General features: G+C 38.0%; 1 protein-coding gene and 3 pseudogenes across 2 annotated transcripts; all 4 read left to right on the top strand.

The window, feature by feature from the left end:
- The first annotated feature begins 7,647 nt into the window (after positions 1-7,647).
- Positions 7,648-8,476, top strand: LOC106804071 (olfactory receptor 7A17-like; annotated as a pseudogene).
- Positions 8,477-19,973: 11,497 nt separating this feature from the next.
- LOC101399710 (olfactory receptor 7A10-like) lies at positions 19,974-27,402 on the top strand (annotated as a pseudogene). Its single transcript, XR_015550171.1, has 2 exons — positions 19,974-21,004; positions 26,765-27,402. The product of XR_015550171.1 is annotated as an olfactory receptor 7A10-like (transcript).
- A 6,285-nt stretch (positions 27,403-33,687) lies between these two features.
- Positions 33,688-34,626, top strand: LOC101397392 (olfactory receptor 7A17-like). Its single transcript, XM_014797634.2, has one exon. It carries the CDS (start codon positions 33,688-33,690, stop codon positions 34,612-34,614), a length of 927 nt encoding a protein of 308 aa, XP_014653120.2. The 3' UTR covers positions 34,615-34,626.
- Positions 34,627-40,428: 5,802 nt separating this feature from the next.
- Positions 40,429-47,615, top strand: LOC101399968 (olfactory receptor 7A17-like; annotated as a pseudogene).
- Positions 47,616-72,089: the final 24,474 nt, after the last annotated feature.

Raw genomic sequence — 72,089 nt, forward strand, 5'->3', positions numbered from 1 at the left:
GAAATCAACAGTTCAAATAGATCTATGCACCTCTATGTTCAGTGCAGCATTATTCACAATAGCCAAGACATGGAAGCAACCCAAGTGCCCGTCAATGGATAAATGGATAAAGACAATTATATATATATATATACATAATATATATATGTACACACACACACACAATGGAAGACTACTCAGCCAAAAAAAAAAACAAAATTGTGCCATTTGTGAATACTAGTCAGCCATAAGAAACGACGAAATCCAGCCATTTGTGACAACATGGATGGACATTGAGGGTATAATGCAAAGTGAAATAAGTCAGAGGGAGAAGGTCAAATACCATATGATTTCCTTCATTAAGTAGTAGATAATAACAACAATAAACAAACACATAGGGACAGAGATTGGATTGGTGGTTACCAGAGGGGAAGGGGGGAGGGAGGAGGGTGAAAGGGATAATTCGGTACATGTGTGTGGTGATGGGTTGTAATTAGTATTTTGGTGGTGAACATGATGTAGTCCATGCAGAAATAGAAGTACAATGATGTACACCTTAAATTTTTACAATGTTATAAACCAATGTTACTGCAATAAACAAAAACAAACAAACAAACAAAAAATATTCCAGAGAAGTTGATGAATGTGGAAGCAGATGATGGAGACAACAAAAGGCAGGTAGTTGTGTCCTTGAAGAGGAGAACATACAAGCTGTAGAGCACTGGGGACAGGAACCCTGGAAAATCTAGGGTCAAGTCTGGCCTCCACCTTCCCCAGCCCTATCCTCACACACAGGGTAGTGTTACTGAGCAATATATTTATCCTTTCCATACTCCAGTGTCATCATCTGAGAAATAGGTATAATAGTAATATCTCTCTCTTAAAATTGTTGTGAATATTAAATATGATAATACATATAAAGTGATTAAAACATCCTGGCTGTTAGTTCAAGCTCAATGCTCATTCAATATTGTATGACATTATTAAATGTAATATTCAAAATTCAAATATTGCATCAAAGAATAATTTTATTATCTAAAGTTTTGAGTCTGAAGAGCAAATGAGTTGTTGTAAATGGAAATATTAACTAAATGTGACCAATAACTGGATCAATTCAGTTCAACATTTTGAACTTCAAGAAACAAAATGAACTTGAATTATCTGACACTAAATCACAAACAACAAGACCTGCCATCCCTGTAAAGTACCACTGTTTCTCTTCTTGACCATCTCACAGGGAGTAAATATCACTCTTCCAGGGCCTTCTACGCCCTGTCTTATTTTTTGGTTGCTGACATTGTTACCAAATCTTAGCAAAATGAGAAGTGATAGAAGAAGTGGGGCAAATAGGCAAGAGCTATATCTGGCCACACACGCCAAAATAAGCAAGTAATAAGCTGGAGGGACATATGTCCAGGTTTCAAGTTAATACAATTCCTGGGCTGTTAAACTTACAGAGAGTAAAGGAGAGATTAAGCCTCTTCAATCAGAAGGTTCATCTGGCTGATTTTCTCTGTCCGTAAAACACTGTGTATCCTGTATTACTTACAGAAGATTTTAGTTTAACTTTTTTACAAAATCTTGCAAAAGTGTTATTATTAGTGTTTGTTAGAAGTGCTTTTCTTTCATAAGTCATGATGGTGCTTAAGGGAAAATTACAAAAGAATGACTCGTGGAGTACTAACTGAATGCCAACTTTATTCTTAATTTGTCTAATATTCATATGTTAGTAATTTGGTGAAATAAAATGTTTAAAATAAAGGCCTTGTTAAAATTTGAAAAAAAAAATTGTGCCATTTGTGACAACATGGATGTACCATGAGGGTATTATGCTAAGCGAAATAAGCCAGACAGAGAAGGACAAATACTGCCTTATTTCGCTCATTTGTGGAAGATAAACAAACACATGGATAAAGAGAACAGATTAGTGGTTACCAGAGGGGAGGGGAGGCAGGGTTTGGGGCGAAGGTGAAAGGGATAAAGGGGCATATATATATGGTGACTACACTATTGGTTGTGAACACGATGCAGTCTATACAGAAACTGATGTATAATAATGTACACCTGAAATTACACAGTGTTATAAACCAATATGACCTCAGTAAAATGATTTTAAAAAAACAAAATCTAAATGTATCTCTTATAATTAATAAACATTTTATAATGTGGGACTAATGACATTTCTGAACTTGTGGTATAAGTATGAAATTCATTACAGTTTTGGCAAAATTATCATGAAATCAAGGAGTTTAGTGCCCAAGTTTTTTCAAAAGAAACAAAGTGATCCCCCTTCTTAACAAGAAGAATAGTAATTTTCTAGAGATATCTGGGGTTATGTCCCCACCAAAAGTCAATACTTTGAAGATCCAAAGGGCTAATCAGGACAAATTCCTCAGTAACAGACTTTTGAGAAAACTTGATCTCAGGGCTGTGATGAGGTGCTGGGAGGTTTAGACCTCTGGAAGACAAGAGAGTTCGTGGAGAAGGGGTAATAAAAACTGAATTCATGTGGCTTATAATCTGGTCTCCTAGGATCAGAAGATCAGCAGGAAAAATTACCGTGCTGTCCAGACCAGTGCCCCGCAGGGAAATCATGTAGTTAGAGGTTGGAGTAACAGGAGGAAAACGTGCTAATGAGCAGACGTGGGGAGCTGTAAATCTCCTCTGCTGCAGCCCTCAAGGTGTGCAATCTTAGTCTGGACAAGACATGGTCACTTCTTTCTGGGACACCAATGTTTGACTCCTTTCTGCTGTCTTGTCTGGGGATAGGGCCTCAGTTTCCACCATGAACCATCTAGGGAGGAATTCGGACTTTCAGGAAAAGATATTCCTCTCAGACTTCCCATCCAGGTGAGCCTGAGATTCCAGTAGATACGGCAAGAGGAGGTCAAAGAGGATGGAAGCCAAGAAAGTGCACCTGAGGTCACCTGAGAGTCAATGCAGCCTAGTTCCCAGCCCAGAGATCTCTGTGGTGGTTTGCTTGCTTGATTACTAAATTACTGTGTTTATTTGAATTGCTAAATAGAGGCGTGAACACTGAATTCAGCAAAGCAAGTGCCATTTTTGACACTTAAGCGATAGTAGAACAAAAGTCTGGGGGTCTTTTTATTTAAAGGGAGTAGAGAAGTAGAGTAGTAGATGTAGGCAGATACACGGTGAAATGAGGGCATGTCTTTTATTTTTACGATGGGGCATATATGACTATGTTCCCACATTGGTGACAAAGATCCAAACCAAGGAAGGCTTGCAGACACATCCTTGCAGCAGCAGTAAGTGAGACATACATTTCACAGCATCTTCTGTCATTCTGAGCATTCATATGAAAAAAAAGATGTAATATGTTCAAAGGAGTAGGTAAATTAACATTGCTTTATAATTATTTCATTACCTGTGATGTCGTATATAATGTGGGTTAGTTACCCATTTACCTTCTCTATTACAAATTGTCTGTGTGAGCTTTTTATTCATTATTTTGATTGTATTCTTTCAAACAAAAAATTGTTTTTGTCACCAACTGGCTGATGTCATTTAGTTAGTTTATATGTGTATAGATGTGTTTGTGGAGAATGTATGAGTTTATAGATTTTGTGTGGTCAACTCTATCAGTCAGGTTTCTTGTTCTCTCTTTATTTCTTTTTTAAATTTATTTATTCTACTGAAATACTTAAGGTGTCATTTCCATATTCTTCACTTGTGAATCTTTGCCTTAAACAAAAATGACAGTGAAAGTTCTTCCCTATGCTTAGGGATAATAAATTACTTTTTATACGTATTTCCAACTTGTTTTCACATCTCCATTATTCCTTATTGTTCCTTAGCATTTTGGGATTAGATCTATTTCTAAAACTCATACCAATTTAGGCATTCATCTTTAGGATGACTTTTTTTTTTTACCATATGACTAAAGATAAAATATATCTCCATAAAAATATTTGAATCCATATATCTTTATATATGATGAAATTATAACTGAGGTATTGCTTCTCCCCCACATTTGAAAAGTCCTTGTCATATTATTTTATTTCCAAATCTTTGACAGTTTAATTTTCAATTAGTGACCTATGTTTATGTTATTAAATTATTACTATTTTATGTCTTTATATAAGCTAGTTGTAGATTTTCATTCAATTTTGTTACATACAATTGTTTTGAAACCACTATGTTAAGCTAATTTCATTCTCACTAACATTTTTTTCCATAAGTTATTCCTTTCCTTTAAAACTTCTGTTTCTATGTCATGCACACCTACATATTCATATACTTTTATACAAATGCAGGAACAGAATCCTATGCACATCATAAATGATCTCTATGTTTTAGTGCAGTCTTTTTAAATTTCTTTATCTCGTCTCCCCTTATCCTTCTTACTCAATGATACCTTACAGACTTGCCTCTGATCAACTAGTGTAATGAAGATTTATTATTTCAATAGCTGCATAACATTTCATGGCCTGACTGTGATGTTCATACTTTTGAAGGTCTTTCATATTTTTCGTCTTGCATTACTATTACATCAATGCTCAAAAATATTCTGGGATTGTTAAGTTCAAACTGTGGTTCCAACTAGGAGTGATTTTGTCTTCCAGGGGACAGTGAGCAATGTTTGGAGACATTACTGGCTGTCACACTGGGGAGGGACGGGCAGAGGCCAAGGATGCACTAAACACCCTGCACTGCAGAAGACAGACCCCACCACGGAGAATGATCTGACCCAGAAGGTCGATAGTGCTGAGATTGAGAAACCCTGAGTTAAAGAATATCTGTACTTTTCATAATTGTAGGTGTCTTCAGATTGTTTCCCCAATGTTGTAACACTTTACACTTCTGCCAGAAAAATTAGAGTACCCCATTGCTACTTGTTTAAAATTTCAACCCCAATCAGTGTGACAGCTTTTTAAATGTTTTTCCAGGCTGATGGGTGTGATAGAGATTTCTTGGTGTTTTTTAACTATTACTGAGTTTTATCAAAGACTTATATATTTGATCACCATTTTGATTTATTTATTACCTTTATATGCCCATATACTATATGCACATTATTCTATATTTTTTAGCCTTTCAAATGATTTTTAAAAATTATTGTGTCAACTTGCTTTTGTGGAATGTTTTGGCCATAAAAATGTTTTACATTTTATTTAGTTGAATATATCTATGTTCTTACTTCTGTGTTTCTTGCCTTAATTAAGATTATTTGGCCTGCCTATAGATTTTAATATGTGGTTTTCTAGACGTTCACCTAAAAAGTATTGATCACTCTTACAGTGAGTAGGTAATCCCTTTGATTTTTTGTAATATGACTGAGTGGGATCATCTTCATTTTCTTCCAGGACAACATCCATTTTTCCAGTTTTATTCAACAATCCAATCTTTTCTAATATATTGAAATACAACTTTACTGTGTGTGAAATGAACTTATATACTGAGAACTAATTGCTGATTTATTCAGCAAATAACTGAGCATCTGCTGCATGTCATAATTTCTAAGAACATTATATGTTATATCTTTTATGTCTGTTCCTTTGAAAATTTAATTATTAATCCGTGTTGATATTATTAAATTATTGTGATTTTGTATCTTATTTTAGTTTTTGATGCTCCACTCAATTTTCTTTAACAGAGGTGATTTGAAACCACTCTGTTTAACCTAGTCTCATTCTCCCTGCCATTCTTTTTTTTCATAATTTCACATTTACTTAAATTTGTTCCTATATAAGTGCACACGTATTCACATACATTTGTGAAAATACAAAGGTGACTAACACTGGTGAAACCCTTTGTTTGGATCTTACATTATATTGGTGAAGTCAGAGTGCCGTGAAATAAATGTGGTGTGACATATGTGCTCAGGGATAAATCACAGGAAGAAAGTTATTCAGTGTAGAAGAGTGGAATTGTCACAGTGAGTGCAGGATCTTATACAGCACGGTCTGTAGAGGGCTTTGCATGTCGGATAATGACTATAACCAGGACTAGGGTGTTCACACTGGATTTGTCCAAGAAGAGATCAAAAACAAAGTATGAGAAAAACGAAGAGAAGATGCCACATAAGAGAAGTGAGGGAGGAGCTTGCCTCATCTGCCACCCAATCATATGAAAACTAAGTGGTCAAATAAATTGAGAATAGGCATAGGAAAAACAAGTCTTCTACTCCTGATATTAAAAACATCTAACTTTTTTAGTATTTTGTGTACTATTTCCTTTTGTGAATTATTGGTTTATTTTCTTTCATCAGTTTTCACTCGGGGTGTTCAATCTGTAAGGTGTTTTGCACCATAAATTTATCACTACTTTTGTCTTTTGGGCAAATTTATTTTTTATTCTTGTTATTTTTGATGGGTATGAAGTGGATGTAATTAGTGTTGGAATACTGCCAGAAATCAGTGAAGCTGTTTCTTCCTCACTGTCTCTCAGGGACCACCTGAGCTTGTCAGATCTGTTTCTTCCTCATGTCCATTTCATTCCCCTCTCTCTCTCTACGTTTATTAAACAGAGTGTTTATGTTTCTTTAAATATAAGGCAGAAAATGGACATGCCATTTTGGAGCCCCAAGTTTATTTGTCATAGGAGGCTTACAATAGGAATATCTGGGTACCATTTCTAAAGTCTTTAGGAGATAGATACTTGATCCAGAAAGCTTGAGTTGTATCCACTCACAACTTAAACAGTGAGGGAAGGAGGTAGAAGGACACAGAAGTAACACAGAGGAGGAGGCCTAGGTGTGCTGTGTGTGTGTGTGTGTGTGTGTGTGTGTGTGTGTGAGACCTTTGTGAATTGAGAGCAGTCCTTAGGGCAGGGGTAACTGGACTCATATATTCCAAGGTGACCCTTATAATACCAGGGCCATAACTCAATCAAGGAGGGAATCCTTTTCAATTTCCTTTGCAAACAGATTAACAAAGTGCAAAATTTAGATAGGACAAATAAGGGACTCCCTGTGTCTGGAGGTTTCAGCAGCAGCAAGGAGACGACCTCATTCCTCATCATTCTCTGACACCATCTCCTCACTCTCTGCCTTGGTCATCCCCCTCAAAACACTGGCTCATTGTGAGCCTTCTTCTCTAAAACAATTATCTTCCTCAAGGTCTTTGCACTGGCTGTTCCTTCTGCCAGGCACACGCTTCCCCAGATAAGCTTGTGTTTCCCACTCACTCTTGTTTCAGTTGTCTATTAATATATCACCTCGTCTGCAGCTCTTGCCTGAACTCCCAGTAAAAATATAACACCCTCCTATCAACTTTCTCCTTTCTGTGTGTTCTTTTTCATCATAGTATCTGTCACAATTGGATATGTTGTATTATTATTTTTATTTGATTATATTCTTTCTCCATCATAAGATTAGGGATTTTTGTTATTCAGCAATCTATTCTCTGGACAGTGCTTGGAACATGGTCTATATTCAATACCTGTGTTCCAAAAATGCATGAAAGATACTCAACAAAACAGTAGGATACATTATGCCTGAGGAACAAGTCAACAGTGGAAAAGGAATTCCTAAAGAGAAACAGCACTAGGGATGCCCTGGTGGGGACCAGGCCATACACAATATATTGAGATTAATTTATTGATTCTAAAATATAAATGTAGCATTTATCCTGTGTTACTAATGTTTGCTTGTGTGAAAATTAGTCATTTATTTTTTTTCTATTTCCTAGTAGTCACCTCCAACACATGGAATCAAGGAATGAAACACGTTTTCCAGAATTTCTTCTTCTGGGATTTTCAGAGGAACTAGAATTACAGGCCCTCATATTTGGGCTTTTTCTCTCCATGTACCTGATCACTGTGTGTGGAAACCTGCTCATTATCCTGGCTGTGAGCTCAGACTCCCACCTCCACACCCCTATGTACTTCTTCCTCTCCAACCTGTCCTTCGTAGACATCTGTTTCTCCTCCACTACCATCCCAAAGATGCTGCGGAACATCCAGACCCAGAGCAAAGTCATCACCTATGCAGGCTGCATCCTCCAGGTGTATTTTTACATATTCTTTGCAGGATTTGAGGACTTTCTCTTGACTGTGATGGCCTATGACCGCTTTGTGGCCATCTGCCACCCCCTGCACTACACGGTTCTCATGAACCCCCGGCTCTGTGGACTGCTGGTTCTGGTGTCCTGGTTCATGAGTGCCCTGTATTCCTTGTTACAAAGCTTAATGGTGTTGCAGCTGTCCTTCTGTACAAACTTGGAAATACCCCAATTTTTCTGTGAACTCAAGCAGGTGGTCCAACTCGCCTGTTCTGACACCTCTCTTAATGACACAGTTACATATTTTGCAGCAGTGCTGCTGGCTGGTGGTCCCCTGGCTGGCATCCTTTGCTCATACTCTAAGATATTTTTCTCCATACGTGGAATCTCGTCAGCTAAGGGGAAGTACAAAGCATTTTCCACCTGTGCATCTCACCTCTCAGTTGTCTCCTTATTTTATTGTACAAGCCTGGGAGTGTACCTCAGCTCTGCTACTACCCACAGCTCACACTCAAGTGGAACAGCCTCGGTGATGTACTCTGTGGTCACACCCATGCTGAACCCCTTCATCTACAGTCTGGGGAACAGAGACATAAAGAGGGCTCTGAAATCATTCTTTGAGATGGTAGCTATAAAAGGAATAATTGTCCCAGGTCTGAAGAGGTGACTTTCACTGCAGGGCTAAAAGCTTCAAAGCCAGAAATTGCTTTTCTTTGATCATACAGTGCAAGCAAAACTTGTTTCTTCTATTTTGTTCCGCGGGTGTCCATTTCTGACTTCAACTTCTTTACACAATTTAAGTAACTCCTCTATTAAGCTTTTGCTCAGCTTGATATATAGACAAATTTCCCATTTGTACTTTTTCCCTACTTAACAAACTTTTTCCCAACTTTGTATTAGAAATATTTGGAAATTTCCATTTCTTTCATGGGGCAGCATGGATTTCTTAAAAATAGTCTCTACTTTAATGATATATATCATCACAAATAATTTTTCTCTTCTGTTCCTTAAATAATAGTCATGAGTTGTATTACTCATATACTAAAAAACTACAATTGACAACCAAGGCAATTTACTTAATTTTATAATAGGGCAAACTATGAGACCACTATTTTTCACATTTGTGTACATCATTCCTTTCTATATCACCCCTTTATAACTGCTCATCCCGATGATGTAGACTTTTTTTTTTGGTAAGGGAGATTGGCCCTGAGCTAACATCTGTGCCCATCTTCCACTATTTTGTGTATGGTACACCGCCACAGCATGGCTTGATGAGCGGTGCATAGGTCCACACCAGGGACCCCAACTTGCAAACCCCAGGCCACTGAAACAGAGGGCACAAACTTAACCACTACACCACCGGGCCGGCCCCCTGATAATGCAGACTTTAACGTATAGTGTGTATAGAGGTAGTTATTAAGTTTTATTCTCCTCATTAGGATCCTGTTGTCTTATTCAAATCTGTGTCCACAGTGTCTGCCATAGTGACTGGCAAAATAAATGCCAAATACATGTCTCCAAGTGGAGACTATCCAGAAGCACAAATTTGAATAAATAAGTTGACTTAATTTGGCCTTTGAATCAGAGTAGAGCTTAAATAAAATGAAGTAAAATTGCAAATTATACTTTGTATTACTAAGTAAAATATTTCTATTTCTAGCTATACATCTACACATTGAAGTCTGGGAGACTGGTATCCATGTATAAGTGAGTTTTTCATGGGGATGAAGAACTGATTGGTGTGTTTATGTTTTTTTTAATTAAATTATTTCCACTTCATCTTGACAACTTGCAGTGCTACCTACAAGTAATACCCCTTCCATGGTTCTAAATGAAATAAAAATGTTGTCATAACCACTAAACGGACAGGGAATAACAACATAAGCACCATCCACTATATAGCCTATATAAATGTGTATATATCCTTGGGATCAAAGGATGACTCACTAGAGAGCCTGAATTCCCATCCAGTCATGTGATTCAGAGTCACAGGTTTTAAACAAACTGGCATATCCTTCCAACCTCTCCTGCTTACCTGGTAGGGAACCTCAATGGAGTCAATTTTTAATACGGTTATCTAAAATAATTTTTAATAACAGATTAATCAGGAATGCTCTCTTCAAATATCAGAACGAATGCCTAAAATGAGAAGAGGCACATTATTATAATTGTCCTTAATTCTGCTCATTTTTATTTTTATAACAGTGAGCTATTGCTGCATAACAAGCTATCTTTATAGAAAATGGTATTAAAATGCCTTTATTATCTAATGAGATAGTGTGGTGGGGACTTGTTCTGATCTCTGCTGGGCTCCTTATGAGTGTATGTTCAGCTGTGATTCTCTTCATTCTGTTTCTAAAGCTCATCCACTATGCAGCTGTATTGAACTCCTTTCTTCAACCAGTATGTGGTAAGTTTACTCCATTTAAATATGTAGGTTAATCTTATAGTTTTTTTTTTTTTAACTTTTTGTTTCTTACAGTAACATTGGTTTATGACATTGTAAAAATTTCAGGTGTACATCATTGTACTTCTATTTCTGCATAGATTACATCATGTTCACCACCAAAATACTAATTACATCACATCACCACACACATGTGCCAAATTATCCCTTTCATGCTCCTCCCTCCCCCCTTCCCCTCTGGTAACCACCACTCCAATCTCTGTCCCTATGTGTTTGTTTATTGTTGTTATTATCTACTACTTAATGAAGGAAATCATACGGTATTTGACCTTCTCCCTCTGACTTATTTCACTTTGCATTATACCAACAATGTCCATCCATGTTGTCACAAATGGCTGGATTTCATCATTTCTTATGGCTGAGTAGTATTCCATTGTGTATATATACCACAGCTTCTTTATCCATTCATCCCTTGATGGGCACTTAGGTTGCTTCCAAGTCTTGGCTATTGTGAATAACGCTGCAATGAACACAGGGGTGCATGTACCTTTACAAATTGGTGTTTTCAAGTTCTTTGGATAAATACTCAACAGTGGAATAGCTGGATCATATGGTAGTTCTATGCTTGATTTTTTGAGGAATCTCCATACTGTTTTCCATAGTGGCTGCACCAGTTTGCACTCCCACCAGCAGTGTATGAGAGTTCCCTTCTCTCCACATCCTCTCCAACACATGCTGTTTCCTGTCTTGTTAATTATAGCCATTCTGACGGGCATGAGGTGATATCTCATTGTAGTTTTGACTTGCATTTCCCTGTAGTTAGTGATTTTGAACATCTTTTCATGTGTCTGTTGGCCATCTGTAGGTCTTCTTTGGAGAAATGTCTGTTCAGGTCTTTTGCCCATTTTTTAATTGGGTTGGTAGTTTTTTTGTTGTTGAGATGCATGAGTTCTTTATATATTTAGGAGATTAATCCCTTATCAGAAGTATGGTTTTCAAATATCTTCTCCCAATTGTTAGGTTGTCTTTTCATTTTGTTGATGGTTTCCTTTGTTGTGCAGAAGCTTTTTAGTTTGATGTAGTCCCATTTGTTTATTTTTTCTATTGTTTCTCTTGCCCGGTCAGACGTGGTGTTTGAAAAGATGTAGCTAAGACCGATGTCGAAGAGCGTACTGCCTATGTTTTCTTCTAGAAGTTTCACAGTTTCAGATCTTACATTCAAGTCTTTAATCCATTTGGAGTTAATTTTTGTGTATGGTGTAAGGTAAGGGTCTACTTTCATTTTTTTGCATTTGGCTATCCAGTTTTCCCAACACCATTTGTTGAAGAGACTTTCTTTTGTCCATTGTATGTTCTTGGTTCTTTTGTCAAAGATTAGCTGTCCATAGATGTGTGGGTTTATTTCTGGGCTTTCGATTCTATTCCATTGATCTGTGTGTCTGTTTTTGTGCCAGTACCATGCTGTTTTGGTTACTATAGCTTTGTAGTATATTTTGAAATCAGGGAGTGTGATACCTCGAGCTTTGTTCTTTTTTCTCAGGATTCCTTTAGCTATTTGGGGTCTTTTGTTGTTCCATATAAATTTTAGGATTCTTTGTTCTATTTCTGTGAAAAATGTTGTTGGAACTTTGATAGGGATTGCATTGAATCTATAGATGGCTTTAGGAAGTATGGACATCTTAACTATGTTAATTCTTCCCATCCAAGAGCACGAAATATCTTTCCATTTCTTTGTGTCTTCTTCAATTTCTTTCAGAAATGTTTTATAGTTTTCAGTGTACAGATCTTTCACCTCTTTGGTTAAGTTTATTCCTAGGTATTTTATTCTTTTTGTTGCAATTGTAAATGGGATGGTATTCTTAATTTCTCTTTCTGCTACTTCGTTGTTAGTGTACAGAAATGCAACTGATTTTTGTATGTTGATTTTGTATCCTGCAACTTTACCATATTTGTTTATTACTTCTAAAAGTTTTCTGGTGGATTCTTTAGGGTTTTCCATATATAAAATCATGTCATCTGCAAATAGTGAGAGTTTCACTTCTTCCTTTCCAATTTGGATCCCTTTTATTTCTTTCTCTTGCCTGATTGCTCTGGCTAGGACTTCCAGTACTATGTTAAATAAGAGTGGTGACAGTGTACATCCTTGTCTGGTTCCTGTTCTTAGAGGGATGGCTTTCAGTTTTTCACCATTGAGGATGATATTAGCTGTGGGTTTCTCATATATGGTCTTTATTATGTTGAGATACTTTCCTTCTATCCACATTTTATTCAGAGTTTTTATCATAAATGGATGCTGTATCTTGTCAAATGCTTTCTCTGCATCTATTGAGATGATCATGTGATATTTATTCTTCATTTTATTAATGTGGTGTATCTCGTTGATTGATTTGTGAATGTTAAACCATCCCTGCATCCCTGGAATAAATCCCACTTGATCATGGTGTATAATCTTTTTAAAATATTGTTGTATGCGATTTGCTAGTATTTTGTTGAGGATTTTTGCATCGATGTTCATCAGTGATATTGGCCTGTAATTTTCTTTTTTGTGTGTTGTCCTTGTCTGGTTTTGGTATCAGGGTAATGTCAGCTTCGTAGAATGAGTTAGGGAGCTTACCCCCCTCCTCAATTTTTTGGAAGAGTTTGAGAAGGATAGGTATTAACTCTTCTTTGAATGTTTGGTAGAATTCACCAGGGAAGCCGTCTGGTCCTGGACTTTTATTTTTGGGGAGGTTTGTGATTACTGTTTCGAACTCCTTACTGGTGATTGGTCTATTCAAATTCTCTACTTCTTCTTGATCTAGTTTTGGAAGGTTGTATGATTCTAAGAATTTATCCATTTCTTCCAGATTGTCGAATTGTTTGGCATATAGCTTTTCATAGTATTCTCTTGTAATCTTTTGTATTTCCGAGGTGTCTGTTGTAACCTCTCCTCTTTCATTTCTGAGTTTACTTATTTGTGCCTTCTCTCTTTTTTTCTTGGTGAGTCTAAGTAAAGGTTTGTCAATTTTGTTGATGTTTTCAAACAACCAGCTCTTGGTTTTATTAATTTTTTTCTATTGGTTTTTTTGTCTCTATTTCATTTATTTCTGCTCTGATTTTTATTATTTCCCTTCTTCTACTGATTTTGGGCTTTGTTTGTTCTTCTTTATCCAGTTCCTTTAGGTGCATTGTTAGATTATTTGAGATTTTTCTTGTTTGTTGAGATAGGCCTGTATCGCTATAAACTTCCCTCTTAGAACTGCTTTTGCTGTATCCCATAAATTCTGGCATGTCATATTTTCATTTTCATTTGTCTCCAGGTATTTTTTGATTTCTTCTTTGATTTCTTCATTAACCCAGTCGTTGTTCAGTAGCATTTTGTTTAATCTCCACGTATTTGTGACTTTTCTGATTTTCTTCCTATAGTTGATTTCTAGTTTCATACCGTTGTGGTCAGAAAAGATGCTTGGTATTATTTTAATCTTCTTAAATTTATGGAGACTTGTTTTGTGGCCTAATATGTGATCAATCCTGGAGAATGTTCCATGTGCATTTGAAAAGAACGTGTATTCTTCGGTTTTTGTGTGGAATGCTCTGTATATATCTACTAGGTCCATCTGTTCTAGTGTGTCATTTAAGGGCAATGTTTCCTTATTGATCTTCTGTTTGGAAGACCTATCCGTTGGTGTAAGTGGAGTGTTAAAGTCCCCTACTATTATTGTGTTACTGTCTATTTCTGTTTTTATGTCTGTTAATAATTGCTTTATATATTTAGGTGCACCTACATTGGGTGCATAGATATTTACAAGTGTTATATCCTCTTGTTGGATTGTTCCCTTGATCATTAAGTAATGCCATTCTTTGTCTCTTTTTACAGTTTTTGTTTTAAAGTCTATTTTTTCTGATATGAGTACTGCTACCCCAGCTTTCTTTTCATTGCCATCTGCGTGGAGTATCTTTTTCCATCCCTTCACTTTCAGTTTGTGAGTGTCTTTGGGTCTGAAGAGTGTCTTTTGTATGCAGCATATATATGGGTCTTGTTATTTTATCCAGTCAGCCACCCTATGCCTTTTATTTGGAGCATTTAGTCCATTGACGTTTAAAGTAGCTATTGATAAGTATGTACTTACTGCTATTTTTTAACTTTTTTCCTCAGTGTTGTAGTAGTCCTTCTCTGTTCCTTTCTTCTTCTATACAGAATTGATGGTCACTTTAGTTTGACCTCTGTCTGAAAGCTGTACTCTTTAACTACCCTCCTCCCTCCTTTTATGTTGTTGATATCATATCTAACCTCTTTTTTGTGTATTTGTATCCATTACGTTCTAATCATGGAAATAGATAATTTTTCCTATTTGTGGTCTTCTCTTTTCCCCTTAAATCAGTCCCTTTAACATTTCTTGTAGCACTGGTTTCTTGGTGACAAACTCCTTTAATTTTTGCTTATCTGGGAAAATTTTGATCTCTCCTTCCATTTTGAATGATAACCTTGTTGGGTAGAGTATTCTTGGCTGTAAGTTTTTTCCTTTTAGCACTTTAAATATATTGTGCCATTCTCTTCTAGCCTGTAAGGTTTCTGCTGAGAAGTCAGCTTATAGCCTTATGGGGTTTCCTTTGTATGTAACTTGACATTCTCTTGCGGCTTTTAGGATTCTCTCTTTATCTTTAATTCTGGACATTTTGATTATGATTTATCTTGGTGTGGGTCTCTTTGGGTTTATCTTGTTTGCGGCTCTCTGTGCTTCCTGTACCTGGATGTCTGTTTCCTTCCTTAGGTTAGGGAAGTTTTCATCTATTATTTCTTGAAATAGATTCTCTGCCCCCTTGTCTTGCTCTTCTCCTTCCGGGACACCTATAACATGGATGTAAGTGTGCTTGATGTTGTCCCAGATGTCCCTTAGACTGTCCTCAGTCTTTTTAATTCTTTTCTCTTTTACCTGTTCAACTTGGGTAATTTCTTCTAGTCTTTCGTCCAGCTCACTGATCCGTTCTTCTGTATCCTCTACTCTGCTTTTGAGTCCCTCTAATGAATTTTTCATTTCCAGTATTGTATTCTTCATTTCTGATTGGTTATTTTTTATATCTTCCATTTCTTTGTTGACATTCTCACTGAGTTCATCTATTCTTCTCCCCAGATCAGTGAGCATCCTTAACACTCTTAGTTTGAACTCTCTGTCGGGTAGGTTGCTCATTTCTGTTTCACTTAGTTCCTTTTCTGGGGTTTTGTCCTGTTCCCTTACTTGGAATGTATTCTTTTGCCTCCTCATTTTGCCTCTTTCCCTGTGCTTGTGTCTATGTATTAGGTAGGTCAGTTACATCTCCTGCTCTTGGATAGGTGACCTTATGTAAGCGATTCCTTAGGAGGCTTCCAGTGTGCTTCCCTCAGTTCTCAATGTTCCAGGGTTGACCCCTATGTGGGCTACGTGTGTCCTTCTTTTATGGCCTGTTTGCTCTCTCTGTAGGCGCCCAGGGAGGCCGAGTTATGCTCCTGGTCAGCTGTTGTAATGCTCAGCTGCTTGTAGTTGTTGTGGGCCCTTCATTCTCTTTATCAGGTGTAGGGAGCCCCAGCACAGTTGGCTGCAAGTTCTAATACTACATTTGTGTTGCAGTATTTCTTTTAAGTGAGTAGGCCCCCACTGTGGCAGGTTGTTAGGCTCAGGGCCTTAGAATTGCTGTAAGCCTCTAGTCTATTAGGTCTCTTGTCAGCTCTCTGAGGATTGCAGCTGGGTGGGGCTGGCCTCAGGCACAGGAGCACCCAATTGTTTCAGGCTTTGGAAGGTGGGGCAAACCACCTATGTGGGTCTTTGAGAAGCACAAGTCTTCCTCAGCTGACAAGCCCTGCCGCCCACAGGTCCACACACACAGTCCTGCCCTGTGTGAGCGCCCCAACCTCCCCAAGCGGACCCAGTCTCTCCACGGCGGGAGCCCCACACACTCCGCCACTGCCCCATACTCTCCACCCGCTCCTTGTGCACACCCTGCCCCACTCAAATCGACTCAGTTGCCAGGCTGCAGAGAACCCAGTCACCAATCTATGCAGGCCCACAGGTTGCCTGAGGGCTTGTTGTTGGGTGGGGCCAGTCTCTAGGGTGGGATGCCTGCCCTGGCTGAGCTAGATTAAATCAGTGCTCTAGCGGGTGGGGCAGACCCTGGGCTAGCAGGCCTCAGGGAGAACTCCAATGGCGTCTGTGTCAGCATGCCCACACCAGGCCACAACAATGGCCGCAGCCAATGTCCCAGTCCCCGGAGAGGTCTCACCCCTCACCGAGATGCACTCAGGGCCTATTAGGTGAGTCTCTTATCACCAAAGCACTGTGCACCTTTCTTTCTGGTGATTTTAGGATGCTTTCTGAAACGGGTGAGTTTGTGCGCAGGCCCTTTAAGAGCCAGTTTTAGTTTCTTTGTGAACCGGGTTTTCTGGGGGTACTCCCCCATGCTTTAGTAGCAGGCAAAGTCAGATATTATGCCGCTGGTCTCGATTGTGCTGGGTCCACAAAATGCCCACAGTGGGGGCGCTCCCCGGCTCAGGGCCCCGTGCCTCTAGGGAGGGCTGCATACCTGTGGGCTGCTCCCAGCGGCCGTGAAGCTGGCGGCTTGTGAAGGTGGCGTTTGTCCTCTCCAGAAGGGAGTCTCTGCCTCTTCCACCTCAGTTAGGATTGTCCGTTGTTGCAGGAGTTCCTCTTATCCAGTTTTCAGTTCTGTCTCAGGGGTAATTTTTCCACGAGTAGTTGTAAATTGGCTGTGTCCATGGGAGGAGGTGAGTTCCGAGTCTGCTTATGCCGCCATCTTGACTCCGCCTCAATATCTATCTTCTTACTTCTGAGTTTCTTACCTTAATCAGGATGACTTGGCCCACCATTGATTTTACTATGTAGCTTTCTAGAAGTTCACCTAAAAAGAATTGGTTTCTCTTACAGTGAGTAGGTAATCCCTCTGATTTTTCCATAATATGACTGAGGGAGTGGAACAACTTCATTTACTTACAGGTAGATATGCACTTTTGCCAGCTTTTATTTAATAATTCAATATTTCCAAACAAGTTAAAATACACTCTTACCATATATTAAATATACTTATATACTAAGACTAATTCTTGATTCATTCAACAAATAGTAACTGAGCATCTGCTATGTGTCATAATTTCTTGGAACATTATATATTATATTCTTTTATGTTTACTTCTTTGCTAATGTAATTAGTAATCCATGTGAAATCATTAAATTATTCTTATTTTAATCTTGTTAAGTTAGTTTTTGATGCTCCACTTAATTTTGTTTAATACAGTTGTTTTGAAACCACTCTATTTAAACTGATTTCATTCTCCCAGCCATTCTTTTTATTTTATAACTTTAAAACTATAAACAATGTTTAATTATTTTTTTCTGTATAAGTACACATATGTTCATATACCTTTGTCAGACAAAAATGAACAAAGAAAGTGAAGCCTCTGATGATTAGGATCTTGCATTATAAAGGCAAAGATAGAGTACCATGAAATAAATATGATTATGATATAATGTCTTCAGGCATAAATCATATGAAGAAAGTTATCCAGGGCAAGAGGATGCATTGCCATGGTGTGTGCAGAATTAATAGAGTATGGACTGGAGAGGCCTTTGCATGTTGAACAAAGACCAGAACCAGATAGAGTGTGCCCATTGTTTTAATTAAAAAGACAAAATCTAAAGCTCAGGAATAACAAAAAAAAAAGATTCTACGTAAGAAAACTGAGAAAAGCATTGATCTCTATAAGACCATAGAGAAACGAAAAAAACAGTTGCCAAAAAAGGATGGAAAAGGCTCAAGAAAAACAAGTCTTCTACTGCTTCATATAAAACATACCAACTTTTATGTTTTATATATTTCCTTTTTTGTGTGTGTGAGGAAGATCAGCCCTGAGCTAACATCTATGCTAATCCTCCTCTTTTTTGCTGAGGAAGACCGGCTCTGAGCTAACATCTATTGCCAAACCTCCTCCTTTTTTTCCCTAAAGCCCCAGTAGATAGTTGTATGTCATAGTTGCACATCCTTCTAGTTACTGTATCTGGGATGCGGCCTCAACATGGCCGGAGAAATGATGCGTCATTGAAAACCCGGGATCCGAACTCGGACTGCCAGTAGCGGAGCACACGCACTTAACCGCTAAGCCACGGGGCCGGCCCTATATATTTCCTTTTGTGAATTGTTGATTTTTTTTCCTTTGCTCAGTTTTTCCTTTGGAGTATTTGATCTGTAAGGTGATTTATTCCATAAATATATCACTATTTCTGTCATTGGAATAAAGGTATTTTTCTTTTTTTATTACATTTCCTGACCATCAAGGAGATAGAATAAGAATTGGAATGTTGCCAAACCAAGGGAGTTTTCTTAATCATAGTCACTCAAGGAGCTTATTAGATCTTTTTCCCCCAATGCCCATTTCATTTCATTTCTTTCTCTCTCTCTGTCTTTCATTTATTAAACACACCTTTTAAACTTTCTTTAAATACAGGACAAAAAGTGGCCATATCAAAATGGATATGTTTTATAGCACATAGGAGGCTTACAAACTGGAATTTGGGGTACCATTTCTACATTATTTAGGGGAAAGATAATCTGATGTTACCAGCTTGGGTTGTATCCAACCACAGCCTAATCAGAGTGGTTCTGGGTGAGAAAGACATGGTAGTAACTCAGCCCAGGATGCCGCGATGTGTGCGTGTGTGTGTGTGTGTGTGTGTGTGTGTGAGCATTGTGGAGTGAGAGCAGTTCTCAAAGCAGGGGTGCCTGGACTCAAATATTAAGGTCACATAATACAGAGGCCAGAACTCAATCAACAGATGGTGCTACACAGGGGATCTGTTTCAAATCACTGGGTGCTTTGCCAACATTAACAAAGCACAAGGAAGAATGTGTGACCAGGGGATCTCTATGTCTTGAAGTTTCAGCTGTAGTGGGGAGGCCACCTTGTTCCTCAGCAACCCCTGACACCATCTCATCACCGTTCCTCTGGCTTGTTCCTCTACCCATAACTTCCTTTTTCTGAACTTGAACATCTGAAACAAGCATCTTCCTCAGGGACATTGCAGTGGCCATTCCCTCTGCCAGGCACACACTTTCCTGGTATCCTCCTGGCTCCATCTCTCTCTTTCTTGAGGTCTCTGTTCAAACATCACCTTGTTTTCCAGCCTTGCCTGAACACTCAGTACAAAATAACACCTGCTACCATTCTCTTCTTTGCAACGGCTTTCAGTATCTTCCTCCCATCTGTCATCATCTGACATGTTATATAATATTTTATTTGAGTATTTTCTTGCACCATCATTGTGTTATAGGGGCTTTTGTTTGTCAGCACCCTACACTTATTGCCTATTTGTGCTTGGAACTTAGTTGGCACTCAATATATATTCCTCAAATGCATGAAACAATTTCTCATTAAAATTGTAGAATACATGAACTCTTGGGAAAAATAGAGAATGGGACAAAAATTCCTAATCAGAGATGAAATGCAGTATCCCTTCAATGAAAACTCATCCATACCCAAAATATTAAAATTAAGTTCTTGAGCACAAAAAAATTGTAGCATTCCAGCCGTGTGAGTTATGCCCATTTGTGTGAAAATCAGTCATGTTTTTTCCCTTTTTCCCGGCAGTCACCTTCAGGACATGGAATCAGGGAACAATACACAAATTTCAAAATTTCTTCTTCTCGGATTTTCAGAGGAGTCAGAAAAGCCCTCATATTTGGGCTTTTCCTCTCCATGTACCTGATCACTGTGTTTGGGAACCTGCTCATCATCCTGGCCACCATCTCAGACTCCCACCCCCACATACCCATATATTTCTTCCTCTCCAACCTGCCCTTTGTACACATCTGTTTCTCCTCTACCCCCATCCCAAAGATGCTCTGGAACATCCAGACACAGAGCAGAATTATCACCTATGCATGCTGTGTCACCTGAATGGATTATTATATACTCTTTGCAGGATTGGAGGACTCTCTTCTGACCATGATGGCCCATGGCCACTTCATGGCCATCTGCCACCCCCTGTACTACACAGTCCTCATGAACCCCCAGCTCTGCAGACTGCTGGTTCCAGTGTCCTGGTTCATGAATGTACTGCATTCCTTGTTACAAAGCTTAATGGTTTTGCAACTACCTTTCTATAGAGTGGAAATCCCCCACTTTTTCTGTGAACTTACACAGGTAGTCCAGCTTTCCTGTTGTGACAACTTTCTTAATGACATGGTGATGTGTTTTGGAGTTGTCCTCCTCGGTATTGGTTCCCTGGCTGTTATATTTTCCTCATGCTCTAAGATAATTTCCTCCACATGTGGAATCCGATCAGCGTGTGGGATGTATAAAGCATTTTCCCCTTGTTCATCTCACCTCTCAGTCATCTCCTTATTTTGTTGTACAGCCCTAGGAGTGCACCTCAGCTCTGCTACCCACAGTTCACACCCAAATGCAACAGCTTCAGTGCTGTACACCATGGTCACACCCATGCTGAACCCCTTCATCTACACTCTGAGGAATCAAGACATAAAGAGGACTCTTAAAAGATTCATTGAGATGCAAGATTTAAAAGGACCCATTATCCTGGCTGAAGAAGTACCCATGATTTCAGAGCTCAAAAGCTTGAAGACAGAAATTTCAATTTTTTGATCGGATTGTGGAAGTAGAACCTGTGTTCTGGTATGATTATTTCTTGACTTCGACTTCTCTGTACAATTTAAGTAACTCACTTTATTAATCTTTCTGCTGTTTCTGACACATAGATAGTTTTCTCTTTTGTCCATTTTTCTACTTTCCCAAAGCTTTTTTCAGCCTTGGATTAGAGATATTTAGAAATTCCTTTTTTCTGTAGCGCAACTAGATTTCTTTACAATAATTTTTTCTTAAATGATATATCTCATTTCAAGTAATTTATCTCTTGTTTCACTGAAAGTGTAGTCATGAATTGTATTACTTATAAGAAAATACTTGACACCCAAAGCACTTTATACAATTTTATGGTGAAAGAAAATCTGAGGCCACAGGTTTTTACTTTTGTGTCTATCATTCCTTTGTATATCACTATCTTAACTGCTCTACTTGAAAATGTAGATTTAAACATACTTTTGTGCTTTTTAATGGGTCATTGGATTTTATTCTTCATTAGGGTCTTGTTTTCTTCTTTTTTTCTGAGGAAGATTCGTCCTGAGCTAACATATGTTGCCAATCTTATTTTTATTTTTGTTTTGTTTTTTTGGTGAGGAAGATCAGCCCTGAGCTAACATTCGATGCCAATCCTCCTCATTTTGCTGAGGAAGACTGGCCCCGGACTAACATCTGTGCCTATCTTCCTCTACTTTATATGGGATGCCACCACAGCATGGTTTGATAAGCAGTGTATAGGTCTACACTTGGGATCTGAACCTGTGAAACCCAGGCCACCAAAGCGGAGCACATGAACTTAACCACTATGCCACGAAGCTGGCCCCTTACTTTTTTTTTTTTTTGCTTGAGGAAGTTTAGCCCTGAGCTAACATTTGTGCTCGTCTTCTTCTATTTTGTATGTGGGTTGCAGCCACAGCCTGGCTGATGAGTGGTGTAAGTCCGCACCTGGCATCGGGTCTGTGACCCCGGCTGCTAAAGCGGCGCATGCCAAATTTAACCACTAGGACACAGGGCCGGCCCCTTGTTTGCTTTTTTTTATTGAGGCAACTTTAGTTTATAACTTTATATAGATTTCAAGTGTACGTCATTGTTTTTTACTTCTTTATAGACTCTACTCTGTTTGCCACCAAAATTCTAGTTTGCATCCATTACTGTACAAACGTCCCCCTTTACCCCTTTCACCCTCTCCATACCTCACCTTTTCCTAAGCTAACCAACAATTTGTTCTCTGTATCGATGTGTTTGTTTGTCATTGTTTTTGTTTTATCTTCCACGTATGAGTGAAATCATACAGTATTTGTCATTGCCCATCTGGTCAATTTTGCTTAGCAAAATACTCTCAAGTTCCATCCATTTGGTTGCAAATGGCAAGACTTTGTATTTTTAATGGTTGCATACTATTCCATTGTATATATATATCATATCTTCTTTATCTATTCATCCATCAATGGGCACTTAGGTTGTTAGGAAAACTGGACAGCCATGTGTGAAACAATGAAACTAGACCACTATCTTACACCATACACAAAAATTAACTCAAAATGGGTTAAACACTTGAGTGTAAGACCCAAAACCATAAAACTCCTAGAAGAAAATAGGTAGTACACTCTTTGACATCAGTCTTAACAGTATCTGTTTGCATATTTCTCCTCAGGCATGGGAAGCAAAGCAAAAATAAACAAAAGGGATGATTTCAAACTAAAAAGCTTTTGAACAGCAAAGGAAACCATCAACAAAATGAAAATACAATGTACTGATTGGGAGAAGTTATTTTCAAATCATACATTTGATAAGGGGTAATATACAAAATATATAAGAACTCATACAACTCAACAACAAAACAACAAACAGACTAATTAAAAAATGAACAGAGGATCTAAACAGAAATTTTTCCAAAGATGATATACAGATGGCCAACAGGCAAAGAAAAGATGTTCAACATCATTAATTATTAGGGAAATGAAAATCAAAACCACAACGATATATCACCTCACGCACTTCAGAATGGCTATTACTTAAAAGACATGAAATAACGAGTATTGGAGAAGAAATGGAGAAAAGGGAACCTTCATACACTGCTGGAGGGTATGTAAATTGGTGCAGCCACTATGGAATATAATATGGAGATTTGTAAACATATTAAGAATAGAACTATCATATAATCCAGCTATTCCACTTTTGGGTATTTATCCAAAGAACATGGAAACAGTAATTTGAAAAGATATATGTACCCCTGTGTTCATTGCAGCATCAGTCACAACAGCCAAGGGTCTTGTTGTCTTATTTGCTGTGTCTGTATTGCCCACCACAGTGTGCGGCAAAATGATTACCAAATACAGGTCTCCCATTGGAGTCTACATGGAAACACAAATCTGAATGAACATATTGACATAACCTGGGCCTTGTGACTGGGAAGGAGTTACATATAATGAAGCAAAATTTTAAATTATACTTTGTATTTCTAAGTAAAATATTTCTTCGTGCTCCACATATACTTATCGAAATATGAAAGGTTGATATCCATAAGTGAGGAGGCTTTTTCATTGGGGTGAAGGATTGGTTTGCACGTTTGGTTTTTCAATTAAATTATCTTTGTGTTTTATCTTGAAAACTGCCAGTGCTTCCTAGAAATATGACTTCTTCCATTGCTTTAAACAAAATAGCTTCTCTTTTCTAAATTAGGCCATAACTACTAAAGGACAGCGAATAAACAATAACAAAATAGGATTTTATATCTGCAGGATCAAAGAATGACTCACAGGTGAGGTTGAATACCTGTCCCATCATGTGATTCAGGGACACAACTTTTGTTCAAACATGCATGTCTTTCCAACCTCTCCTGGTTACCTGGAAGAGAACCTCACTGCAGTCAAATTTTAATACACTTTCCTGAAATAAGCTTCAATAACAGAGTTATCATAAATGTTAATTTCAAGTATCACAAAAAATTGCCTAAAATTACAAGAAGAAGATTATTATAATTGCCCTCAGTATTGTTCACTTTTATTATTGTATCAGTTAGCTATTGCTGCATAAGAAACCATACTAAAAGAAAGTGATTAACTGTAATGCCTTCATTATTGAATGGCATTGCATTGTGAGTAGCTCTTCTGATTTCTGCTGGGCTCCTCATAAGTCTGTATTCAGGTGTGTGTTTCTTAAGCTCATCTATATTGTTGTGTGCAGCTTTAGTGCACTTCTGTCTTCAACCATTACATAAGTTACTCCATTTATACATGTAGGTTTATCTTCTAGTTTATGGAAAAAAAGGAGTTTATCAAAAGTGAATTGACTTAATTTAATCCCAATTTTCCTATATTCATATATGACTCTTTGCTTTCTCTACAGTTATAAGACATACCTCACACCTCTATTGGGTGTGACTCAGCTACATGTCTTCTAATTTTTTAACACTAACAGATTTATTGGAGAGTAATAAACTACATAATAAATTGCACATATTTAAATTCCACAATTTGATGAATTAAAATAACAATACAAAAATGAGTACAGTTCTTGGTTCCAATCGTATAAAGTTCAATAAGGTGCACAATACATTTTAACTACTTTGTATGTGCTTCTTAAAGATTTAGTCTCCCCAAGCTTTGCTTTCCTTATTTGTGAAGGTCACAGGGGGTGCAAACATAAATTCAGACTAGTGTTGTGAAGAATAAATGGAATGGTAGAAATAGCTCATTAAGTCTTGTATATATTTTCTTTCAAATAAACACACCCACACATATATATGTACACGAACAGACTCACTTAAAATTTGTTACTTTATGTTGAAAGAAAACCTCAGAGAAAGTTAGAAAGGATAGAAATAGAAAAGAAGGAATATTTGATATAAGTGAAAATTGAAAGAATGTAGAATTTTTGATAAAGATTTAAATTAGAATAAGTGACCTTAACTTGATAATAAATAACTTTTCCTGTCTTAATGCTTCAAGAGCCTCAAATTCAGAAGCACATTACATTTCTACAATAAAAATTTCTCTCTACAAGCAGATGTGGTCATATATTTCCAAATTGTCTTTGTTTTTTCTGTTTAAGATTTTATTTTAATGTAAAATGTCTTTACAGTAGGGAAGCTAAATGAATGAATGGATAGGTTTGAACTCAGTGCCCTCAAAGAAAGTTGTATTGCCTAATTGTCTATATTAGATCCCTATTGCTGCTGTAACAAATCCTCACACTAGTGGCTTAAAACAAACAAATGTCTATCTTAACAAATGGGACTACATCAAACTGAAAAGCTTCTGCACAGCAAAGGAAACTATCAACATAATGAAAAGACAAGCTAACAATTGGGAGAAGATATTTGAAAACTCTATATCTGATAAGGGGTTCATATCCAAAATATATAAAAAACTCATACATCTAAACAACAAAAAAACTAACAACCCAATTAAAAAATGGGAAAAGACCTGAACGGACATTTATCCAAAGAAGATATACAGATGGCCAGCAGACACATGAAAAGATGTTCAACATCATTAACTATCAGGGAAATGCAAATCAAAACTACAATGAGATATCACTTCACGCCCGTCAGAATGGCTATAATTAACAAGACAGGAAATAACAAGTGTTGGAGAGGATGTGGAGAGAAAGGAACTCTCATACACTGCTGGGGGAGTGCAAACTGGTGCAGTCACTATGGAAAACAGTATGGAGGTTCCTCAAAAAATTAAGGATAGAACAACCATATGATCCAGCTCCTCCACTGGTGGGTGTTTATCCAAAGAACATGAAAACACGAATGCGTAAAGACACATGCACCCTTGTGTTCATTGCAGCATTATTCACAATAGCCAAGATTTGGAAACAACCTAAGTGCCCATCAAGGGAAGAATAGATAAAGAACATGTGGTATATATACACAATGGGATACTACTCAGCCATAAGAAACAACGAAATCTGGCCATTTGTGACAACATGGATGGACATTGAGGGTATTATGCTAAGCGAAATAAGTCAGAGGGAGAAGGTCAAATACCATATGATCTCAGTCATCGGTAGAAGATAAAAACAACAAACACATAGAGAGAGAGATTGGATTAGTGGTTACCAGAGGGGAAAGGGGGAGGGAGGAAGGCGAAAGGAGTGATTAGGCACATGTGTGTGGTGACAGATTGTAATTAATCTTTGGGTAGTGAACATGATGTAATCTACACAGAAATAGAAGTAGAATGATGTACACCTGAAATTTATATAATGTTATAAACCAATGTTACCGCGACAGAAAAAAAGGAAAGATTCTAGAGATCAGAAGCTTGAAATGGGTCTCATTGCATAAAATCAAGATGTTTGTAGGGCTGGGTTCCTCTTGGAAACTCCAAGGGAGCATGCATTTTCTTTCCTATTCCAGTTTCGAGGGGCCACCTGCATTCCTCGGCTTGTGGCCCATCTTCCATCATCAAAGTCGGCAACATAGCATCTTCAAATATCTCTCTGATTCCAATTCTCCTTCCCCATTTAGAGGACCGCTGTGATTACACTAGTTCAACCTGGATAATCCATTCTAGTCTCTTATTTTAATGTAAATGATTAGTAACTTTATTCCATCTGCCACCTTAATTTTCCTTGCTTACTAAGCTATCACATCCAAAATTCTTCGAATTAGGATGTGGACATCTTTTGGAGGCCCTGGTTCTTCCAAATACAAAGTCTTTTTAAGATGTATATTATTTTATGTCATTCTAGAATCCTTATATTTTAAAAAATGAACACAGAATTTCTCACAATCTCTGTAGTGAACAAAAACCTTTTCTTTCAAAAATTCATGCAAAAAAGATTCCTGGTGGAGAAGACCTAAACTACCTACACGTGACTCTAATACAACACCACAGCCTTGTTGTTAAAGTGGGGCCCACACTCCAGGACCTGCAACATCAGTACCACCTGGGAGCTTGTCAAGAATGCAGAGTCCCTGAGCGCACCGCAGACCTGATGAATCATAATTTGCATTTGAACTACAAACCTTGGTGATTTGTATACACTATTCAGTTAGAGAACTGCTGGTATAAAGTAGGTTTTCTCACCATCTTGTTGTTGACACTTGGGGCTGGATAATTATTTGTACTGTGTACTGTCCTATGGATTACAGGAGATGAGCAGCATCCTTCAGACACTGCCAAACATACCCAGGGGAAAGATCACCCCTGGTTGAGAACCACTGCTCTGGACTTGGAGAACTGGAAGCATCCTGACAGAATTTCAATCAAGGCTCCATCCCTTATGGTTTATACCTTTGAGCAGAATATTAAATCTCTCTGAGGCCTATTTCTACAAGGGAGAATGGAGTTCATAAAATTACTACCTCATAAATTGAAATTTTAAAAAAATTAAATTAGACCATAATTTTAGTGTGATAAGCTACATTATGGTGCATAAAATCTAAATTTATTATTATATTTAATAATCACTTTATACTGAGGGACAAAATGTCATATATGAATTTGTGATATAACTATGAAATTCCTGATTGTTTTGATAAAATTGTCATGAAGGCAAGGATTTTTTACCCTAGGATTTTTTGGCCTCAGGAATACAATATTTATGTATTTATTCATTTTTATTTGTTTTATTGAGGTCACATGGGTTAACACAGGGGAAGAAGATGAGGGGAAGGCAGAATGTGTACAGGGGCAGATGCATATGGTGATTGAAGAAAACCAGTCTTTTGGTGGTAAACACAATGCAGTCTATACAGAAGTTGAAATATAAAGATGTTCAACAAGTTTTTATATTAAAGGAGTAAAGTTATCCTCCCCTCTTAAGAGGAGAATCATTATTTTCTAGAGATATTGGGGTTGTGTCCCCACCACAAGTAAATGCTTTGAAGATCCAAAGGGCTAGTCAACACCAATTCCTCAGTATTATACTTTTGAGAAAACTAAATCTCAGAGTTGTGACGAGGTGCTGGGAGGTTTAGATCTCTGGAAGCAGGGGGAGTTCATGGAGAATGAGTGACAAAAACTGAATTAGCCTGGCTTATAATGTAGTCTCCTAGGATCAGAGATTCAGCATGAAAGTATTCCATTCTGTCCAGACCAGTGCCCCGCAGGGAAATCGTGTACTTAGAGGTTGGAGTAACAAGAGGAAAACGTGCTAATGAGCAGGCATAGGGAGCTGTAAATATCCTCTGCTGCAGCCCCTCAGGGTGTGCGACCTCAGGCTGGACTGGACGTGGTTGTTAATTTTGGTGTCCTCAATATGGCTGGGGCACAGAAAGCTTGATTCCTTCCTGCTGTCTTGTCAGGGGACACAACTTCAGTCTCCTTCATCAAACATCCAAGGAGAAATTTAGACTTCCATACAGAGACCTTCCTCCCAGAGATGCCAGGTGAGTCTGAGAGCCCAGTATGTATTGCAGGAAAGGTCAGAGGGCATCTAAGCCAAGAATGTGCACCTGAGGTCACCTGAGAGCCAATGCAGCCTCGTTCTGAGCCCAGAGATCTCTGTGTTGGTTTGCTTGCTTGATTACTAAATTACTGTGTTTATTTATGATGCTGAAAAGAGAAGTGAACATTGAACCCAGCAAAGCAAGTGTCATTTTCAACACTTAAATGATAGTGGAACATAAGTCCAAGGGTCTTTTTAATTAAGGGGAGTAGAGAAGTAGAGTATTAGCTGTAGGCAGATATACAGTGAAATGAGGGCATTTATTTAATTTTTAATATGACTCATATTTGACTGTTTCCATATTGATGAGAAAGATCCAGACCCAGGAATACTTGCAGATACATTTCTGCAGCAGCAGTAGGTGAGACATACATTTCCCAGTGTCTTCTCTCACTCTGGGTATATACATGAAAAAAAATAATTGGTAAACAGAGTATGCTAATGAGGATTCCTTTACAATTATTTCATTACTTGTGAGGCTGTATATTTCTGTGGATCAGTTAGCCATTTACTTTCTCTGTTGCAAATTGTCTCTTTGCATCCTTTGCTCTTGTAAAGTGGGGTCAGAGTGTTTTTATTCTTCATTTTGATTGCAGTATTTAAGGCAAAGAGTTGTTTTTGTCACCAACTAGTTGGTGCCATTTAGTTCTTTTATGTAAGTATAGATGTAATTGTGGAAAATGTACAAGAGTTTATAAATTTTGTGAGATCAAATCTATCAGTCACTCATACTGTGTTCTCACTGCTCTTTTATTTTTTACTGAAATAATTGAACTCTCATTTTACTTCATTCATGAATCTTTGTTTTAAACAAAAATGTCAGAGTACTGCATCCTTATGGAAAATAAATCACTTTTTTGAGGAGTCAGTTTTATTTGTTTTGCATGCATATTTTTTGGAACTTTTTGTTGAGGTATAATATATATTAGTTTTACTTGTAAAATATAATGATTCATTATTTGTATATATTGCAAAGTGATCACCACAAAAGGTCTACTTAAATTCTGCCACCATACATAGTTATAAAATTGTTTTATCTTGTGATGAGAACTTTTAAGATCTACTCTCCTAGCAACTTTAAATATGCAATACTGTACTATTAACTCTAGTCAACATGATGTACACTACATCCCAAGGAGATATTTATTTTATAACTAGAAGTTTGGGTGGGTGAAATGGGTGAAGGGCTTAAAGGGTGCAAACAATAAATAAATCACTCTTTATACATATTTCTGACTGTTTTTCATTTCTCTGTAATTCATTATTTTTCTCTAGATGTTTGGGATTAGATTTAGTTCTAAAACTCACATCAACTTAGGCATTTGAAAGGCATTTATCATTATAAAGAGTTTGTTTTACCGTATGACTAATGATAACCTATATCTTCCATAAACCTATTGTAATTCATATATCTTTATATAAGATAAAATTATAACTTAGCTACTGCTTCCCCCCACATCTGAATACCCTTTTTAATATTTTATTTCCAAGTTTTTCACAATTTAATCCTGAACTAGTGACCTATGTTAATATTACAGAATTATTGTATTTTATGTCTTTATATGTTATTTGTAGATTTTCATTCACTTCTCTTACATACAGTTGTTTTGCAACAACTATACTTCACCTCATTCATTCTCATTGACATTGTTTCCATATGGTATTACTTTCAAATAAAACTTCTGTTTCTACATTATGCACACCTACATATTCTTATACTTTTATACAAATGCATGAATATAATCCTATGCATATCATAAATGATCTCTATGTTTTAGTGCAGTCTTTTTAAATTCCTCATTTCCTCTCCCCTTATCCTTCTTACTCAATAATACCTTGCAGACTTGCTTCCGATCAACCAGTGTAATGATGATTTATTATTTCACTGGCTGCATAACATTTCATGGTGTGACTGTGATGTTCATACTTTTGAAGGTCTTTCATATTCTTTATCCTGCATTACTATTACATCAATGCTACAAAAATATTTTGGAATTAAGTTTAAATTGTGTTTCTAAACAAGAGCGATTTTGTCCTCCAGGGGACAGTGAGCAATGTTTAGAAACATCACTGGCTATCACACTGCAGAGGGGTGTGTGGAGGCCAAGAGTGGTCTAAACATTTCACAATGCACAAGACAGACCCCACCACGGAGAATGATCTGGCCCAGAATGTCAATATTGCTGAGATCGAGAAACACTGAGTTAAAGAATATCTGTACTTTTAATATCTATAGGTGTCTTCAAATCATTTACCCAATGTTATAACATTTTGTAGTTCTGCCAGAAAAATTAGAGTTCCCCATTGCTACTTTTTTAAAAGTTCCAACCCCAATCAATATGATAGACCTCAAAGATTTTTCCCAGGCTGATAAATGTGAAAGATATTTATTGGTGTTTTCTAAACTATTACTGAGTTTGATCAAAGATTCATATATTTGATCACTATGTTGATTTGCCTATTATTATTATACGTCTGTATATTATATGCATGATGTTCTACAGTTATCAATCTGTCAAATGATTTTTAAAAGTTATTGTGTCTCAACTGACTTCTGGGGGATGTTTTGGCCATAAAAATGTTTTATGTTTTATGTAGTTAAATATGTCTATCTTACTTCTGAGCTTCTTGCCTTAATTCAGATGGTTTGTCCCACCTGTAGATTTTAATATGTAGTTTTCTGGATGTTCACCTGAAAAGTATCCGTTATTCTTACAGTGAGTAGGTAATCTCTCTGAGTTTTTGTAATGTCACTGAGTGAGGATCAGCTTTATTTTCCTGCAGGTCAATATCCATTTTGCCAGATTTATTCAACTATCCAATCTTCCCTAATATATTGAAATACACATTACCATATATTAAACACACTTATATACTGAGACCGCATTGCTGATTCATTCAGCAAATACTAACTGAGCATCTACTATGTGCCATGATTTCTAGGAACATTACATATTATGCTCTTTTCTATCTATGCCTTTGACAATTGAATTATTAATCCATGTTGACATTGAATTATTGCTATTTTACATCTTGTTTTAGTTAGTTTGATGCTCCTCTAAATTTCTTTAATACACTTGCTTTGAAACCACTCTCTTTAAGCTAGTTTCATTCTCCCTGCCATTCTTTTTATTTCTTAACTTCACATTTACTTAAATTTGTTCCTATGTAAGTGCACATATACTCACTAATATTTGTGAAAATACGAAGGTGAACAAAACTGGTGAAGCCCTGCTTGTTTGGATCTTGCATGATATTGTGAAGTCAGAGTGCCATGAAATAGCACTCTGTGGTGTGACATAATGTGCTCAGGGATAAATCACAGGAAGAAAGTTATGCAGTGTAAAAAGATGGAATTTTCATGGTGACTGCAGGATTTTGTTGAGCATAGTCTGTGGAGGTCTTTGCTTGTCTGAAAATGACCATAACCAGGACTACAGTGTGCCATTGAATTTGTCAAAAAAGAGAGCAAAACCCAAACTACAAGAAAAAGAAAAGATGCCACATAAGAGAAGTGAGAAAGGGGTTTGCCTCATCTGCTGCCCAACCATATAAAAACCAAATGGTCAAAGCAATAGAGAATAGGCAAAGGAAAAACAAGTCTCCTACTGCTTCATATTAAAAATGTCTAACTTTTGTTGTGTTTTGTACAGTATTTCCTTTTGTGAATTATTGGTTTATTTTCCTTGGTCAGTTTTCACTTAAGATATTCAATCTGTAAGGTGTTTCACATCATAAATTTATCACTACTTTTGTCTTTTGGACAAACATATTTTTCTCCTTTATTATTTTGCTGGGCATCAAGAGGATGTAATCAGTGTTGGAATGCCACCAGGAACCAATGAATCTTTCTGATCCTCACTGTCTCTCAGGTACCACCTGAGCTAATTAGATCTTTTTTCTTCCTTAGGCTCATTTCATTCCTCTCTCTCCATCTATGTTTATTGAACAGATTGTCTATGTATCTTTAAATACAGTGCAGAAAATGAACATACCAAGATGGAGCCCAGAGTTTATTTGCCCACGGGAGGTTCCAATAGGAATATCTGGATACCTAAATTCTTTAGAGGAAAGGCCGTTTATCTGGACAACCTGAGTTGTATCTACTCATAGCCTAAACAGTGAGGGAGAGAGTGAGAACGTAAGAGTAACACAGACAACAAGGCCATGGTGAGCTGTGTTGTGTGTGCGCCTTGAGAACTGAGAGCAGTCCCCAGAGCAGGGGTACCTGGAATCATATATTCTAAGGTGACTCTTACAATACAGGGGCCATTTCTCAATAAAGACAATGTACTAAGGAGGAGATCGTTTTTAATTCAAGGGATGCCTTTGCAATAAGATTAATAAAGTGCAAGGTTTACACAGTGTGGACAAGGGACTCCCCATGTCTTGAAGTTTCAGCGGCAGCAGGGAGGCCCCCTATTCCTCAACATTCCCTGACACCATCTCCTCACTCTCCCTCTTGCTCATTTCCTCAACACACTGGCTCATTTTGAGTCTTTTTTTTTTTTTAAAGATTTTATTTATATTTCCCCCAACGCCCCAGTAGATAGTTGTCTGTCATAGCTGCACATCCTTCTAGTTGCTGTATGTGGGACGCGGCCACAGGCCGGAGAAGCGGCGCGTCGTGCGATCCCGGGATCCGAACCCAGGCCGCCAGCAGTGGAGCGCGCACACTTAACCGCTAAGCCACGGGGCCGGCCCTCATTTTGAGTCTTGATTCTCTAAAGCAACCATCTTCCTCAGAGCTTTTGCACTGGCCATGTCTTCTACCAGGAAAACACTTCCCCAGATAACATCGTGTCTGCCACTCATTCTTCTTCCACATATCTGTTGAAATGTCACCTCATTTGCCTGAACTCCCAATGAAAAATAACACCCCAATCCATTTTCTCCTTTCTATGTACTTTCTTTGCATCATAGTATCTGACATCATCGGATATGTTATATTATTATTTTTATTTGGTTATATTCTCCATCATTAGATTAGGGACTACTGTTTTACAGCATCTTATTCTTTGGAAAGTGCTTGAGACATAGTCTATACTCAAAATATATCCTTCAAATGCATGAAAGATACTCGGTGAAACAGTAGTATACATTTTGATTGAGGAACAAGTGGACAGTGGAAAAGGAATTCCTAATGAGAAATAGCATCAGAGATGCCCTAATGGAGACCAAAACGTACACAAAATATTGAAATTAATTTATTGATTCTGAAATATATGTAGCATTTGTGCTAGGTTACTAATGCTTGCTTGTGTGAAAATTAGCTATTTATTTTTTCTGTTTCCTGTAGTCGCCTCCAACACATGGAACTAAGGAATGACACACGTTTTTCAGAATTTCTTCTTCTGGGATTTTCAGAGGAACCAGAACTGCAGCCCCTCATATTTGGGCTTTTCCTCTCCATGTACCTGATCACCGTGTGTGGTAACCTGCTCATCATCCTGGCCACCATCTCAGACTCCCACCTCCACACCCCCATGTACTTCTTCCTCTCCAACCTGTCCTTTGTGGACATCTGTTTCTCCTCCACCACCATCCCAAAGATGCTGTGGAACATCCAGACACAGAGCAGAGTCATAACCCACGCAGGCTGCGTCCTCCAGATGTATCTTTTTGTACTCTTTGCAGGTTTGGAGGACTGTCTTCTGACCGTGATGGCCTATGACCGCTTTGTGGCCATCTGCCACCCCCTGCACTACACGGTCCTCATGAACCCCCGCCTCTGTGGACTGCTGATTCTGGTGTCCTGGATCATAAGCGCCCTACATTCCTTGTTACAAAGCTTAATGATTTTGCGACTACCCGTCTATAGAGTGGAAATCCCCCACTTTTTCTGTGAACTCAAACAGATGGTCCAACTTGCCTGTTGTGACAACTTTGTTAATTACGCAGTGATGTGTTTTGGAGCTGGGCTGCTGGGTGGGGGTTCCTTGGCTGGTGTCCTTTACTCTTACTCTAAGATAGTTTCCTCAATACGAAGAATCTCATCAGCTCAGGGGAAGTATAAAGCACTTTCCACCTGTGCATCTCACCTCTCAGGTGTCTCCCTATATTATTGTACAGGTCTTGGAGTGTACCTCAGCTCTGCTGGTACCCACAGCTCACACTCAAGTGGAACAGCCTCAGTGATGTACGCTGTGGCCACACCCATGCTGAACCCCTTCATCTACAGCCTGATAAATAAGGACATCAAGAGGTCTCTGAAAAGACTCTTTGGGACTAAGCTATAAAAGGGGCAATTTTCCTGGTGCTGAAGTGCCCATGATTTCAGGGCTCAAGGCTTGATGCCAGAAATTGCAATTATTTGATCAGATTGTGAAAGGAGAACCTGCGTCCTGGAGTTATCATTTCTTCGTCTTCAACTTAAGTAACTCACTGCATTGATCTTTCTGCTCTGTCTGACATACGGATGGTTTTCTCTTTTGTCCATTTTCCCACTTTCCCAAAGTTTTTCCCAGCCTTGGATCAGGACTATTTTGAAATTTCCTTTTTGTGGGACAACATAGATTTGTTTAGAAGAGTTTCTTCTCAAATGACAAATCTCATCCAAAGCAATTTATATCTTGTTTTACTAAAAGTGTAGTCATGAGTTGTATTACTCAAATCAAGAAAATTATGCTTGACAACCAAGGAAATTTATATAATTTCATAATGAAGGAAAATCTGAGGCAAAAGTTTTTCACACCTGTGTCTGTCATTTATTTGTATATCACTACCTTAACTGCTTTTCTTGAAAATGTAGATTTAAATATACTTGTGTGCTTTTTAATGGGTGAATGGGTTTTATCATCATTAGAGTCTTTCTTTTTAATTGAGGTAACATTGGTTTATAACATTATATGGATTTCAGGTGTACATCATTATATTTCAACTCTGTATGGACTGCATCGTGTTCACCACCAAAAGTCTAGTTTCTACCCACCACCATACAAATGTCCACCTTTACCCCTTTTGCCCTTCACCACCCTCTGCCCCTTTGGTAACCACCAATCTGTTCTCTGTATCCATGTGTTTGTTTGTCTGTTGTTGTTGTTTTATCTTCCACATATGAGTGAAACCATATGGTAGTTGTCTTTCTCCATCTGACATTTCATTCAGCGTGCTACCCTCAAGGTCCATCCATGTTGTCACAAATGACACAATTTTGTCTTTTTTATGGCTGAATAGTATTCCATTGTATATATACACCACATCTTCTTTATCCATTCTTCTGTTGATGGGCACTTGGGTTGCTTCCACATCTTGGCTGTTGTGAATAATGCTGTGATGAACATTAGGGTGCATAAATCTTTTTGAATTGTTGACTTCATATTTTCTGTATAAATACTCAGTAGTGGAATAGCTGGATCATATGGTATTTCTATTTTTAATTTTTTGAGACATTTCCCTGTTGTTTTCCATAGTGGCTGCACCAGTTTGCATTCCCACCAGAAGTGTATGAGAGTTCCCTTTTCTCCACATCCTCTCCAACATTTGTTATTTTTGCTCTTATTAATTATAGCCATTCTGATGGGTATGAGGTGATGTATCTCATTGTTTGATTTTCATTTCCCTAATAATTAGCAACATTGAATATCTTTTCATCTGCCTGTTGGCCATCTGTATATCTTCTTTGGAAAAATGTCTGTTCATATCCTCTGCCCATTTTTGATAGAGTTGTTCATTTTTTTGTTGTTGAGTTGTATGAGTTTTTTATATATTTTGGAATTTAACCCCTTGTTGGATATATGATTTGGAAATATTTCCCCCAGCTGGTGGATTGTCTTTTTGTTTTGTTGGTTTCCTTTGTTTTTTAAAAAGCTGTATCCAGAAGCTTTTTAATCTGATGTAGTCCCATTTGTTTACTTTTTCTTTTATCTCCCTTGCCTGAGTAGACATGGTATTCAAAAAGGTATTGCTAAGATGGATGTCGAAGCGTGTGTTGCCTATATTTTCTTCTATGAGTTTTATGGTTTCAGGTCTTACATTCAAGTCTTTAATCCGTTTTGAGTTAATTTTTGTATATGGTCTAAGATAATGGTCTACTTTAATTCTTTTATGTGTTTTCCCAACACTATTTATTGAAGAGACTTTCCTTTCTCCATTGTACGTTCTTGGCTCCTTTGTCAAAGATTTGCCATAAATAGATGTGTGATTTTATTTCTCGGCTTTCAATTCTGTTCCATTTATCTGTGTATCTGTTTTTCTGCCAGTACCATGCTGTTTTGATTACTATAGCTTTTTAGTATGATTTGAATTCATGGAGTGTAATACCTCCAACTTTTTTCTTTTTTTCTCAAGAATTTTTTGACTATTTGAGGTCTTTTGTTGTTCCATATAAATTTTAGGATTCTTTGTTCTATATCCTTGAAGAATGTCTTTGGGGTTCTGATTGGGATTGCACTGAATCTTTGGATTGCGTTAGGTAATATGGACATGTTAATTATGTTTATTCTTCCAATCCATGAACATGGAATATCTTTCCATTTCTTTATGTCTTCTTTGATTTCTTTCAATAATGTCTCATATTTTTCAGCGTAGAGGACTTTCACCTCCTTGGTTAAATTCATTCCTAGATATTTTATTCTTTCTGTTGTGATTGTAAATGGTATTATATTCTTGGCTTCTACTTCTGTTAGTTCGTTATTAGTGTATAGAAATGCAACTGAGTTTTGCATGTTGATTTTGTATCTTGTAACTTTACTGTATTTGTTCATTGTTTTTAATAGTTTTTTGGTGGATTCTGTAGGGTTTTCTATATATAGAATCATGTCATCAGCAAATAGTGGCAGTTTTACTTCGTCCTTTCCAATTTGTATCCCTTTTATTTATTTTCCTTCCACAATTGCTCTGGCTAAAACTTCTAGCACTATGTTAAATAAGAGTGGTGACAGTGGGCATCCTTGTCTTGTTCCTGTTCTCAGAGGAATGAATTTCAGTTTTTCTCCATTGAATATGATATTGGCTGTAGGTTTTTCATATATGGCCTTTATTATGTTGGAGTACTTTCCTTCTCTATCCATTTTATTGAGAGTTTTTATAATAAATAGATGTTGGACCTTGTCAAATGCTTTCTGTGCAACTATTCAGATGATCATGTGATTTTTATTCCTCATTTCGTTAATGTGGTGTGTTACATTGATCAATTTGTGGATGTTGAACCATCCCTGTGCCCCTGGAATAAATCGCACTTGGTCATGGTGCATGATCCTTTTAATGTATTTTATTCAATTTGCTAATATTTTGTTGAGGATTTTTGTAGCTATGTTAATCAGTGATATTGGCCTGTAAGTTTCTTTTTTTGTGTTGGCCTTGTCTGGTTTTGGTATCAGGGTAATGTTGGCCTTGTAAAATGAGATATGAAGCATCAAATCTTCTTCAATTTTTCCAAATAGTTTGAGAAGGATAGAAATGAAATCTTTGAAGCTTTCATAGAATTTACCAGAGAAGCCGTCTGATCCAGGACTTTTGTTTTTTGTGAGGTTTTGATTACTGTTTCAATATCTTTGCTTGTGATTGTCCTATTCATATTCTCTATTTCTTCTTGATTCAGTTTTGGGAGGTTGTATGATACTAAGAATTTATCCTTTTATACTAGGTTATCTAGTTTGATGGTATATAGCTTTCCATAGTATTCTCTTATAATCCTTTGTATTGCTGTGGTGTCCGTTGTAATTTCTCCCCTTTTATTTCTGGTTTTACTTATTTGAGTCTTCTCTCTTTTTTTCTTAGTGAGTCTTGCTAAGGGTTTCTCAATTTTGTTTGTTCAAAGAAGTAGCTCTCGTTTTCATTGATCCTTTCTATTTTTTTTTCTTAGTCTCTATTTCATTTATTTCTGCTCTGATTTTCATTATTTTCTTCCTTCTACTGACTATGGGCTTCAGTGGTTCTTCTTTTTCCAGTTCTTTTAGGTATTGGCTAAGCTTTTTTATTTGAGATTTTTCTTGTTTGTTGAAGTAAGCCTGTATTGCTATAAAGTTCCCTTAGTACCACTTTTGCTACATCCCATAAGTTTTGGTATGTTGTGTTTTCGTTTTCATTTGTCTTTAGATATTTCTTGATTTCTTCATTGATCCAATGGTTGTTCAGTGACATATTGCTTAGTCTCTGAATATGTGTGAATTTCCCGGCTTTATTCTTGTAATTGGCTTCTAGTTTCATAATATTGTGGTTCAGGAAAGATGCTTGATATGATTTCAATCTTCTTAGATTTATTGAGCTTGCTTTGTTTCCTAAAATATGGTGTATATTTCAGAATGTTCATTGTGAACTTGAAAAGAATGTGTATCCTGCTGTTTTTAGATGGAAGGTTCTCTATATCTCTTAAGTGCATCTGGTGGACTATTTCATTTAAGGCCACTCTTTCCTTGTTTACTTTGTGTCTGGGTGATCTATCCATTGACATAAGTGGGGTTTTAAGGTCCCCTACTCTTATTGTGTTGCTAACAATTTCTTCCTTTATGTCTGTTAATAGTTGTTTTATGTACTTTTGTGCTCCTGTGTTAGTTGCATATATATTCATAAGTGTTATGTCCTCTTGGTGGAATGTCTCTTTTATCACTATATAATGCCCATCTGTGTTTCTCTTTATCTTTTTTATCTTGAAGTCTGCTTTGGCTGATATAAGTATGGCTACACTCATTTTCTTCAGCTTACCATTTGGAGTATCATCTTCTGTCCCTTCTCTCTCAGCCTATGTTTGTCTTTAGAACTGAGTTCTGTTTCCTGTAGGCAGCATATTGTTGAGTCTTGTTTTTAAATACATTCAGCCACTCTGTGACTTTGGTTTGGTGAATTCAATCCATTTACATTTGAGTGATTATTGATGTATGAGGACTTAATACTGCCATTTTATCTTTTGTTTTCCTGTTCTATATTTCTCTTCTTTCTTTTTCCTTTTATTTCTGTCTACCATTTCATTTTGGTGGTTTTCTGTGATGGTTTTCTCAGTTTTTCTCTACGATTTTTGACTCTGCTCTGATTTTTTTTTTGTGGTTACCATGAGGTTTATATAAATGGTAAATGAACAAAGTTGACAAACTAAGCTTAGCTAGATGAACTAAGATAAAAGAGCATTGACTCCAGATGATCTCAGAATCATGGCAGAGTAAGTCATTCCCTTTTTCTGTCCTCTCTAAGTTACAAGTAGTCAGACATCCAGTGGTCAAAAAAGGACTCCCTGCACAGCACACCAGAACACCTGAGTGATCCATGCATCTATACACCTGAAGGAGGGTGGACTGGTCCTCTGGGAGGGATTAGAACTAGGGGAGCAGCCCTCTCTTTCTCCCTCAGCAGTGGTGCTCCAAAACATGGATCCTAACACCAACATGCACGCCAATGACCACAGGCTGCAAGAGCAAATATGGCACTCCTGGCTTGGCTGTTGCTTCTCCCCAGCAGTGGCAGTTGGTGCACACACCATGAGGCTTCAGGACACAGAGCAGAGCCGGGGACCAGCACCTCCCCTTCACCCGGCAGTTGTGTTGGTCTTTCCAGCAGTGGGGATAACATCCTAGGCATGAATTTCCAAAGCAGGGGTAGGGAGCCCTGAGCCAAGGTTTTAGAGCAGGCCACCAGTGCATGTGACAGTGCCAATGACCAGAAGCTGTGTCCCCTGTCCCCCCAAGCACACACGTCTTGAGGCTTCAGGACACAGAGTAGTGTTGGTGAGGCAGCCCCTCCCCCTCCCCGGTAACAGGGCTGGTCTCTCTAGCAGTGGGGACAACAACCAAAATTTGGATTTCACCAGTAGAATCTGGGTGTCCTGACCCCAGGTCTCAAAAAGCACACCTGTGGGCACCAGTGACCAGAGACTGCAAGGTCAGCAACAACACTTCTGGCTTAACCCCTACTCCTCCCCAAGCAGTGGCAAGTGCACCTCTGACCTGAGGTTTTAGGAATCATAGCAGAACCTGGGACCCAGCCCCCAGTGGCAGCACCTCTGACACCAGCTCTACCAGTAACGGAGGCAGCATACAAGACCTCAGGCCCCCAACAGCAACAGTGACAACTCTGACCCCAGTGACCCTGGCAGAAGTGCTGCCAGCACCCTCAGATAACCCATGGGCAGCAGCATAGGTGGTGTAGAAAGCAGCAGCACCCAAGCCTGTGGAAAGCAAGTGGGGGAACATGAGACCCAGGTGACCCGAGAAGCAGCAAAAGTGCTCGCAGCCTGGTGACCCCAGTGACAACACCTGAGACTGCAGCAAATCATAGGCAGCAAGGCACCAGCAACCTCAGAGGCACAAGCGGCACAAGGGGGGCACTGATGATGCCTCCAGCAGAGGCATTGGAGGGTGGAAAGTGCAGGCTCTCAAATACAACCGGAAGCAGCTCAGAACCAAAGTAACCAAAGCTGTACCCAAATAAGAAAGGTGGTTACTACCACAAATGTGCCAGCAGAGGATCAATTCTCAAACACTATGAAGAGCTACAGTAACATGGCAGAACAGAAGGAAAATGACAGCTCCCCAGAAGCCAAACTTGAAATCACAGAAGATTACAATCTGACTGGCAGAGAATCCAAAATAGCTGTCATAAAGAAACTCAATGAGTTACAAGAAAACACAGAAAGACAGTTCAATGTGCTCAGGAATAAAATTAATGAACAGAACGAATGCTTCACAAAAGAGAATGAAGCTCTAAAAAGAAACCAAACAGAAATTCTCAACATGAAGAACACAATTAATGAGATAAAAAATAATATAGAAAGCATAAAAAATAGAGCAGACCTTATGGAGGAGAGAATCATTGAGCTCAAAGATAGAAACCTAGAAATGCTTCAGGTGGATGAGGAGAGAGAACTAAGATTTTTTTTTAAAATGAAGAGATTCTTCGAGAAATATTTGACTCAATTAGGAAAAGTAGCATAGGGATTATAGGTCTCCCAGAGGGAGAAGTGAGGGAGAAAGGACCAGAGAGCTTGTTCAAAGAAATAATAGCTGAGAAATGCCCAAACCTGGAGGAGGAGCTGCACATGCAAGTACATGAAGCCAATAGAACTCTTAATTACATCAGTGCAAAAAGACCTTCTCCAAAGCATATAATATTAAATCTGGCAAAAGTCAATGACAAATAAAAAATATTAAGGGCAGCAAGAGAGAAGAAAACCTACAAAGGAACCCCCATCATGCTTTCAGCAGATTTCTCAGCAGAAACCTTACAGGCCAGAGGAGAGTGGAATGGTATATTTGAAATACTGAAAGACAAAAACTATCAGCCAAGAATACTCTACCCAGTAAAACTACCCTTCAGATATGATGGAGAAATAACAGCTTTCCCAGATTAAAAAAAGCTGAGAGAGTTCATCACCACTAGACCTGCCTTACAAGAAATGATGAAGTGAGCCCTCCTACCTGAAACAAAAAAACAAAGGTTTACAAAGTTTTGAACAAGGAGATAAAGAGACAAAATCAGAAAATTGTAGTTCTGTATCAGAATAGGTTAGCAAAAACTTAATTATAAAATAAAGGATAAAGGGAAAGGAAACATCAAAAACAACTGCAAACACCTCAGTATGGTCACAAACTCACAACACAAAAAAGAATAATTTGTGATAACAAAAGCATAAAAGGGGAAGAGGAAAGGGATGGAACCTGCATAGACTAATGGATATAAGAGGCTATCAGAAAGAGGTACAATTAACATATAACATCATATTAATTTTATTTGTACAACATAATGATTTGATATTTGTATGTATTGCAAAATGATCACAAGTCTAGTTTACATCCATCAACATACATAGTTGTAATTTTTTTGTGATGAGAACTTTCAAGATCCACTCTCTTAGCAACTTTCAAATGTACAATACTGTATTATCAAGTATAGTCAACATGATGTACATTACAGACCCAGGACTTATTTATTTTATAACTAGAAGTTTGGGGTGTGGGTGAAATGGATGAAGTTAGTTAAAAGGTAGAAACTTCCATTAATAAATCACTCTTTATAAATATTTCAGACTTGTATTCATATCTCTGTTATTTATTTTCCTTTAGGGGTTTTTGGACTAGATCTATTCCTAAAACTCACAACAGCCTAGGCATTTGGAAGGCGTTTATCATTAAGAATTTTTTTTTACCATATGACTAAAGATAACCTATTTCCTTCATAAATGTATTATAATTCATATATTTTTATGTAAGATAAAATTATAACTTAGATACTGCTTCCTGCCCATATAAAAATATCTTTTTATATTATTTTATTTCCAAGATTTTGGCAATTTAGTCTTGAATTAGTGACCAATGTTGATACTATGAAATTATTGTATTTTATGTCCTTATATGTTATTTGTAGATTTTCATTCAATTCTGTTACATACAGTAGTTTTGAAACAACTGTACTTCACCTCATTCATTCTCCCTGACATTGTTTCTATAAGTTATTACTTTCAAAATAAACTTGTTTCCATAACATGCACACATGCATATTCGTATACTTTTATAAAATGCATGAATAGAATCCTGTGCACATCATAAATGATCTTTATATTTTAGTCTTTTTTATATCTTTATATCTTTTCTATCTTTACATAGCAGTCTTTTTTTTTTTCCCTCATCCCCACTTATCCTTCTTACTCAATAATACCTTATGGACTTACCTCCAATCAACTACCGTAATGATGATTTATTATTTCAGTGGCTTCATAATATTTCACGGTGTAATTGTGCTACTTGTACTTTGAAGGGTCTCTACATTGCTATTATACCAATGCTACAAAAATATTTTGGAATTAAGTTTAAACCGTTGTTCTAACCAGGAACTATGTTGTCCCCCAGGGGACACTGAGCAATGTTTGGAAAATTGTTTGACTGTCACCCTGGGGAGAGGTGGGTAGAGGCCAAGGATGCCCTAAACATCCTACAATGCACAAGACAGATCACATCATGGAGAATGATCATGCCCAGAATGTTGATAGTGCTGAGATTGAGAAACCCTGAGTACTTTTAATATTTAGAGGTGTCTTTAGATTGTTTCCCCAAAGTTTTAACACTACATTTCTATCATAAAAATTAGAGTACCCCATTGTTACTCAACCCCATTCCAACCTCAGTCAATGTGAGAGCTGTTTAAGGTTTCCCCATCCTGGTGAGTGTGAAAGAGATGTTTTTTTGTTTTCTAAATTGTTACTGAGTTTGATCAAAGATTTATATATTTGATCACCACTTTGAATTGCCTATTAATTTTATATGCCCATAGATTATATACCTATTATTCTACCATTATCAATATTTCAAATGAATTTTTAAAATTATTGTGTCTCAGGGCTAGCCTGGTGGTGTAATGGCTAAGTTCATACACTCTGCTTTGGTGGCCTGGGATCCACAGGTTCAGGTCCTGGGTACAGACCTACACACTGCTCATCAAGCCATGCTGTGGCAGAATCCCACACACAAAATAGAGGAAGATGGGCACAGATGTTAGATCAAGGCTAATCTTCCTCACCAAAAAAAAAAGAAATATTATTGTCTTTGCTGACTTTTAGGGGATGTTTTGGCCATGAAAATCTTTTACACTTTACTTAGTTAAATATGTCTATCTTCTTACTTCTGAGTTTTCTTGCCTTAATTAAGGTGATTTGGCTCACCTTAATTAAGGCAATAGATTTTAATATGTAGTTTTCTAGATGTCCATCTAAAAAGCATTGATTGCTCTTACAGTGAGTAGGTAATCCCTATGAGTTTTTTTTGCTTGTGTGAGGAAAATCAGCCCTGAGCTAACATCCATGCCAATCCTCCTCTTTTTGCTGAGGAAGACTGGCCCTGGGCTAACATCCCTGCCCACTTTCCTCCACTTTATATGGGACAGTGTCACAACATGGCCTGACAAGCGGTGCATTGGTGCACGCCCGGGATCTGAACCCAGGCCTTAACAGCAGAGCACACGCACCTAACCACTATGCCATGGGGCCAGCCCCGATTTTTTTGTAATACGACTGAGTGGAGATCAATTTCATTGTCTTCCAGTTCAATATCCATTTTGCCAAATTTTTCAGCAATCCAATCTCTTCTAATATATTGAAATACAACCTTACCATATATGAAATGTACTTATATAGTAAGACCTAATTTCTGATTCATTCAACAAATAATAACTGAGCATCTTCCATTTGCAATAATTTCTAGGATCATTAGATATTATATTCTTTTATATATATGCCTTTGCCAATTTAATTTTTGATGCACGTTGACGTCTCTGAATTATTGCTATTTTATATCTTGTTTCAGTTAGTTTTTGATGCTCCACTCAATTGTTTTTACTACATTTGCTTTGAAGCCACCCTATTTGACCTGGTTTCATTCTCTCTGCAATTCCTTTTGCAGATGAATGTGAAATACATCATAATGTATTGTTTACTTAAATTTGTTCCCACACAAGTGCACATGTACTCACATACATTTGTGAAAATATGAAGGTGAACAACACTGGTGAAGCCCTGCTTGTTTGGATCTTGCATTATATAGTGAAGTCAGAGTGCCATGAAATAAATTTGGTGTGACATAAGGTGCTCAGGGATAAATTACAGGAAGAAAGTTACGCAGTGTAGGAGGGTGGAATTGTCACAGTGAATGCAGGATCTTATAGAGCACAGTATGTGGAGAGTTTTGCATGTTGGATGATGACTATAACCAGGACTAGAGTGTGCCCAATAGATTTGTCAAAAAAGACAACAAAACCCAAAGTAGAGGAAAAACAAAGAAAAGATGCCACATAAGAGAAGTGAGAAAGCGGCTTACCTCATCTGCCACCCAACCACATAAAAACTAAGTGGTCAAATAAACGTAGAATAGGCACAGGAAAAACAAGTCTTCTACTGCTTGATATTAAATATAGCCAACTTTTGTTTATTTTGTATAATATTTCCTTTTGTGAATTACTGGTTTGTTTTCTTTGGTCAGTTTCACTTGGGATATTCAATCAGTAAGGTGTCTCATATCATAAATTCATCACTACTTTTGTCTTTGGGACAAATGTATTTTTTCTTCTCTATTATTTTTGCTGGGCATCAAGGGGATGTAATTAATCTTGGGATAGCCACAAGAAACCAATGCATCTTTTTCTTTCTCACAGACTCTCAAGGATCATCTGAGCTTAACAGATCTTTTTCTTCCTCATGTTCATTTCATTCTCCTCTCCCTTTTATGTTTATTTAACAGGTTGTTTATGTTTCTTTAAGTAAAGGGCAGAAAATGGTAATTCCAAGATGGAGCCCCAAGTTTATTTGTCCATGGGAGGCTTTAAATAGGAATATCTGGTTACCATTTCTAAATTCTTTAGGGGAAACACACTTGTTATGGAAAGCTTGAGTTGTATCCACTTATATCCTAAACAGTGAGGGAAGCAGGGAGAAGCGAGACTCTGACAAGTAACACAGAAGAGGAGGCCATGGTGTGCTGTCTGGTGTGTGTGTGTGTGTGTGAGACCCCTGTGAACTGAAAGCAGTCCTCAGAGAAGGGACACCTGAATTCATATATTCCAAGGTGACCCTTATAACACAGAAGACATTATTCAATCAAGAGAATGTACTAAGGAGGAGATTCCTTTCAATTCACAGGATGCCTTTGAAACCAGATTAATAATGTGCAAGGTTTACCTAGTGTGGACAAGGGACTCTCTGTGTCTTGAGGTTTCAGCGGCAGCAAGGAGGCCACCTCATTCCTCATCATTCTCTGACACCATCTCCTCACTCTGCCTCTTGCTCATTTCCCTCAACATACTGGCTAATTTTGAGCCCTGACTCTCTAAAACAATCGTATTCCTCAGGGCCTTTGCACTGGCTGTTCCTTCTTTCAGGTGTCTGTTAAAATGCCACCTTGTTTGCAGGTCTTGCCTCAACTCCCAATAAAAACTAATCCCTCATCCACTTTCTCCTTTCTACATGTTTTCCTTTTCATCATAGTATCTGTCACCAGCTGATAAGTTATACTATTATTTTTACTGGGTTATATTTTTCTCCATCATTGGATGAAGGGCTTTTGTTTCTCAGCATTCCATTCTCAGAACAGTGGTTGGAACCTGGTCTATATTCAATGTATCTTCCTCAAATGCATGAAAGATACTCAACAAAACAGTAGGATACATTATGCTGGAGGAACAAGTTGACAGTTGAAAAGGAATTCCTGAAGAGAAACAGCACTAGGGATGCCCTAGTGGGGACCAGGCCATGCACAATATATTGAGATTAATTTATTGATTCTAAAATATAAATATAGCATTTATTCTGTATTACTAATGCTTGCTTGTGTGAAAGTTAGTCATGTATTTTTTCTATTTGTGGTAGTCACCTCCAACACGTGGAATCAAGGAATGAAACACATTTTCTAGAATTTCTTCTGGGATTTTCAGAGGAACCATAACTGCAGCCCCTCATATCTGGGCTTTTCCTCTCCATGTACCTGATCACTGTGTGTGGAAACCTGCTAATCATCCTGCCTTCCATCTTTGACTCCCACATCTACACACCCATGTACTTCTTCCTCTCCAACCTGTCCTTTGTGGACATCTGTTTCTCCTCCACCACCATCCCAAAGATGCTGCAGAACATCCAGACGCAGAGCAGAATTATAATGTATGCATGCTGTATCACCCAAATGTATTATTACATACGCTTTGCAGGATTATATGACTTTCTCCTGGCTGTGATAGCCTATGATTCTCTTGTGGCCATCTGCCTCCCCCTGCACTACACAGTCCTCATGAACCCCCGGCTCTGTGTACTGCTGGTTCTGGTGTCCTGGATCATAAGTGTCCTGAATTCCTTGTTACAAAGCTTAATGGTGTTGGGTCTGTCCTTCTGTGTAGACTCACAAATCTCTCAATTTTTCTGTGAAATCTATCAGGTGGTCCAGCTTGCCTGTTCTGACACCTTTCTTAACAATATGATCATATATTTTACAGCAGTGCTGTTGGGTGCTGGTCCCCTGACTGGTATCCTTTACTCATGCTCTATAATAGTTTTCACCATACATGGACTCTCATCAGCTCAGGGGAAATATAAAGCATTTTCCACCTGTGCATCTCATCTCTCAGTGGTCTCCTTATTTTATTTATGCCCCTAGGAGTGTACTTTAGCTCTGATAGTAGCCACAGCTCACACTCAAGTGCAACAGCCTCAGTGATGTACACCGTGGTCACACCCATGCTGAACCCCTTTATCTATAGCCTGAGGAAGTAAGACATAAAGAGGGCTCTGAAAACATTCTTTGGGATGGCAGCTATAAATGGGATAATTCTCTTGGGTTGATGAAGTGCACTTGATTGCAGAGCTAAAGCTACAGAGCCAAAATTGCTTTTTTTAAATCAGATTGTGCAAGTAGAACTTCCTCCTTCTATTTATGTCCATAAGGGTCCATTTCTTTGACTTCAACTTTTTCATACAACTTAAGTAACTTATTTTGTTAAGTTATCTGCTCAGTCATATATATGGACAGTTTTTCCATTTATCTTTTTTCTTTCTTCACGAAGTTTTTCCCAACTTTTGATCAGAACTATTTGGGAAATCTCATTTTTTTTCATTGGGCAACATGGATTTCTTAGGAATAATATTTTTCTCAAATGACATACATTATCCCAGGTAATTTTCATTCTATTTTACTGAAAGAATAGTCATGATTTGCATTACTCATATAAATAATAACTACAATTGACAACCAAGGCGATTTATAAAATTTTATAACATGAGAAACTCTGAGAGCACGGTTTTCACATTTAAGTGCATCATTGTTGTCACTACCTTAACTGCTCTTCGTGATAATGTAGATTTTAACATATAGTGTGTATTATAGCTGGTCACTGATTTTTATTCTCCTCATTACGATCATATCCTCTTATTCAGCTCTGTGTCCACAGTGCCTACCATAGTGACTGGCAAAATAATTACCAAATGTATGTCTCCAAATAGACTCTACACAGAAACACAAATTTGAATAAATAGATTGACTTAGTATCTTTGATTCGGGGACAAACGGAAATATGACGAAGTAAAATTTTAAGTTATACTTTGTATTACTAAGTAAAAACTTCTTTTTTGTGCTACACTCTGCTCATTGAAGTATGGAAGATTAATATTCATGTGTAAGAGAGTTTTTCATTGGAGTAAAGGATTGATTGGCATGTTGTGGGTTTTTTATTGAATTATTTGCTTTTTCTACATGAAAACTTCCAGTGCTACCTACAAATGATTCTTTCCATTACTCTAAATGAAATATCTCCCCTCTTCTAGTATCAATAATATTTATATATATCCTTACGATCAAAGGATAACTCACCAGAGAGCTTGAATTCTTGTCCAGTCATATGATTCAGGGTCACAAGTTTTGCCCAACCATGCCACTCATTCCAGCCTCTCCTGTTTAATGAAGGGAACCTCGATGGAGTCACATTTTAGTACAAATATCTGAAAAAACCTTCAATAACTGAGTAGTCATAAATGCTCTCTTCAAATATCAGAACAAATGCCTAGACTGAGAAGAAGCACATTATTATAAGGGCCATCAGTTCTGTTTGCTTTTGTTATTGTATCAGTTAGCAATTGCTGCATAACAAGCTATCCTAAAAGCAAATGGAAATATACTGCTTTTATTTTGGAGAGCTGTTCTGATTACTGCTGGGATCCTCATGAGTCTATAGTCAGCTGTGATTCTCTACTTCGTGTTTCTAAGTCTCATCCATGTTGTTGTATGCAGCTGTAGTACACTTCTCTTCAACCAATATATGTCAAGTTTACTCCATTCGTATATGTAGATTAATCTAATTTACAGAAAAAAATGAGTTTATCAAATATGAACTGCCTTAATGTAATTCCACTGCTTCTAAATCTATATATGACACTCTGTTTTCTTCCCGGTGATGAGGCTTATCTCCCACCCCTGTCAGGTATGAATCAGCTAGCTGTGCTCTAGAGCCAACCCTCAGTCATGCACCACTAGAATTTTTAAATTTTAACTAATTTATTGGAGTATAATTGCACACAATAAACTGCACATATTAAAAGTGTACAGTTTCCTGAATTAAAAGAGCTACACAAAATTATGACATTTTTTCAAAGATGACATACAAATGGTCAACGGATGTGTGAAAAGGTGCCTGATGTCACTAATCATCAGGGAAATGCAAATCAAAACCATAATGAGACATTACTTCACAACTGTTAGAATGGCTTTATAAAAAGAAAAGAAATAATGGCTGTTGGCAAGGCTGTGAAGAAAAGGGAATCCTTGTGCAGTTGGTGGAAGTGTGGAGTGGTGCAACCACTATGGAAAACAATATGAAGATTCTTTTAACAATTAAAAATAGAATAACCATACGATCCAGGAATTCCACCTCTGGATGTTTACCTGAAGAAAACGAAAACACTAACTTAAAATAATATATATATGCACCTGTGTGTTTATTGCAGCATTATTTACAATAGCCAAGATATGGAAATAACCTAAGTGCCTTTTGACAGATGAATGGATAAAGAAAATATGATATATGTTTATAAAGAAAATATGATAACTATATATAAAATTTCATTATGTGTATATATATACACACACACAATGGAATATTATTCAGCCATAAAAAAGAAGGAAATCTTGCCGTTTGTGACAACGTACATGGACCTTGAGAGAATTATGCTAAGTGAAATGAGTCAGAGAGAGAAAGACAAATACTGTATGATCTCATTTATATGTGGAATCTAAAATGACAACAAAATGAACTCACAGAACAGTGAGTAGGTTGATGGTTGCAGAGGCAGGGGTAGGGGTGAGTGAAACGGTTGAAGGCGGTCAAAATGTACAAACTCAAAAAAAATTAAGAGTACATAGTGCATAGTTCCATTTGTATATAATGCAAGAAGGTGCAGAATAAGTTTTAATAATTTTATGTTGTGATTGTTAAAACTTTAATCTCTGACCTCAGTTGTCTTATTTCTGAAAATTATGTGGGATACTAAACATAACATCAGACCGATGTTGTGAGGAATAAATGAAATGTGTGGAAATACTTATGTGCCCAAAGAAAACACTCAAGGCTGAAAGGTTTTGTCTGTATATGTGCATGTGTGTGTATCTGTACACATTTTCTGTCAAGTAAATGTTATACGTGCACACACACTCATTTATAATGTCATCTTTTTCGTTGAATGGAAACTTGAGAGAAAGTGGGAGAGGAATGAAATATATACAAACATATCCCTTACATTTAACAAACATTTCATAATGAGGGACTAAATGGCAGCTCTTAATTAGTGATCTAAGTATGAAATTCCTAATTGTTTTGGCAAAAGTGTCAGGAAGCAAAAGGGTGTACTGTCAAAGGATTTGTATTAAAGTAATAAAGTTATCCCTCTTGTTAAGAGGGCTATAATAATTTTCTAGAGATATCAGAGGTTGTGTCCCAACTACAAGTCAATGTTGTAAGGATCCAAGGGACTTAAGCAAAGAATTCTCAACCTTGGATTTTGGAGAAAACTTTAACTCAGGGTTGGGATAAGGTGCTGGGAGGTTAGATCTCTGGAAGGCAGGAGAGTTAATGGAGAAAGAGTAATAAAATCTGGATTCACCTGGCTTATAGTGTAGTCTCCCAGTGCTGTGTTGGTCCCAGCCTATTGGTAGTGATGCTATCAGCTGGGAATGCCTGAGGCACTCACCTGGGCCCATATCACTCAGCCAGCCCCCAAGACATTTCCTCAGCTGGATACAATGGTGTGGCTGGACTGACCGTTGTGGTTCTTACTGTAATCACAGGATGCACTTCAGTAACAACCATCAGGGCACTTTCAGGAACAAGATTTAATACTAACAAGTCCTGGTCATTACAAGGCATGCCCAAAGGTCACACAGCAAGGTCGACAGGAGACAGAGAAAAAAATCAGGGACATGGGCCTCTGCCCTTATTAGAGCTCAAGGGTGGGATGTCCAGAATTACATGGGTTCACTCTTTATTGGCTAATTTAAAGCATAAAAGTGGGAATGAGGTCACAGGAAAAGAGAAGTAGTGTCACTCAAATGGTCAATTGTCTAGGTTACTCAGGCTTCTGAAAGTGAGACCTTCATGGGTGGAGCAGCCTAATTCCTTATCTGGTTGTTTGGCCAGTAGCTGTGTCACACAGCTGCCAATGTGTTTATTCAAGATGGTTGTCTTTTGAAATGGATGCCTCAGCATCAAAAGCTTAATCTCAGGCACTTAGACTACAATCAAAAACTGTAATGTAAGGCACTTACAGGACAATATTTTTCAAGCTTTTATAATTAAGAGTAGAAACATCTTACAATTATTTTAATATCTCAGCCTTCTCCTTATTCAGGCTTTTAATTTTTCTCTCTGTGATATCCTGAGACCTGACTCTAGATCTCATTCTGGAGTTAATGAGAGGGGAAGAGATGGGGCAAGAGATAGGTGGGAATCCTCTTTCAAGGTGAATGTCTCACTCAGTAAAGTCACTACAGTGTCTCCAGGTGAGACACCAGCTGCCCCTCAGATAGGCAATGACACACAGCCTGGCCAGTGGTGATGTCTGTGTGTGGTTTGGAGAATGTTTACTCTGATTCACACAAATCCACCCACTTGTACCCATTGTTTTCTCTAGTTTCTCTTTCCAAACAATATCTTAAATTTTACTTAAAACTTCTAGCAAAGTTATGAATTCAACTTATTTTATAATTCCTCAAACAGCAGAATCAGGCTCTTATTTTGGTTCATATCCACATCAGAGCTGCAGCTTGAGAGATGAGAGATTTGATTCATACAGTCCTGGAAATTTCCTGGTTCTTCGATTGTTCCTATCTTGGAAGGATTGTTTCTTATAACCTAATCTAATATTGAATAGTCTATCTGTCTGAGTTATTTTCTTTCTTTTTTTTCTTTCTTTACTTATTGTTATTATTTTTTAATTTTTTGTTTATTGCAGTAACATTGGTTTATGACATTGTATAAATTTCAACTGTATGTCATTCTACTTCTATTTCTGCATAGCTTACATCATGTTCACCAGCCAAATACTAATTACAACCCATCACCATACACATGTGCTGAATTATCCCTTTTACCCTCGTCCCTCCCCTCTTCCCCTCTGGTAACCACCAATCCAATCTCTGTCTCTATGAGTGTGTTTATTGTTGTTATTATCTAGTACATAATGAGTGAGATCATACGGTATTTGACCTTCTCCCTCTGACTTATTTGGCTTAGCATAATACCCTCAATGTCCATCCATGTTGTCACAAATGGCTGGATTTCATCATTTCTTCTGGCTGAGTAGTATTCCATTGTGTGTATATACTACATCTTCTTTATCCATTCGTCCCTTGATGCACACTTAAGTTGCTTCCAAGTCTTGGCCATTGTGAATAACGCTGTAATGAACACAGGGGTGCTTGTGCTTTATGCATTGGTGTTTTCACGTTCTTTGGGTAAATACTTAGCAGTGGAATAGCTGGATCACATGGTAGTTCTATCCTTAATGTTTTGAGGAATCTCCATACTGTTTTCCATAGCGGCAGTTTGCACTCCCACCAGCAGTGTATGAGAGTTCCCTTTTCTCCACATCCTCTCCAAGACATGTTGTTTCCTGTCTTGTTAATTATAGCCAGTCTGACGGGCATAAGGTGATATCTCATTGTAGTTTTGATTTGCATTTCCATGATAGTTAATGATGTTGAACATCTTTTCATGTGCCTGTTGGCCATCTGTATATCTTCTTTAGAGAAATGTCTGTTCAGCTCTTATGCCCCTTTTTTAAAATTGGGTTGTTAGTTTTTTTGTTGTTGAGATGCATGAGTTTTTTATATGTTTTAGAGATTAACCCTTTATCAAATGTATGGTTTGCAAATATCTTCTCCCAATTGTTAGGTTGTGTTTTTGTTTTGTTGATGGTTTCCTTTGCTGTGCAGAAGCTTTTTAGTTTGATGGAGTCCCATTTGTTTATTTTTTCTATTGTTTCTCTTGCCCAGTCAGACATGGCACTTGAAAATATGTTGCTAAGACCGATGTCAAAGAGCATGCTGCCTATGTTTTCTTCTAGAAGTTTCATAGTTTCAGGTCTTACATTCAAGTCTTTAATCCATTTGGAGTTAATTTTTGTGTATGGTGTAAGCTAAGGGTCTACTTTCATTTTTTTTGCATGTGGCTATCCAGTTTTCCCAACAACATTTGTTGAAGAGACTTTCTTTTCTCCATTGTGTGTTCTTGGCTCCTTTGTCAAAGATTAGTTGTCCATAGATGTGTGGGTTTATTTCTGGGCTTTCAATCCTATTCCATTTATCCGTGTGTCTGTTTTTCTGCCAGGACCATGCAGTTTTGGTTACTATAGCTTTGTAGTATATTTTGAAATCAGGGAGTGTGATACCTCCAGCTTTGTTTAATTTTCTCAGGATTCCTTTAGCTATTCGGGGTCATTTCTTGTTCCATAAAATTTTTAGGATTCTTTGTTCTATTTCTGTGAAAAATGTTGTTGGAACTTTGATAGGGATTGCATTGAATCTATAGATGGCTTTAGGAAGTATGGACATCTTAACTATGTTAATTCTTCCAATCCAAGAGCACGGATTATCTTTCTATTTCTTTGTGTCTTCGTCAATTTCTTTCAGCAATATTTTATAGTTTTCAGTGTACAGATCTTTCACCTCTTTGGTTCAGTTTATTCCTAGGTATTTTATTCTTTTTGTTGCAATTGTAAATGGGATTGTATTCTTAATTTCTCTTTCTGCTACTTCGTTGTTAGTGTATAGAAATGCAACTGATTTTTGTATGTTGATTTTGCATCCTGCAACTTTGCCATATTTGTTTATTAATTCTAAAAGTTTTCTGGTGGATTCTTTAGGGTTTTCTATATATAAAATCATGTCATCTGCAAATAGTGACAGTTTCACCTGAAGATTTTTGCATTGATGTTCATCAGTGATATTGGAGTGTAATTTTCTTTTTTTGTGTTATCCTTTTCTGGTTTTGGTATCAGGGTAATGTTGGCTTTGTAGAATGAGTTGGGAGCTCCTGCCCTCCTCAATTTTTTGGAAGAGTTTGAGAAGGATAGGTATTAAGTCTTCTTTGAATGTTTGGTAGAATTCACCAGGGAAGCCGTCTGGTCCTGGACTTTTATTTTGGGGGAGATTTTTGATTACTGTTTTGATCTCGTTACTGGGGATTGGTCTATTCAAATTCTCTATTTCTTCTTGATCTAGTTTTGGAAGATTGTATGATTCTAAGAATTTATCCATTTCTTCCAGATTGTCCAATTTGTTGGCATATATTTTTCCATAGTATTCTCTTATAATCTTCTGTATTTCTGAGGTGTCCATTGTAATTTCTCCTCTTTCATTTCCGATTTTACTTATTTGAGACTTCTCTCTTTTTTTCTTGGTGAGTCTAGCTAAAGGTTTGTCAATTTGTTTGCCTTTTCAAAGACCCAGATCTTAGTTTTATTATTTGGGGCTTTGTTCTTCCTTTTCCAGTTCCTTTAGGTGCATTGTTAGATTGCTTATTTGAGATTTTTCATGTTTGTTGAGATAGGCCTGGATTGTTATAAACTTCCCTCTTAGAACTGCTTTTGGTGTATCCCATAAATTCTGGCATGTCGTATTTTCGTTTTCATTTGTCTCCAGGTATTTTTTGATTTCTCCTTTGATTTCTTCATTGATCCATTCGTTGTTCAGTAGCATTTTGTTTAATCTCCACGTATTTGCCGCTTTTCTGATTTGCTTCCTATAGTTGGTTTCTAGTTTCATACCATTGTGGTCAGAAAAGATGCTTGCTATTATTTCAACCTTCTTAAATTTATGAAGACTTGTTTTGTGGCCTAATATGTGATCAATCCTGGACAATGGTCCAGGTGCATTTGAAAAGAACGTGTATTCTTCGGGTTTTGGGTGAGATGCTCTGTATATGTCTACTAGTTCCATCTGTTCCAGTGTGTCATTTAAGGCCAATGTTATCTTATTGATCTTCTGTTTGGATGATCTATCTATTGGACTAAGTGGAGTGTTAAAATCCCCTACTATTATTGTGTTACTGTCTATTTCTCTTTTTATGTCTGTTAATAGTTGCTTTATATATTTAGGTGCACCTACATTGGGTGCATAGATATTTACAAGTGTTATATCCTCTTGTTGGATTGTTCCCTTGATCATTATGTAATGACCTTCTTTGTCTCTTTTTACAGTTTTTGTTTTAAAGTCTATTTTTTCTGATAAGAGTATTGCTACCCCAGCTTTCCTTTCATTGTCATTTGCGTGGAGTATCTTTTTCCATCCCTTCACTTTCAGTTTGTGAGTGTCTTTAGGTCTGCAGTGTGTCTCTTGTATGCAGCATATATATGGGTCTTGTTTTTTTATCCAGTCAGCCACCCTATGCCTTTTAATTGGAGCATTTAGTCCATTGACATTTCAAGTAGCTATTGATAAGTATGTACTTACTTCCATTTTTTAACTTTTTTTCTCAGACTTTTAGTAGTCCTTCTCTGTTCCTTTCTTCTTCTATACAGAATTGATGGTCTCTTTAGTTTGACCTCTGTCTGAAAGCTCTACTCTTTAACTCCCCTCCTCCCACATTTTATGTTTTTGATATCATATCTAACCTCTTTTTTGTGCATTTGTATCCATTACCCTCTTATCATGGAAATAGAAAATTTTTCCTATTTGTGTTCTTCTCTTTTCCCCTTCAATCTTTCCCTTTAATATTGCTTGTAGCACTGGTTTCTTGGTGACAAACTCCTTTAATTTTTGCTTGTCTGGGAAACTTTTAATCCCTCTTTCCATTTTGAATGATAACCTTGCTGGGTAGAGTACTCTCGGCTGTAAATTTTTTTCCTTTTAGCCCTTTAAATATATCATGCCACTCTCTTCTAGCCTTAAGGTTTCTGCTGAGAAGTCCACTCATGGCCTTATGGGGTTTCCTTTGTATGTAACTTGTCTTTCTCTTGTGGCTTTTAGGATTCTCTCTTTATCTTTAATTCTGTGCATTTTGATTATGATGTGTCTTGTTGTGGGCCTCTTTGTGTTTATCTTGTTTGGGGCTCTCTGTGCTTCCTGTACCTGGATGTCTGTTTCCTTCCTTAGGTTAGGGAAGTTTTAATCTATTGTTTCTTGAAATAGATTCTCTCCCCCTTTTTCTCGCTCCTCACCTTCTGGGACACCTGTAACACGGATGTTAGTGCGCTTGATGTTGTCCCAGAGGTCCCCTAGACTGTCCTCGCTCATTTCAATTCCTTTTTCTTTTACCTGTTCAGCTTGGGTAATTTCTTCTAGTCTTTCATCCAGCTCGCAGATCCATTCTTCTGTATCCTCTACTCTGCTTTTGAGTCCCTCTAGTGAATTTTTCATTTCCAGTATCGTATTCTTCATTTCTGATTGGTTCTTTTTTATATCTTCCATTTCTTTGTTGACATTCTCACTGAGTTCATCTATTCTTCTCCCCAGGTAAGTGAGCGTCCTTAACACTCGTTGTTTTAACTCTCTTTCAGGTAGGTTGCTCATTTCTGTTTCACTTAGTTCTTTTTCTGGGGTTTTGTCCTGTTCCCTGACATGGAAAGTATTCCTTTGCCTCCTCATTTTGCCTCTTTCCCTGTGCTTGTGTATATGTATTATGTAGGTCAGCTATGTCTCCTACTCTTGGAGAGGTGACCTTATATAAGTGTTGCCTTAGGAGGTCTTCAGTGTGCTTCCCTCAGTTCTCAATGTTCCAGGAGTGACCCCTATGTGGGCTACATGTGTCCTTCTGTTGTGACGTGTTTGCTCTCCCTGTAGGTGCCGAGGGAGGCTGAGTTATGCTCCTGGCCAGCTGTTGTAATGTTCAGCTGTTTGTAGTTGTTGTGGGCCCTTCATTCTCTTTATCGGGTGTGGAGAGCCCCAGCACAGTTGGCTGCAAGTTCTAATAGTACATTTGCGTACAGTATTTCTTTTAAGTGAGTAGACCACAGCGTGGCAGGTTGCTAGGCTCAGGGGCTTACAATTGCTATATGCCTCCAGCCTTTACGTCTCTTGTCAGCTCTCTTAGGATTGAAGCTGGGTGGGGCTGGCTTCAGGCACGGGAGCACCCAATTGTTCCAGGCTTTGTAAGGTGCGACAAACCCCCTATGTGGGTCTTTGAGAAGCAAAAGTCTTCTGCAGCTGACAAGTCCCACCGCCCACAGGTCCACACATACAGTCAACACAGTCCTGCCCCATGTGCCTGCCCCTACCTACTTAAGTGGATCCAGTCTCTCCATGGCAGGATCCCCACACACTACACCACCACCCCACACTCTCCACCCGCTCCTTGCACATGCCCTGCCCCACTGAAGTGGGCTCAGTCACCAGGCTGCACAGAATCCAGTCACCAATCTATGCAGACCCACACATTCCCTGAGGGCTTGTTGTTGGGTGGGACCAGTCCCTAGGGTGGACTGCCTGCCCTGGGTGAGCCGGATTAAATCAGTGCTCTAGTGGGTGGGGCAGACTCTGGACTAGCAGGCCCCAGGGAGAACTCCAATGGTGTCTGTGTCAGCACACCCACACCAGGCCACAAGAATTGCCACTGCCAATGTCCCAGTCCCTGTAGAGGTCTCACCTCTCACTGAGATGCACTCAGAGCCTATCAGGTGAGTCTCTTTTCACCAAAGCACTGTGCACCTTTCTTTCTGGTGATTTTAGGTTGCTTTCTGAAACGGGTGAGTTTGCACGTGGGACCTTTATGAGCTGGTTTTAATTTCTTTGTGAACCAGCTTTTCTGGGAGTATTCCCCAATGCTTTAGTAGCAGGCAAAGTCAGATATTATGCCACTTGTCTTGATTGTGCTGGGTCCACAAAAAGCCTACAGTGGGAGCGGTCCCGGACTCAGGGCCCCGCTCCTCCAGGGAGGGCTGCATAACTTTGGGCTGCTCCCGGGAGGCCATGAAGCTGGTGGCTTACGAAGGTGGTATTTTTTCTCTCCAGAAGGGAGTTTCTGCCTCTTTCACCTCAATTAGGATGGTCGTTAGTTGCAGGAGTACCTCTTATCTAGTTTTCAGTTCTCTCTCAAGGGTAAGTTTTCCACGAGTAGTTGTAAATTGGCTGTGCCTGCTGGAGGAGGTGAGTTCAGAGTCTGCTTACGCCACCATCTTGACTTCTCTCCTGTGTTATTTTCTTTAAATAGAAATACCTTTAAGCATTTTGTGCAGAAACATTGTAAGTATGTGCTAACAAAATTGTTGAATGTGCTGGTGGTATTTCATTCAAATACTGGGAATGACTCCCAGAACAACACTGAAAAACAAGCAAGATAAGTAAATTGATAATTCTTCTATTATTAAGAAGGTTTACTTCACAAACATGCCACATTTCCTGCGATCTTGGTAGAGGGAATTATTGTTATAAGTGTCAGCTCAGGACTCACTATGCTTGCCCGTCTAGACTTGTCAACAAAGAATAGTCACCTCATCCCTTGATAACCATGAAACTACTGGCAGGGAAATTTGCCTCCACTCATTCCAACAACCCAATGCCTCTCCAGTCACACTTGGCAGAAGAATTACTAAAACATGACTAGAGCATCTGTCTCACCTTTGACTTCTAAATCTCTCGTGTGTACAGTTGATCAATTGACCAGTAATCACCCCTGAATCTCTAGATTTAATGAACCTGAGAAATATAGCTTTCCAATTAAAATCCTCAATAGTACAGAAACACAACCCAGAAGGAGAGATACATGAGTGCTGAATGCCAGTCTGTCCTATCCCCTCACACTGGTAACATGTAGACTTGATGGTGGATGACAGACTTCTTTGAAATTAGTGTGTATTTTAGGAGATAATGTTATCTTTATCAAAATCCCCTAAGAATTTTCTCTATTTTATTTCTAATATACCCATCTTGTTCATAAGATCTTTACACAATGATTAGTAGCACATGAGTGAGTGAATGATAGAGACTGTATTACTCTGCCATATATTCTTAGATCTTTTCTAGCTTATCATTCCTGTTCCTCCTACTTTTCTCTCAGAAGAGATACCTTCTGGATTCTATCACTACAGTTTTACTCTGTTTCAAAATCCCTAAATGTGGTGTAAAATGCATCACTCTGAACTGAGATAATAAATTTGTTCTCATGGAAAATGATTTTATTCTAGAAGAATTTTTAAATGGTTGCAGAATAAAAAAACATCAAGTTTCCTGATATTTATTAAACGTAAGTGTAATTTTTGGTTCTTTTTGTAGGATAAAATTGGAGAAATTCATTACAATATGCTTTTCAGCTATAAAAGTTTGACAAGGCCTGTGTCAGCCATAAACAACAGATTAGAGAGAGAAACAGTATTATACGTCTTGGAGAAATGGGAAATTAATTGCTGCCTTGAAACCACCAATCGTATGCTCTGTGGAAAGAGGAGGAGACTCACTTTGACCGAGTCCTGTTTGGTTTGGTTTTATTACGTGAAATTAAATTCATTACTCATTTACTGGGATCCTTCATGCAAGATTTTAGAAAAGGTGACTCCATTTCCTTAGGAGTTGAGTTGTGCAGTGTTGAGGGAAAAGCCAGAACAAATAAATAAAGAAACAAAGAGAAGCTCCTCAGAGCAAAAGAGACCCAGTTATACTAACACAGTAAAAAGAAGTTACAGAGCCCTTACCTGTCATTCATAAAAATGTGGCCAGGGTCAAAGCGACTATGATAAAATGAGGGAAATCTGCCACGCCCAGGAGCTGAACTAACTAGAGAAGAAAAGGATAGAGTAACTCCATATTGGCTGACAAGGTCTGAGAAACCATCCCCTCTTGTCCTCCTCCCCAAGGTCAATATTCACGTCTTCCCCTGACCTTCAGCCCACCTTTCTCAGGTACCTCCCAGATACATTATTCAACTCTAAGTACCTGTTTCCATCTCCTTGAGTTTCCAGAGATCAAAGATTTTATATTTGCCTACCAGGGAGGCAGGAAACAGAGCCAGTGTCACAAAGAATCCACCTCAGTGAGCCAGCGGAGTTGGTAAGTGCTGTGGGAAAGAAATATACTAGTGGGGGGAATGCTTATCCTGGTGGGAACTCCAAAGATGAAGACATAAAGATAAGGATAGGGAAGAATATAAATTTTCGCCGTATTCATATTCCTGGTCTGGATGGAGTTTTGGAGTCCAATCTCTTGCAGTGCTGCCTCCACCGTCTCTTTTGATTTTGACTCATTTTCTGAGCCTGATGCTGGCCCCGATATCAGTTCCCCTATATTAAACCCAGCATATATGGGGTTAAAACCCAAAGCACTCATCCTCTATCCCTGCTTCTCTAAGTTACATTCATATGTAAATATCAGTTTTTTAAACTTTTGTATCCCTGAACTTCACAAGGCAGATACAAGTTACAAATTGTTAAAAGTCCAGGTGGCCTCAAGCTGGGCTCACACTGAAGTTGTGGCTGATTACCAGTTTTTGAGGTTTGTTACATGGAAACTGATATCCACAAGCTAAAGCTTCTCAGACCTCAACTCCTCAACTTCCTGGTGCCAAAATCCACCCCCCACCACGGAGACAGAGACAATTGAGTTACACCCACCTGTGATTTCCTCATCTCGCCATCCTCCTCCCTGCCAGCAGCCTCACAAGGCCAAATGCAGGTTGGTAGGAAAGCGCTGACCAGCAAGGCCACAGGCTCCCCCTGCCTACAAGCAGCCATATTCCTCACAACCTTTAAAACCCCTCCCTCCCATCTTTCAGGAAGATAGGACAAATTTGAGAGCCCTCGTCTCCCGGCTGACATCACCCAAAATAAAAACTCTTTCCTTGCCATAAGCCTGGTGTTCCAGTTTTATTTGGCCCCTCTTGTGTGGTGGGTAAACAACCTGGATATCTATCCGGTAATGATTTGGAGAGCCAGCCAGGAGGCTCTTTGCCTGTGGGTCTGTGGCCACAGGCCAACTGGGATTTCCTGAGAAGCAGTCCAGCAGCTGCCTAGGTGATTTGCCCTAGGGACTGCCCCCAGTAGTTTCCATCTGACCTGGCACTGCTGACCCTAGGCACATTTTCTTATGGCAAGGAAACAGGCCTTAGAATTGTTTGTTTGTTTGTTTGTTTTTGCTTCTGGTGAGTCAACAGACTCAATCTGAACTTTGGTAAGTCACCTTGGGGATGCCCAGAACTTCCTTCCTGTCCACCTGGGGTCCTTCCACTTACAGCAGGGCCATCTGGGGTCCTTCCACTTACAGCAGGGCCATCTGGGGTCCTTCCACTTACAGCAGGGCCATCTGGGGTCCTTCCACTTACAGCAGGGCCATCTGGGGTCCTTCCACTTACAGCAGGGCCATCTGGGGTCCTTCCACTTACAGCAGGGCCATCTGGGGTCCTTCCGCTTATGGCAGGGCCATCTGGGGTCCAATAGGACCATCTGGGCATGCACTCGGAGTGGGAATAGTTGTGGAACTTGACCTGAAATCTGGAAACTAGTTCACTGGTGTCTGTTTTTTTCCGGTGCTCGTTTCTGTTTCTGTGTCTGTGTGTACATGTGGGATGTGTCAACTTTGTGTAATAATGGGAAGTTCACCATCAGTTCCCTGGAAAAGCCCCTTGGGGCAAATTTTGAATAACTGGTCTAATTATAGTTATAAGCCAATGTCTAAAAAGGAATGATTTTCTTTTGTAACAGCACATGGCCAAACAGTGGATCTTTAAACTGGAAAAGTTTTAGAGAGCTTTCATCATAAACAACTGCTTTATTGGTACCTATAAGAAGAAAATACAATAACTAGTCTTAGGAACTTAATTAAACTCAGGGTTTCAGCTTCCATTCACGGTCTTACAGATACTAATGAAGGCACTGAGTTAACAGAGGAGTGAAAGGAAGCTGAGAGAGAAAAAAAGGGACTCCTCAACAAGCTGAAAATTTTTAGAGGAGTTAAAAAGTTAAAAAGGAATAATAATAAGGTAAATAAGACAAATTTGTGTGTGTGTGTGTGTGAGGAATATCAGCCCTGAGCTAACATCTGATGCCAATACTTCTCTTTTTGCCCAGGAAGCTTGGCCCTTGGATAACATCTGTGTCCATCTTCCTCTACTTTATATGGGATGCCACCACAGCATGGCCTGACAAGTGGTGTGTCAGTGCACGCCCAGGATCTGAACACACGAACCCTGGGCTGCTGCAGTGAGGCACGCGCAATTAACTGCTATGCCACTGGGCCAGCCTGACAAGACAAATATTAAAAGGGAAAAAACAAAGAGGAATCAAAAAGGAAAGAGTCACAAGACTCATCTCAGTAGGATGGAAATCTTCAGTTGGTTATCAAAAAAAGAAAAATAGGATAAATAAAATAGACATAAATGATGTTAAAACACAGGTTTGGATGGAACACTGCCTGAGGTTCGGTGGGCTAAAGGGACCATTAATGGCCCCCCCACATTAAAGGACCTCAGACAGACCCAGTTTGAAAAATTTAAAAAGCCAGAAAGCATAAATCACGATTAAAAAAAAATATGACCAACAATTGTCTGTGGCAACAGATTCCTCAGGTTGATAAGACTATAAAGATTAAAGTGTTTAAGCTAATATTATATAAAGAGGTTGTGTCAACTTTTCCTGAATGTGTTTTTTTTTGTGAAACGAATGTTATGTCTGACTGGGAATGCTTCCCCTATACAGCATTGTAATACTGAAAGTTGTTAATGGAACCCTAATAAAAGTTGTATTAGAGGTATAAGAGTGATAAAATCAAGATAAAATTTTATAAAAGTTAAAATATTTAAATGGGCTTTATGTAAAATGATTACATCTCTTTTGTCGGATTGTATTATAGATTATGTTATGGGGCTAGACATTGTGTCTCACTGGGGAAAAGGAACATTTCCCCTGCCTGATATTGTAAGAGTGTATAAATCCAACCTTCAGGCCATGTTAATTAAACATGCTAAAGGAGATCTCACTTTAAAATGGACAAAATGGGAAAATTTCAGTTTACCCAAACTGGTATATTTACATATGCAATTGGAAAAAGCCAGCTACAAAGTTAAACAACCATGGAAAAGACTATTTTAATGTTTTGAGGCTTCTAGATGAAATCAGAAATACCATACTGCCTCTTTAAAAGAAAATAATTAAATAATTAAACATGCCTGCCTAGGAAGCTGAATCTGGGGCTCCTCTCTCCTCTTGCTGAGCTCCCCCACTTCAACTCCCCCCAAATTCCTAAAATCTAAAATTAAGCAAGTGAAAATAAGTAAACTTTTGGGATAATTTGGAATTGTAAAAGCCATGCTGGGGAACTTCTGTTTCAGAGTCCACCTTAAATGTCACCCTTAAAAGAGAGGATTCAAAACCTCTCACAGTGGGATGCAATCTTTGATTAATATACAGAAACTTCTAAAAGATGAAGTTATTTCAAAAACAGCCATACAGTAAGTACATACTTATCAATAGCTACTTTAAACATCAATGGACTAAATGCCCCAATTAAAAGGCATAGGGTGGCTGACTGGATAAAAAAACAAGACCCATATATATGCTGCATACAAGAGACACACTTCAGACCTAAAGACACTCACAAACTGAAAGTGAAGGGATGGAAAAAGATACTCCACGCAAATGGCAATGAAAAGAAAGCTGGGGTAGCAGTACTCATATCAGACAAAATAGACTTTAAAACAAAAACTGTAAAAAGAGACAAAGAAGGGCATTACATAATGATCAAGGGAACAATCCAACAAGAGGATATAACACTTGTAAATATCTACGCACCCAATGTAGTTGCACCTAAATATATAAAGCAATTATTAACAGACGTAAAACCAGAAATAGACAGTAACACAATAATAGTAGGGGACTTTAACACTCCACTTACACCAACAGATAGATCATCCAAACAGAAGATCAATAAGGAAACATTGGCCTTAAACGACACCTTAGAACAGATGGACCTAGTAGATATATACAGAGCATTCCATCCAAAAACCGAAGAATACACGTTCTTTTCAAATGCACATGGAACATTATCCAGGATTGATCACATATTAGGCCACAAAACAAGTCTCCATAAATTTAAGAAGATTGAAATAATACCAAGCATCTTTTCTGACCACAACGGTATGAAACTAGAAATCAACTATAGGAAGAAAATCAGAAAAGCCACAAATACATGGAGATTAAACAAAATGCTACTGAACAACGACTGGGTTAACGAAGAAATCAAGGAAGAAATCAAAAAGTACCTGGAGACAAATGAAAATGAAAATACAACATGCCAGAATTTATGGGATACAGCAAAAGCGGTTCTAAGAGGGAAGTTTATAGCGATACAGGCCTATCTCAACAAACAAGAAAAATCTCAAATAAACAATCTAAAAATGCACCTAAAGGAACTGGAAAAAGAAGAACAAACAAAGCCCAAAATCAGTAGAAGAAGGGAAATAATAAAAATCAGAGCAGAAATAAATGAAATAGAGACCAAAAAACAATAGAAAAATTAATAAAACCAAGAGCTGGTTCTTTGAAAAGATCAACAAAAGAGACAAACCTTTAGCTAGACTCACCAAGAAAAAAAGTGAGGAGGCACAAATAAGTAAAATCAGAAATGAAAGAGGAGAGGTTACAACAGACACCTCAGAAATACAAAAGATTATAAGAGAATACTATGAAAAACTATATGCCAACCAATTCGACAATCTGGAAGAAATGGATAAATTCTTAGAATCATACAACCTTCCAAAACTGGATCAAGAAGAAGTGGAGAATTTGAATAGACCAATCACCAGTAAGGAGATCGAAACAGTAATCACAAACCTCCCCAAAAATAAAAGTCCAGGACCAGATGGCTTCCCTGGTGAATTCTACCAAACATTCAAAGAAGACTTAATACCTATCCTTCTCAAACTCTTCCAAAACATTGAGGAGGGGGGGAAGCTCCCTAACTCATTCTACGAAGCTGACATTACCCTGATACCAAAACCAGACAAGGACAACACAAAAAAAGAAAATTACAGGCCAATATCACTGATGAACATCGATGCGAAAATCCTCAACAAAATACTAGCAAATCGCATACAACAATACGTTAAAAAGATTATACACCATGATCAAGTGGGATTTATTCCAGGTATGCAGGGATGGTTTAACATTCGCAAATCAATCAACCTGATACACCACATTAATAAAATGAAGAAAAAAAATCACATGATCATCTCAATAGATGCAGAGAAAGCATTTGACAAGATCCAGCATCCATTTATGATAAAAACTCTGAATAAAATGGGTATGGAAGGAAAGTACCTCAACATAATAAAGACCATATATGAGAAACCCACAGCTAATATCATCCTCAATGGTGAAAAACTGAAAGCTATCCCTCTAAGAACAGGAACCAGACAAGGATGCCCACCGTCACCACTCCTATTTAACATAGTATTGGAAGTCCTAGCCAGAGCAATCAGGCAAGAGACAGAAATAAAAGGGATCCAAATTGGAAAGGAAGAAGTGAAACTGTCACTATTTGCAGAGGACATGATTTTATATATAGAAAACCCTAAAGAATCCACCAGAAAACTTTTAGAAGTAATAAACGAATATGGTAAAGTTGCAGGATGCAAAATCAACATACAAAAATCAGTTGCATTTCTGTACACTAACAACGAAGTAGCAGAAAGAGAAATTAAGAATACCATCCCATTTACAATTGCAACAAAAAGAATAAAATACCTAGGAATAAACTTAACCAAAGAGGTGAAAGATCTGTACACCGAAAACTATAAAACATTTCTGAAAGAAATTGAAGAAGACACAAAGAAATGGAAAGATATTCCGTGCTCTTGGATTGGAAGAATTAACATAGTTAAGATGTCCATACTTCCTAAAGCCATCTATAGATTCAATGCAATCCCTATCAAAGTTCCAACAACATTTTTCACAGAAATAGAACAAAGAATCCTAAAATTCATATGGAACAACAAAAGACCCCGAATAGCTAAAGGAATCCTGAGAAAAAAGAACAAAGCTGGAGGTATCACACTCCCTGATTTCAAAATATACTACAAAGCTATAGTAATCAAAACAGCATGGTACTGGCACAAAAACAGACACACAGATCAATGGAATAGAATTGAAAGCCCAGAAATAAACCCACACATCTATGGACAGCTAATCTTTGACAAAGGAGCCAAGAACATACAATGGGGAAAAGAAAGTCTCTTCAACAAATGGTGTTGGGAAAACTGGATAGCCATATGCAAAAAAATGAAAGTAGATCCTTACCTTACACCATACACAAAAATTAACTCCAAATGGATTAAAGACTTGAATGTAAGACCTGAAACTGTGAAAGTTGTAGAAGAAAACATAGGCAGTACGCTCTTCGACATCGGTCTTAGCAACATCTTTTCAAACACCACATCTGACCGGGCAAGAGAAACAATAGAAAAAATAAACAAATGGGACTACATCAAACTAAAAAGCTTCTGCACAGCAAAGGAAACCATCAACAAAACGAAAAGACAACCTAACAATTGGAAGAAGATATTTGCAAACCATACTTCTGATAAGGGCTTAATCTCCAAAATATATAAAGAACTCATGCATCTCAACAACAAAAAAACTACCAACCCAATTAAAAAATGGGCAAAAGACCTGAACAGACATTTCTCCAAAGAAGATATACAGATGGCCAACAGACACATGAAAAGATGTTCAAAATCACTAACTATCAGGGAAATGCAAATCAAAACTACAATGAGATATTACCTCACGCCTGTCAGAATGGCTATAATTAACAAGACAGGAAACAACATGTGTTGGAGAGGATGTGGAGAGAAGGGAACTCTCATACACTGCTGGTGGGAGTGCAAACTGGTGCAGCCACTATGGAAAACAGTATGGAGATTCCTCAAAAAATCAACGATAGAACTACCATATGATCCGGCTATTCCACTGTTGGGTATTTATCCAAAGAACTTGAAAACACCAATTTGCAAAGGTACATGCACCCCTGTGTTCATTGCAGCCTTATTCACAATAGCCAAGACTTGGAAGCAACCTAAGTGCCCATCAAGGGACGAATGGATAAAGAAGATGTGGTATATATACACAATGGAATACTACTCAGCCATAAGAAACGACGAAATCCAGCCATTTGTGACAACATGGATGGACATTGAGGGTATAATGCAAAGTGAAATAAGTCAGAGGGAGAAGGCCAAATATCGTATGATTTCCTTCATTAAGTAGTAGATAATAACAACAATAAACAAACACATAGGGACAGAGATTGGATTGGTGGTTACCAGAGGGGAAGGGGGGAGGGAGGAGGGTGAAAGGGATAATTCGGTGCATGTGTGTGGTGATGGGTTGTAATTAGTATTTTGGTGGTGAACATGATGTAGTCCATGCAGAAATAGAAGTACAATGATGTACACCTGAAATTTTTGCAATGTTATAAACCAATGTTACTGCAATAAACAAATAAGCTAAAAACAAACAAACAAAAAAAAACAAACAAAAAAACAAAAACAGCCATAAAAAGACCTTACAGCAAAAGAATCTTTAATAAATATTTTTGGCCATCTGAGCAGACCCACCTGCTAGAAAAATAGTTTGGATCTAACTATTCTTTTCAGTTTTGTACCTGAGAACAGGATAAAATTTTGAAGATCTCTGTGTTTATCTGTCTGTGTGTATTTGTTTGCCTCCAGATGGTATAGTTTCTAAAGGAGCTCTATTTAGTTGGTTTGGAGTAAACACTTTCATAAGTTATTTCTGAATGTAATAGATCTAGGCCACATTTCTTTCAAGTTAACATAATATAAAATGACCTTTGGTAAATGAAAGCTTTTTTAAGTTTGTTGGTTTAATTAAAATAAATATGTTTTCAGAGTTATCAGCATTGGATATGATGCAGACCTTTTATCTCTGTTAGAAAATTTGTCATCAAAAGCAAGTGACAGAAGATTTGTGGAAGTAAAACTCTGAGGAGTTTTGTACATGGTCAAGTTGGCTAAGATTCAAATAAATATTAAGCTGGAACAAAGCTAACATTTGGCTTTCTCTCTCTTAGAAAGATAATTTTCTTAAACTTTTAATCTGCTCTTGGTAAAGAGATTATAAAAGTTTTCTTCTTTGAGTAGTCTACCAGAAGGGTAGGAATTTTATGTTTTATCAAAATAAATTTCCTATGTTGTTTTTATCAGATCTTTAATCACAGGTGCTAAGGTTTTTCAAATAACACTTAATTTTTTGCATTTGCCTAAAAATTTTTAACTATAACCTTGTTTAAATGGATAGCTAAACGTTGTTTCATGAAACTATGATATTATGTTTGTAAATGTTATCAATGTAGGTATTTTAAAATTGTATAACATTACTAAAATTCTGATCTGTCCTGGTTATCAGTCATAATTCTGCTCATTATTTTAAAGTGCTGTATGTCACAAAATTAACCAAATTTCTTTGTCAATTGCCATTTTGGGGTCTTGTTTATAGATAGTTGTGTTACTTTAATGCTTTTGAAAAATATGTTTCATATTCAGAAAGATTCATGGAAAGGACTCTGACACTCTAGAATACAGCTTTCTGATAAACTTTCAGATCATAAAACTAAACTGGGTAAGAAATTACAAAGTTCTAAGAAATTGTTGACTTCGTAAAACTGCTAACAGAGGATTAAGATGAAGAGTCAATTGGGGGCAGCCCGGTGGTGCAGAGGTTAAGTGCGCGCACTCCACTTTGGTGGCCCGGGGTTCGCAGGTTCAGATCCTGGATGCACACTGACACACTGCTTGCCAAGCCATGCTGTGGCAGCATCCCATATAAAGTAGAGGAAGATGGGCATGGATGTTACCCCAGGACCAATCTTCCTCAGCAAAAAAGAGGAGGATTGGCATTGAATGTTAGCTCAGGGACAATCTTCCTCACACACACACACAAAAAAGATCAAGAATCCATTGCACGGGACTGAGTGGACTAATGAGTATAATTATAATTTTTATAACTTTTGTTTAAGATATTGCTTATTTTTTTAATGTTTTGTTTTTCCAGGTTTAAGAAAAACTTTTTCTCTTTCTCTTAAGAAACTATGACTTATACTTTTGTAAACAGAATAGAAATATTTAACTTTTTCTCCCTACCTGATCCCTCCAGAATTTGGAAAGTCTTAGTAAGTGAACATTCTTATTTCATGGCAATATAGTTATTTGCATAAGTTCAATGAAATCTGTTCTCTTTATAACAGGTCACAATTGGAAACATTGGTTATATTACCAAAGCTTTGACTGGAACAAAATATTTTAAAAAGCATATGCAGGCTTGGAAATGACCAGACAGCTCTTGAGAAATGAAGATTGGACTTTATGGAATAAAGCCACTTGGAAATATTGGCCTGGTACCTTATTTACAGAATTCCCAAACTGCAAACTTACAGATAGTAAGGAAGGTCACTTATCTGGCAGATACCTGGAACCTCAATATTTGTGGGAACCTCAAAAAAAGAGAGGAATTCACCCAAATATGTAGGTATTGCAGGAATAATCTGATGACAAGTCCTTGGCTTGGCTTTCCTGACCTTGAGATGCCTTTAAGGTTCAATCTGAGATTCCTTATAAAAAGTTCCAGCAAAGCAGATTTAAAAGAGCCTATATGATCAATGGCTATTCTTTCTGTACTTATGTAAATAATTGGGCCAAGTTTTTTAAAACTAGACTTATTTTACAAACCAATGAGTCTTAATTTGGCTATCTTTGACAAAAATGAGGGTGATTTTGAGAGAAAAATTATGTTTCAACAGAAACTATAATACACATTTGTAAATGTTAAATTCTGGTTCTGTTAACTGTCTTTGAGGTTTTTGTTATATCTGTTAAATGGACTGGATCATAAATTCTTCTAGTCTCTTCAAATATCTGGCTACAAATCTCCAAACTAACGTTTTCAAATTTTTCCATCATTTTCATTTGGAATCCTTGGGAACTCATTCTGCCCTCTTTCCTGAAGCCTTGCAAACTGAAGCTGATATAACCTAACTTGATATAAACCTAAGTGAAGGCACCATGGTAGCCCATGTTTGGACAATCTTCATGCCTGTTGCTGTGTAAGCCACTTAGAAGGTTTGCCTGAATGCCTGATAACATCATTGGAGACATTTTAAACTGCAGGAGATGCTTCAACACTGACATCTAGAGATCTTCTTGACTGGCCATCCCCTGAGCCCAGAAATTGGTATATAATTTACTCCAATCATTAACTTTGTTTTTCTTTTTGTTTCTCTAGAAATACTTATTAAATACCTGGTTACTTACTTACATAATATAGGCCTAACTTTGGGAGCCCACCTAAATCACCGTCTTAGTAAGAGCAGTGGTTCAATGAGATGGAACAACCTACATCACTTATCAGCAGATATCCCCAGAGGTACCAGGTCCAGACTGGTTTTTAGGACTGTTTTGTTGGATTCCCCAAGGTATTAAGTCTACTTTTTCAGGGACTGTTAAAATTTGGGTTGTCTATACTTCTTATCCTTTTGGTCAGATACTTAATGTACCTTTAAATGTTGTTCCAACCTGTTAAACAAGGTACAAAAGCTCTAATAATACAAAATGTCAACCTGAAGCTGGGAACAAAAAAAAAAAAAACTTCCAAATGAGTGCTAAACAGTCTCATGCCTCTAACCTGGACCTACGCCCCAATTCAGCAGGAAGTAGCTAGGTGGGTCATCACCGCTAATCCCTCAAGATTGAGAAATAAACATAAAATGGGGGGGTGGGGAATTGATGCCGGCCCTGATATCAGTTCCTCTATATTAAACCCAGCATATATGGGGTTAAAACCAAAAGCACTCATCTTCTATCCCTCTTTCTCTATGTTACATTCATATGTAAATATTGGTTTTTTAAACCTTTGCATCCCTGAACTTCACAAGGCAGATAGAGTTTACAAGTTGTTAAAAGTCCAGGTGGCCTTAAGCTGGGCTCACACTGAAGTTTTGGCTAATTGCCAGTTCTTGAGGTTTGTTACAGGGAAACTGATATCAAGAAGCTAAAGCTTCTCAGCCCTCAACTCCTTGGCTTCCTGGTGCTAGAATCCACCCCCCACCGTGGAGATGGTTGAAGGACACCCGCCTTCGATTCCCTTATCTCCCCATCCTCCTCCCTGCCAGCAGCCTCACAAGGCAAAACACAGGCTGGTGGGAAAGTGCTGACCAGCAAAGCCATAGGTTTCCCCTCCCTACAAGCAGCCTCCCCTCCCTATAAGCAGCCACATTCCTTTAAAACCCATTGCCTCCCTTCTTTCAGGGAGATGAGACAAATTTGAGAACTCTTGTCTCCTGGCTGACATCATCTGAAATAAAAACTCTGTCTTTGCCATAAGCCTAGTGTTCTAGTGTTATTTGGCCCCTCTTGTGTGGCGGGTAAAGAACCTGGGCATGTATCCGATAACAAGCCCTCTCCTATCCTTTGCAAGTACTGACCCTTGGGTAATTTTGGCTCCACAACTGAAGGACTACTCTGTGAGAACTCAACTTGATGCCCTGTGTTAGTAAATCCTTCTCTCTTACTCATTGTAATATGAACTATCAGTCTGTGCGAGTTCTGGAAATTGTTCTACCTCTGTTTTTCTGGTTTTACCCCTAATCTTAGGTAATGTCCTCTCTTTTGTGTACATACCAGCACTCAGACAAAGACTCCAGGGGAAACTTCTTGAGATCTCTGAAATTATCTCTGTGTGCAGCACCCTCCTCTCTGATCATTTGCTTTGCAAATTCCAGCTGCCTCAGCCTCTCAAAACTCCAAACTCAGTCTCCTCAACTCAACAAGTCTGTTTGGGATC

This window comes from Ceratotherium simum, chromosome 39 (assembly GCF_057802395.1).
Source record: "Ceratotherium simum simum isolate JZ-2026a chromosome 39, ASM5780239v1, whole genome shotgun sequence".
NCBI lineage: Eukaryota > Metazoa > Chordata > Mammalia > Perissodactyla > Rhinocerotidae > Ceratotherium > Ceratotherium simum.

Coding starts and splice junctions, on each gene's coding strand:
- LOC101397392 (XM_014797634.2), top strand. CDS start 33,688: ATGGAACTAAGGAATGACACACGTTTTTCAGAATTTCTTCTTCTGGGA.